General features: G+C 40.1%; 2 protein-coding genes across 7 annotated transcripts; both read right to left on the bottom strand.

Annotated features, from left to right (window-relative positions):
• Positions 1 to 1,031: 1,031 nt before the first annotated feature.
• On the bottom strand, positions 1,032 to 14,031 carry LOC147652296 (G protein-coupled receptor 39-like). 2 transcript variants are annotated; one of them, XM_086898616.1, is made up of 2 exons: positions 13,061 to 14,031; positions 1,032 to 4,533 (listed from the first exon to the last, which is right to left on the bottom strand). In XM_086898616.1, exons 1-2 carry the CDS (start codon positions 13,926 to 13,928, stop codon positions 4,523 to 4,525), a joined length of 879 nt encoding a protein of 292 aa, XP_086754742.1. In that variant the 5' UTR covers positions 13,929 to 14,031; the 3' UTR covers positions 1,032 to 4,522. The 2 variants fall into 2 exon arrangements, with proteins under 2 accessions (XP_086754742.1, XP_086754741.1); XM_086898615.1 differs by lacking the exon at positions 1,032 to 4,533 and having other exon boundaries at positions 12,933 to 14,031.
• A 30,579-nt stretch (positions 14,032 to 44,610) lies between these two features.
• On the bottom strand, positions 44,611 to 70,823 carry SLC35F5 (solute carrier family 35 member F5). Of its 5 annotated transcripts, XM_086898602.1 has the most exons (19): positions 70,138 to 70,729; positions 69,461 to 69,609; positions 69,241 to 69,362; positions 67,547 to 67,617; positions 65,909 to 65,987; positions 63,050 to 63,191; positions 62,130 to 62,273; positions 60,143 to 60,205; positions 58,879 to 58,960; positions 57,364 to 57,554; positions 56,080 to 56,161; positions 55,670 to 55,757; positions 55,051 to 55,115; positions 54,612 to 54,716; positions 53,975 to 54,134; positions 52,461 to 52,551; positions 50,558 to 50,712; positions 50,024 to 50,112; positions 44,611 to 49,104 (listed from the first exon to the last, which is right to left on the bottom strand). In XM_086898602.1, the coding sequence occupies exons 6-18, from the start codon at positions 63,182 to 63,184 to the stop codon at positions 50,031 to 50,033; spliced, it is 1,443 nt and encodes a 480-aa protein (XP_086754728.1). In that variant the 5' UTR covers positions 63,185 to 63,191; positions 65,909 to 65,987; positions 67,547 to 67,617; positions 69,241 to 69,362; positions 69,461 to 69,609; positions 70,138 to 70,729; the 3' UTR covers positions 44,611 to 49,104; positions 50,024 to 50,030. The 5 variants fall into 5 exon arrangements, with proteins under 5 accessions (XP_086754728.1, XP_086754725.1, XP_023787131.1 ...); XM_086898599.1 differs by lacking the exons at positions 69,241 to 69,362; positions 69,461 to 69,609 and having other exon boundaries at positions 70,728 to 70,823; XM_023931363.2 differs by lacking the exons at positions 69,241 to 69,362; positions 69,461 to 69,609 and having other exon boundaries at positions 70,138 to 70,737.
• Between the last annotated feature and the right edge of the window lie 1,266 nt (positions 70,824 to 72,089).

Raw genomic sequence — 72,089 nt, 5'->3', positions numbered from 1 at the left:
TTAGAGTTCAGTCAGCAAAGTTTTTGGCACCCAAAATCTGAAATCGTGTTAGTCCTTCTGAATTCCATGTGATGGTCTCCAGTGAACACTGACAAGAGTGGTGTTTGCCCCACTCTCCAAGCTCTTGGGACTTTTGCTGGACAGGTCTTTTCCCAAAATGTGCCTGATTCTGCTCAAAGACTAAACCAGACAAGCCAAAAACCCACCCTGCTGCTCAGTGAGAGCAACAGAGGCGTGCCAAGTGAACTGGTGAGAATGGCTACTCCTAATCAGACAACACCCCCATGTAAATATGTTTATATACACACATCTGTGGGTGCCTATAGACACAGACCATTCCAGCATCCCCTGGTGTCAGAAAGCCCCATTTGGTGGTGTCAGGTGAACCCTGAGGGAAGCAGAGGTGATGTATCTCTCAGCTGGCTGCTCCCTTTGAGCTGACTCCAGGTACTGGGCCCTGCATGCCAACGTCCAATACCACAAGGTGTATACACTTAAGGAAGGGTTTGCTGATCAGTGCCAATCAGAGAGTAAAATATTCCTTTGATACAAGAGGCAAATCCAGGTCATCTTGGCTTCTCTTGAGCCTTTCAGTGCTGCTGACCAACTGCTTCCTTCTGCAGGACAGGCTAGTGGGCAGGAGAGGCAAGGAGCACACCATAAATTCACTTTCAGAGTGAGAAAACACCCTTCCCAATGAGTGTCCTGTGTTCTAAGGCAAAGAGAATGAGAAAATGAAGCATCACAAGACATCACAGAAAAATACAGATTTTCCTCCTATCTTTGTGGTTCTTAATTTGGGGGGCGTGTTAAATTGGAGGGGTGTTTTGTTTTGGTTAATTCATTTGGTTCCATTTGGTTTGGTTTTTGGTTTGTTTTTTTTTTTTGTTATTTTTAAGGCAGTTCTTCATTAGAATGTAGCAGAGCATCCTGCTTTTGATGAAGCGCAGTGGCCAAGGGGTCAGGCTATCAGTTTCAAGCAATATAAGACAATTCAAGTGAAAAGTGATATATCTCAAAGACAGAAAATAAAATGCAGAGCTTTATTACCAAGAAGGTGAACCAGAAAATAGCATACAAAGATATACAGGCAATTCAGTAGTAAGGAGAGAGGGGAACTCACCACTGCCATGGACAGGAATCTCAGCCAGGGCTCAGACCACATAATGAGAAGGACTGTTCCCCAAAATTACTTGGACTAAAATCAAAAATCTTTAATTTTTACTGATGCTATTAAATTTAATTAATGCAGTGGAGCTGTCTCATGCCCCTAGAGGCCCCTGGCACAAATGCCAGCTCCAAGAGCAGAGCATTCCTGTCTGATTTCCATTCCCAACCAGAACCATCAGTGCCCACTGCAGTTCCCTGACCCTGCCCATGCAGTGTGGGAAAGCTGCTTTCCTCCTGACATCTTCACAAATTTGGGAGAAATTCTTCACCTTGATTGTTAAAGACTAAACCAAAACAACCGTAATCAATTACAGCATTCAAGGCCCAGTAGGAAATTTAAAAATGAGCTCTCAAGGTCAGGGATTCAGTGGAAATAGATCCTTGCTGACAAGAGGCAGAGCTTCCCTGAGCTGATGGCTACATCTGCAGGACAGCTGCACCACGTGCATTCTCAGCATGTTGGAGCAGCAAACAGGAACACATGGAGCTGACTGGCAGCACACAGAAGGGTTAACCTTACATTCCACAACAGAACTTAACCCAAATAAGGTCTATGATATCGAGTCTGAAGGGAAAAGAAATCAATTCTGGTTCCCGTGGGTAGGATTTCACCACTTGATTAGAGAAAGAAATGAATCTTTAAAGCATACTTACAGGAAAGGTATTTTCCATTTGCATGAAAGATGGGGATGGCTGCATCCCAAGTTAATGAAATCAAGTCTTCTGTGCCTGTTTGAGGATTTCATCTCTTTGAATTATGCAAATATCAAATATAGCTTCATTGTATGAAACTTCAAAATGAGAATGTTTTCCATATATATCCAGGGGGGCCAAAATAATATCCCCACTTCCCAAACTTAACATTGTTTCATTGAAGGCCAGAAAGAGGTTATGAGTTTGTCCTACAGCATTGTGTTCCAGCTGTGACAGTCAATTTAGAGGACTTTCCTGCCTGTCAGCAAATAAACATTAAGTCATTTTAAATTTCACCTCCGTTTGATAAGGTTAAAGCAATTCTCTCTTGGAGATAGGGGCTCAGAGGCAGGGTTTTGAGCACAGGGAGGCTGACAGCCATGTGGGCTAGGAGAGGGGCAGCCTGGCAGAGCAGATCTGGGCAGCAGTGGGATATCTTACCCTTGATTCAGAGACCAAAACACGCAGGAAATGGTTCCTTCACTACAGGCAGGGATCTGGATGCGCACCAAAGGAGACTTGTGCAGTCCCAGGCCACCTTCCTCAAAGTTTCCTTTCGGCAGAAGGTATTTGAAAGGTATGTGAAAATGTTCAGCTTGCTTAGGCTTGCTGGACCTTGCAAGTTCAGCAGTCTCCCGAAGGAGGATGTGGAGTCACACAGGCCACACCAAGGAGCACCAAACATGACTTTTTCATTCCAACCTTTTCCTTCCAAACCAGTGGAGTCCTTGGCTTTATGGCTAGAGACATGTCTCCACTCCCAGCACAGGCAACCACACCCAGACTTGCAGAAATGATCGCATTCTGTACCCCAGAAACTGAAAAGAGTTTGCTTTCTGCTTGGAAAACTGTCCCAGAACGTGTCCTTCTCATGATTAGAAATGTTCTCATTTCTGTCTGCACTCATTCATGGCCCCCATAGGCCTATTAGTTCTTGTGCCAATGCTCTCATTTAGATCAATGCAGAGAACATGGCAGTGTTTTGTAATATCAGAGTGTTTGCACTGTAGGACAATGTTTCCTAAATTGTCAATATGTTCTTAGTAATAGAAAAGAATGCATTTAAATGTTGGCTTGGACCAGGAGACAAATAGAAAGGGGATGTTTGAATTCCAAGTCGCTATCAAAAAGCTTTTTAGAATTCAGTAGAAGTGTGTATGAGCAGGAGGGAGGAAAAGGGAAGGGAATCACGCCAATGGAAAGCTTCAGTCTCCAGACATTAACTTTTAACAATGAGTTCCCAAGGCTGCCTCCAAGTACACCAGGTGGGGAAATTTTCTAAGAAAAGGCACAAGAGAGGCACTGAAGGCAAGAAGAGGGATACAGTCACAAACCTCCACAGGCACATCCAGCTGAGGGGAGATGGCCCTTTGTGCCCACCACACCAGCAGGCTGCAGTTTCAGAACTTTCTCATTTTTCTCTTCTATTGCTGTTTTTTGGTTGTTTTTTTGTTTGTTTGTTTGTTTGTTCTTATAGAAAATCTATAGTCAGCATGGATTCAAAGCTCTTTAAATTTGGACTTAATCAAGGATAGTACGACTTTCAGGCTCGAGTCTCTAAGCTGCAGGTGAGCAGGCTGGAGGGAACATTCTTGCTCTGCAGCTGGAGGCAATTGCAAACTGCTTGACATAACCTGACTTAAACAGGCTGGGCTCCTTGGGCAGTGTCTGAACATGCACTGCAAGAGTGCCAGGAGTGCACTTTCACTGCAAGTGAGCTCAGAATGATTGTGCCCAGTCACTCTGCAGAGAGCTCCTTCTGAACCCCTTTTGCAAGGTTTCCAAACCAGATCTTCCTCTCTCCTTGGCACTCCCTGCCCCACTGTACTTACAGATAACTCAAAGCCAGCTGTATTCTTCTGCTTGCTACATTAAACAATGCAACCTTTTTTCGGCTTCTGTTAAAGATCTGTCTCTCCATCTCCAGCCACTTGAGCAGCTTTTTTCCTCCAACCTCAATATGGGTAGTTACATGTTGCAGTTTTTCAAAAGTTTAAAAACAAATATATTCTAAACCATTAAACTTCAATAGCTGTGTTACTCCTCTAGAATCATCATCAAAGATTTCAAAAGTTTGTGTAGGTCTGAAAAAGCCAATACATACTTTTACACATTTTGGCAGAAGTTGATGTCATCACTACTAGCATCAGGGCTTAGGTATTTTGGCTTTCAAGACAAAACAATCCCTTAAATACAATCTTTTGAACACCTGTGACACAACCCATTTCATCCATTTTAGGCAAGAATTTCTTTCAAGCAATCAGAAAGGTCTGTTGAGTGAATGTGTGACAGAAAGCCAGAAGGCTTTTAGCAATTTCACTGTCTGAAGGACAAGGGCAAGCACCAGCATGCTTGCTTTTGACTTCTGTTTGACCTTCACCACACAATGCTGGTTCTTATCTAATGGTTCAAACCTGACATGTTAAAAGTTGTGTTCACAAGAAAGGCTGTTTGAATATCTGTGTACTCTGTTGCTGACGTACTGCAGTCTTTAGCTACCTTCAAACTTTTATTCTGATTTTTGGTTTGGTCTTAGCAGATTCAAGAATTCTCCTCTATAGATATCTTTGAGCATTAGTAAGAGATTCAGGTGGTGATGACCTTCATTCTCAGTGCCTTTATGGGACAAATGTTAGCTTCATTTTCAAACTCAGGGAGCTCAAAAGTTGTCTTTATTGGAGAGAGAGACAATGTGAGGCACAGGAATTAAAATTCAGCAAGGACTAGAGCTTATCAAATGAGACATTTTGGTGTACACACAACAGAAGTAACACACCCAGAAATGAACACATGAACATCTTTTTTTTTTTTTCTTGAAAAGTTTACAATTTAGGGGCAGAAGGGTATAGGGAAAAATAACCAAAATTTGAGGGAGAGCATTTCAACCCTTTTTTTTTCCCCTGTCTACTCAAAATTTTTGTTCTACCATCTTAAAAAGCTCATGTTCCTAGCTAAAGGCAGACAGATTACATGTCTGGTTTTGCATATACAGAAAGTTCCATAGCAGACATACTGGGACAGACCTAGGATTCATCTGCCCATTATTTTCTCTCTGTGATGATTCCATAGAGATCTGCAGGAGAAGGTACGAGGGATATTCCTGTTCTATTCACACCGAGATCTTGGCAGCCAGCAGTATCAGGACTTTCTAGAGTAGAGATTATATCTTGTTCTTGACAGCACAATCCTTCAAGGTTACACTTAACCTCTTTAGGAGCTCCTTCTTACATCTGGCCTCCACAACAGCGAGTTTCACAATTCAAGTTTTGTGCCTTATGGCAAAAGGACTATAATAATTGCAGTTACAGCAATCTAATAGAAGGCATATGTATATACTGAACTCCAGGGATTTGGTTATGAAGGAGCAATCAAGATCTTCTAATATTTCTTCAAATCAAAATCACCTTCAGCAGCACCATATCAGACATACCACAAAAACAAAAGTCTGGGCATGAAGTGGCTGCTCATTTAGCTGTGGAAGACAATCATTGCACTGCACAAAAAGCAGGCTGGCAGTAATATATGGAGGAGCAAATCAAGGTGGATTTGCAGAAATGCTGCATGAAAAGGAACAAAATATTTACACTCCCCTCTGAAAGGGGCTGAGCTCTTTTGCAAAGTTCAGCTAGAGATTGGAGCAGATGTTACCTAATCAAACATGGGAAAAGAAAGCCATTTACACCGAGGACAAGGATGGATGGCTAAGAAATGTTTTCTTCTCTAATGCACCCCTGTTGTTTTTATACTGATGATTAAAGTTTAGTTTCCTGGTAATTGTTACACATGTGTAACAATTGTGGTTGTCAAGTGCTTTCCCAGTGCTCACAGAACTCTCCCTTCATGTTTCTGTAACAACATACACCTGCTGATGGATCCCCAACTCTAACCTCAAAGCTGCATTTCAACCTAAATTCCTCATCCTAAAAATTGGTAAGAACAAAAATGCTGGGTGCTTTTAACAGGAATTTAATGGAACAAGGAGAAGCTTACAGACAGCTTAAGAGGAAATATGGAAAAGTTAGCTCATCACAGTACCAGACCTCTTTGAGTTTCACCTTTCCTTGTAAGTCACAATTCAGAAGATTAAAAGGTTCTTAGCAGACTCATTTAATCCATAATATTCTGACCTTGATATTACTCATCCATGAATAGCAGAGATCAGAAGGATTACTGCTTTCTCACCTAAGCAGTTTAAGCATGCTTATGATGCCCTCAAAAAAGGCTGAAGCACTGCTACAGCACACTGTGCCAAACAGAATTCGAAATCTCCACTGTTTATCTTCAGTGGTTTAGGAACTCACCTGCTACAATGAAAGGAAGAAATCTTTAAGGCATTGGTCAGTTCTTAAGTTTCTTACACAAAGTTGCCTCCAGTGAACCAAGAGGTTATGTAGCATAATCACAGAATCTTGGAATGGTTTGGGTTGGAAGGGACTGCAAAGCTCCTCTTGCTTCAACGCCCTGCCATGGGCAGGGACACCTTCCTTCAGACCAGGTTGCTCCAAGCCCTGTCTAACCTGGCCTGGGAGCCTCTTCCAAGTCCCTTTGGAAGTCATCCTGTCCTTCAGCTGTGCCAACCACACCACTCAGCCTGGTGCCATCTGCAGATGTGCTGAGGGTGCACTCGACCCCTCTTGTGTCATTAATTAAGATAATAAATAACAAAATTGAAAGCTTCACTAACAAATGCACAGATATTAAAGTTCTTCCCCATTAAAATTCACAGGCTTGCAATCATTGTTAAAAGATAATGGCCCCAACATCAGATAGGAAAACAAAAGATTTAATTACGGGAAATGTGGCATAATTTGAATATGAAACAACAGAGAATTAGATAATGCATTTAGCTTTCACAGGTGAAGATTCCAATAAATTATCTGTGAACTTCCCACAAATGACTCCTACCTACTGAAACTGGGGAGTTGCAAGAGCAATCTACATTTGAGATGGCATCTTGCTCAGAAGAGAGAGCGAGAAAACAGAGAAAAACTGGGAAATTAATGCTTAAAACAATAATCTCTTGAGCAAAGAATAAGGGCAGTAGACCAAAATTGATGAGACAGGGTTCCCTATTGCAGGGCTGCTGTGTGTGTCTGAGGGCATCTCCCTAAATCCACCTCATACCTGTAGCAACATCTGTGTTTCTCCACTTTGAGAGAAATAAATCTTCCTGCTTTCTTATCCACACCAAAGAAAAAGACATTTTCCAGGGCTTGTAAGAAAACATGTCTTGGGGAGGGTTTGCCATGATAGAGTGTATTTTTCAGAAGCTGAGGTGACACAGCCTGTCCTCAGCTCCAAAGGCAGCAGTCCCCTGCCTGTTTCTTGGCTCATGTTACCACAGTGAGGGACATTGCCTGCACTTCCCTAATTCCTTCTCTTAGCATTTACCTAGGAGTGCCAAAAGAACCAAGGGCCACTGGGTTTATTAACTCCAGCTTGCAAGAGGGAAAGAGAGAGAGATTAATAATATTAATTTTAAGGCCAACATGGGTAATGGTCCTTAATGAGGCTTAAAGTCTTTGGGCAGCTGTAAGTACAGGGCAGAAGTTCTTCAGGAATCTTAGCTGTGCACTTATTCTCTGGGCAGCAGGGATGCTGAAGCATAAAGAGTCAAAACCTGTAGGTCCCTACAGACCAGGTGAAATCCCAGCTTCCATGCAGGCATCAGGTGAAAGACAGAAGTGTGGTCACAACTTTAACAAAGCTCCAGCAAAGCACTCATTGTCCTCATGGGCTTCTCATGCAGAAACAGCACTCAGGCGTCCCCAGAGACTCTATCTGCCAAGGTAGCATATATGGGGAATTGTGTGGACTACATTAGAGGTGAATCTGAGCCTCTGACTACAGTATTTGAGGAGTGAGGTTGTTTTCCAAGCTGCAGACTTTTCATGCTGAAGCAATTTTTAAGTACTCTAATGCGAAGTGTAATCACACATTGATTTTCCATTAAAACTACAAAAATCTTAAGTACCTTGGGGGTGCTGGCCTCAATTAGTCCCTATTCTTCGATTCTATTTCTCTTGGTGCTGTTTTGCCATCCCTCAGTGTAGGAGGAAAGGAAGACTGTCCACTTATGCCGACAGCACAATCTTCTATTACATGAGTCCAGTTAAAAGCAGGAGTAGATAAATTGCTTTCTGTACAATAGGGAGGAAAATTATGCTGGGCTCTCCCTGTGTTCCTTTTTAAACTGCTGTGTGGGAAAGCTGGACATACAGATGTCTGGATTTTGGAAGCTTGCCTTGAATCTATTTTACTGTGCATTTTTTTTTTTTAAACTGACAGAAGTTCCCCCGCTCTTCAGAGGAGATTATTTGTACACAATTGCCCTGAGAAGCCATCATCCCTCACTGCATCCTTTCCATTGTCACCTGTTGAATAGCTGAGCTTCGGTTTTGTGCTACCAGCATTCAACAGCACTGATTGGTTTTGCCGTGATGCCGGGTTAATGCTTTTGAAAAGAAGAGGAAGACAAATTTTACTGAACACCAGCAGGAAAATAATTTGCTTTCATCACTTTTCCAAGAAACAGAACCTAAAAGAAAAGACTCACCAGTTACAGAGGGTGGATGCCCCAAACAACTGAGTGGCCAAGCCCTGGTCTGTTGGTGTGTTTCATGTTCCCTCAGCCCCTGCCCCATTTCAGGGCACTGAGCCTCCTGCTTCTCTTGTGGAATTCAAAGCCCTGCTCAGGAAAACATGGATGGAATCACCATACAAAACACAGAGAGATTAAAATCATATCAGCCTACAGTGTACTCATCTTCAGACACATCTGCAGCAAAGTGCCTGAAGAAAGGCAGCTCGATGGAATGATTAAAGGGATGAACCAAGAGGAGTCAGTGAAGCTGAGTTTAAAGAACATGGGCTGGAGCTGTGTTCTGGAATCTCATAAACTAGGTTATTCTTTCCATTTTTGTTCTATACCTAACCCTTACCTATTTCAGTAGGGAAAAAACCCAGCCAAACCAGCCTATGAAGAAGCATCTAATTTTCCTGTAACAGAAGTCCTACTATTGTCAGATTACATTGTGCCTGAGTCATAGCTAGATGACAACCATGTATTTTTCAGAGCTACTTGAAGTATTCTGAAGTAATTTGTCTCCTGAAATTTGCCAAGTGCCTTACAAAATGCACTTCTTTAATAATCTTTAGGAAGGCTATTCCTACACATAATACCTTTATTCTGAGCAGAGCATTAAACTGCCAGCAGCAGCATATGGGAAGAAAATGGTGCTCCATCTCAAGTTCTAAGAGATCCTTTGAAGTTCTGAGTCAAGGTTTTATCTAGTTTCAGCTTATGGCTTGGTACAGCTGTTTGTGGTGTTTACAGAGGCTTTGGTGCTTTCACAGAGTAGCCTGCCATTGTTTTAACAACAGCCACCAAAAAAGTGGTGTGGCCTTGGTCAGGTCTGACTTCCTCCTGCCTAGTTTTTCCAATCCTTCCCTCCTGCCCATTCTCTTTTTTAATTTTTCCCCTTAGAGACAGGGACTCTCTTTTATTCCATGGCACGCACCAGAGCCTCAGTAAAGCCCCTGGCTGTTCTTGCCCTGTAAAGCAGACCACACCTGAAGCTGTCTGTGTCATACCACATCACAGGAATCCACCAGTGCCACTGCCCTCAGGTTGACACTCAATGTATTTGACGCACTTAAGTGTTACACGACAAAAAAATTTAAAAACCACCACTACACTGCTTTTCTCAGATGCAGGCACTGCCATGGGTTATAACAAATTCCCTTGCCTGCTTATTAAAAGAGCTGTAGGATATCTGCTGTCCAGGCAAAATTCATCCTACCTCATAGTCCCAAAGCAGAAAAGTTGCAGTTCTGTAGAGGTGGGAAAGAGAGAGCAGTGGGAATTTCCTGCCTCTCATGTCCCAGGGGAGCTGGTGGTGCTGGACTGGTACCCACAGGGCCTCCAGCTCAGCTCTGGCTCCTGCAGACTGCTGCAGCTACAGCAGTGCCTTAATGCACCTCCACCAACACTTCCATAGCAGCTAGATTGCTTTGGTATTTCTCTTTTCTGGAGGGAACATCTCAGGAAAGATGGATGTTTCATCATGGACAGAAAAATGCTGCCCAGAGGTCAACTGGCAAAGCACCCACCATGCCCAGCAGCCCCACTCAGGGATCTGTGGAAACAGAGGAGTGTTGCTCCAAAGGGCCAAGTGGAAGTGTATAATACAAAGAAAGAGGATGTAGCAAAACTAATGGACTCTTATTTCAATGTCTGTACTGTGGTAGGCTTGAGGCTGCTTTATGCAAAATGATCAAGGCTTTTAGGAGAAACTCAAACTGAAGCTGCCAAGGGAAACATCACAGAAGCTTTAGAACTGATGTCTTTTTCAGCTGGGGTCACCAGAACTCACTTTGCTATAGGGTGCAAGTTGAGGTGAGTCAGATGCAGTGTGACAACAGAGCACACAGATGTTTTTGTACAAAAGTGCTTCTGGACAGTGACCAGGTTAAGAAGGGTAGAGCCATGGCCAGTGATCAGGCACTGCTGGTGGTGCTTTCCCTCCAGCAGCTTCTGTGGAGGCTCATCCCCTTTCCCAGTGTTAGCACTTCCTAAAGATTCTTGACTTACTTTCTGCTATGGAAGCATTCTTTTTGTAATATTTATAATTATTGCACTACTTGGAGCTCTCTTTTACCCCTTCTTTTACATTCCCTTTCTGTGTTTGCTACAACCCACTTATAATATTTATAATTATAAGATATATGCTCTCCAAACTCACCCTTTCTTGAGAGTTCTCTGCTACAGTGCAGGGGCCTCAGCTCAGGTGTTGGAGCAGCAAGAGGCCCCCAGTGGCACCTTGTGACCATTTAGGTGACCCCTGCCTTCATGGCCATAGGAGAAAGATGATCAAGTAGCCACAAAGACTAAATTGATCCCTGTCAGTGTGCATCAAGCATATGAAGAGGTTTTAAATACTGTTAAAAGCTTGCATTTCATGAGAGTCATCAGCCAAATGTTTTCAGATACATTACAGCTATCCAGCGGTGTCACCCCATCCAGAGCTCCCCCTGCAAGCATCAATACCACCTGTGGCAAGCAATCTTTCAACATTTACAATTAATTTCCATGAATGTTCTCAAGTGCCACACAATAACATGACACTAAAAAAGCAGTAGTTCCTCCCCGTGTCATCCCCTATTTAGCTTTTTCTCGTAGTCAGATTTATGATTTTAATCTCCATTTTATAGAACTTATCACTTTTAACAACCAGAAGAAAATGCTAAATTGTTTTTATTGCTGTTAGATGTACAAAGACATGATGCTATATACTGTCATTTACATTTCACATTAAAAGTGAAATATGCTGCGAATGTGCAAGTATTGGTTTTAATTTGACCCATCTGTTAAATGAAAAACAAAGAGGACTTTTAAATCACAATGTTTAAATTCAGCGATTTGTAAACAATTTATGTTCATCTCTTCTGGGTTAAAACTGCCCTAAAGCACCACTCTTATGAAATCTCCAAATTAAATTGCTTTGCATTGTTCTCAGAAATGCAAGCTGGAGTTTCTTCCTCCTCAGTTTATTAATTTATTCCCCGAGCCAAGTAAATTAGCAAGACTCGTATTAAGTGTCTTGCCACTGAAATAATTTTGGGGAATTCACACAAGTATCTCCTGGCTCCTGAAAGCTGAGTACAGTGAAGTCTCAGACACACTGGGTGGCAAATTCCCTTATCACAAAGGGCAAAGCAGTTGCTTCCATTCATTCAGCACTTCTGCAAGCAGCACTGCATCTGCCTGTTCCATGCTAGAGTACCAGGAAGAATAATCGAGAAGGGGAGGAGAAGTCAAGGCAATTTACTTTCTGTCAGCCTGGCCAGGACTTGGCTCTTAGACTTGGCTTTAATGTGGCTGTGGTAATGCACAAGGGGAGGGAGATCCACGCATATCTAAGGATCCCCCAAGCAGCACTTGAAGAGCAGATCTCTTTTTCTGCTCTGTGCAACAGCTGTATTGAGCTCCACTAAATACAGGGATTCCTGGGGAGGCTCTTCCCCAGAAATCTGTACTGCTTCACTGGAGTGAGGAACTTTTAACAAACCACAGGTGTGGCCTCCTGCCACTTTGTGAGGAGATGATTTCTTCATTTCATGGCAGCCTCAAGGTCTGTGACAGACCATGGCAAAAGCAGGACTAGATGAGGAAGTACAGAACCCTCAGAAAAAAAAGCAACTGAAAAAGAGAAAAAAAAATGTAATACAAAATCTAGTCGACTTAAAGTTGTAGAAGTGGACAGACCCACAAATTTCAAGTCCCTCTCTGCCAAATCAGTCAGAGCACCAAAAAGCAACACAGAAATACCAGATCTACTGTGCATTCCTACTCTAGATGGTTCATTTATTATACCCAGCATCATAATAAGCGACCCAACAAAAGAGGAACTAACAGTAATGCAGACAGGGCATGATTCAGGGTGCCTGTAAGACTATCAACAAATGTGGAGACTGCATGGATCACTGCCCAGAAAGATTCCAAGCTGGTGAAATGACAGCTTGATTAGTTTTTTGTCTGACAAATGCAGCAAGAGAGATAAGAATCAAACATAATTTCAGGGTTACAGGTCTTCAAACAGAGCCAGAAAGATTTGTGAGACTGAATCAGCTCTCCAGTCCAGCTTCCTTAATGCTCAAATGCAACACAGCCACAACTACTGAAGCTAAGAACTCCCCAAGGAGCATCCTGAATTAACAGGGAAATGCCTTCAGAGAGAGACAAGCTTGAGATCTTGCAAGACAGTCTTCCCTCCCATCAGCAGCCTTACTAAATACATCCACATTTGTAATTCAGTGGGAAAACATCCAAGTACAGCTACTTTATATCCAGGCAACTGTTGCCTATTGCTACCCCAAAGGTCAGGCTGCAACAGCCTGTCATATTGCTGCATGTAGGCATATAATAAAATCCAACAGAAATAGCAGACAGTAAATGGATTTCTACTTATTTTTCCCTCCCACCAGTTCTAATGACAAAAAAAAAATCAAAAACATACAGAAACATCAGGCTCCTTGAAATGCATCATCACAACCAAAAGTATTATCCATCATTTTGTACCACTTTCAAACCCTCTGGGAGAGCTTGGTGAGACATAAATGGAGGTTTCTGGGCTTTCTTCCCAAGTGGAAAGGGGGTAGGGGAGGGAGGGGAGGCAGAGTGGGACGTGGCTCTTACCCAGGAATAAAGTGATCTGTCTCCTGGAGCTCTTGCCCTCTGAACTTTCATTTTTCCTTAGGTACTGCTCCCGGTGCCTTAGTCCACCCTTCACTGCCACATTTCCTGCCTTGTGGATCATCAGGGCTTTCATCATGCTGTGGCACATGAAGGCGACACACCCCAGCACGACGATGTACACAGCAAAGGCGCTGAAGACACTGGCTTGAAACAGAGACCACTTGGTGGAGAGGCTGGTGCAGATGGTCATGTTGTGCTTCAGCTCAGGAATGTAGTGCCTGGGAGTAGGTTTGACACAGGAGCTCGTTCTTTGGTAGCCCTCGATGGTCTCCAGGGGATATTCTGTGCCCATGGCAAAGAGCAGGGGCAGAGCCACGATGACAGATGTGCCCCAGACAAAGGCAATGAGCAGCTTCACCGTGCGGGGTCCCGACACAGCCTTGAACTTGAAGGGGTGGCAGATGGCCACGTACCTCTCAAAGCTGAGCGTGGCCACGTGCAGCACGGTGGCATAGCTGCAGGCTTCAAAGAGGAAGTAGTAGAGCTTGCAGGCAATGTTGCCATTGGGGGTGGAAAAGGGGCTCCAGATGGCACTGTAGAATTCCACGGGCATGCCCAGCAGGATGACCAGCAGGTCAGAACAGGCCAGGCTCACCATGTGGTCAGTGACCTCCTTCTGCAGGTAGCCTTTCCTCTGCAGGATCCTGGTGACTTTGATGGTGATGCTGTTGCCCAAGAGGCCCGCAACAAAGATGCAGACATAAATTAAGGCCAAGGTGATCTTGACCCACAGAGCCACCTCAAACTCCTGGACATGGCTGTGGTCAATGAGATGAGAACAGTCTGAAGTGGGTGTCTCTCCTTCCATGAGCAGTCCCAGGGTGGAGGAAGTGCTCTCCTTCCCTCTCCAACTTCCAAGTTCACAGCAACCAGAGCCTCACTTTGCCCCTGTCCCCAAGCCACACATGTCCGAGCAGTCAGGTATAACGAGTGTGTCTCATCCAGCCACACCTGTGGGGTTTGTGAGCAGCAGCCTCTGACTCAGTAAGCTAAACAGGAAAGTGTTTCAGCTCTTACCTTTCTTTATAGCAAACACCTCTTACTCTTTTTGGATTTTCCTCCTCCTCCACGGGGTGAAGCCTCTGTTCTCCAGTCCTTCACGGTGGGAACTGCTCTGCTTTCCACACTTGCCTGTTCCCCAGCAAGCAAAGCAGCTTTTGGTCCTGGCCCCAGCAGAAGGAAGTCAGAGTCTGTGTGGTTACTCTGTTAACCATTAACCAAAATCTTGGCTATCCTTAGTCACTGGCAGCGCAGCAGGTTTCGAGAGAGAGAAAAAAAAAAAAAAAACCAACAAAAAACAAGCCCCTCATATCTGAAATTCACTTCCTGTCACAGGAAGAGGTGTTTCTCCTAAAGCTGTGGTTTGGTTGTCAGGCTGAATGTGTGAATGGCGCTGAAGAGAAAGTATCTCCTCATGAGTGTAAGATTCGCTGGGCTTCAGAGCTCATTACTTTATGTGCTACTGCCCACGTGCTTCACTACTTCACATTTCCTTTAGTGAAGACCTCAGCATCTGCAGTGCTGCTCATGGAGCCTCTGAGACTGAGACTGATTTACATCAACAGGAGGTTCTGGTTTTCAGCTGCTGCTGAACTGGTAGCTTCCTAACATAACTGGTTAGACTCTAAAGAGGCTTCTTGAAAGTTATAAAATAAGGTGGGCTCTAGACTTAGACACGGGAATTGTTTCCCTTCAAGTTTGCATCTTCTCATGTTAGATAACAGAAATAACAGTCAGTAATCCCAGTCATGCCAGTGCTTTCAAATACTCTGGAGTAGCAGGGATGCAAATGTTCTCCCCCCTCCTGTGTCTGACCCCAGGGGGAAATAATTTAATGTAATCTTTAGTTTTAGTTTCAAACCACAGCACTGAAGGCTCCCAAGGTAACCCCTGGAACCATTTAATTAGAGGGTGTGTATATGGATTAGGAAACCTTTAAATTTCAATGCAAAATGGCAGTACAGCTTTTGCAGCTGTAACAGAGAGAGGCCCAGTACACTGATGTGCTCCAGTACCAAAGCTAAGAACAGTGGGCTCACAAAGTGATTTTTATTAACTAGACAAGCTCATGTGACACTTGCAGCTCATGATAAAAGAGAACCATTAGGAAGTTGTTATTAAGCAGTCTCCTCACATTCAGTGGTTATCACGGTACCTCAGCAGCCCAAGTACACAATGAACAAAAGATGCCCCAAACAGGATAATCAGCACCTGTTTCTGTGCATTATTTATGCACTTCTGTTTCAGAAAAATCACCTCAAACCTGGCAGAACTTCAAGCTGTGTAGTCCCAGTCATCTTTCCTTACGTTTGATAATTCACATTTGTTCTGCTCAGACAAGCTTTCTATTATTACCCCATTTCTTTCACTTAATTTTACTTTATAAAAGTGTGAACAAAGATTACATATGCATGACTGAATTGTGGAAATGAAGCTAATTAAAATTTGCTGCTTACCATCAAAAGGGAAAAGGGAGAGAGAGAGAGAGAGAGCAAAAGAGAAGGCCCAATAGGATTAGATCTACCCCTTTTTTTCCACACCAATTATAAAATGCAGAACACAATTTTACGTTTTCAATATTATCTTTAGAACATACACAAAGTTTATTAAGTTTCTAAAAAAGAGCTGGTACCACAAAGGGGACAGGAAGGAAAGAGACAATTGTGGATAATCAGAGATGGAGACCATTAAAAATAAAAAAAAATCCTCCATGGGTTACTGGACTAGATAAACCAGGAGTGAGTATTCCAGAGTAAAATGCCTATCGTGGGTGATTATAGAAAGATATATCTTCCTGGAGAGAGACATTTCTCCACAACTAAATGTGCTTAATGCCTCTTTGTGGCGTGGAGATTGACAGCTCACAGTCTCTACCCCAGCGGGTGTGATACCAGTTTAAAAATTTAGGATTTTTGTAATGGTCCCACTTTAGGCATTTCATTAAGTTTTCCTTGATGCTTTGTAGCAGTGAATACCATGAGTTAATTTCTGTGTTGTTGCCTTTCCCCCAGCAGGTTTGAAAGTGAGCATGGCCTGTGCAGCTGTACCTGGGAGAATGCTCCAGTTTGTCCCTCCTGACCCGATTTGTTGCAATTGCACACCATGGCTTCAGCTGCCAGCACTGAGGGCGAGGAGGCAAGAGCATTAAGGACAGAAACCACTCTGTTTCTTTCTAAAGTCAGCACCCATGGATGCTGCACACTGGCAATCACTTGCCAGCCCCTTGGTGAGAAAGCTGAGCCCCCTGGGGATGCTGATCCCATGGGCTCGGGGTGCAGCTGGCTCTGTGTGCTGCTCACCCAGCCACTCTGTGCTCACACAGATGTTTGTAGTGATGCAGCTGTTGGTCAGAGATGACAAATGGTCAGAGAATCACTGAGATGGAGCACAGACTGTTGTTGCTGTGGTGCAAAAGCTGATTTTGCACCTTCAGAGACAACAAAGCTGCTGCGATCGCCAGCCCCACTTTGTTACCCAACAGTGTATGAGGTTTCCCAGAGGGCTGTTTGCTTTTTTTCCTGGCCCTCAGGTACCACCATGGTGAAAAGCCTTTTGGGGCAGAAGAAAGCAGAGCTTTGCCATCCATCCACTGCATGAAGCCCCCCTTGTGCCTCCTGCAAAGCTCACCCACCGCCTTGCACCCCTCGGTGCCCACGGTGCCCCAAACTCCTGATGAACTTGAGCCCCCAAAACTGTCAGATAGCAAAAAATCGCAGCTGGGATGAATATTGGGAAAACAAACCTACTGGAGAGCTGCTGTTGCATTTGGGTAAGTGGGCTGCAGATGAACCTTTTCCAGCAGTTCCAGCTGCTCCTGCCTGCCCAGCGCCCTTCCCTCCCTGCAGCGGGCTGGCTGGGGGTGCAGCATCACCCCGGCTGCTGCTCACTCAGCACCCAGCACAGTGCCAGGCTGCTCTCACTGGCACACAGGCACTGCCACACTCGCCTTAGCGCTGCAGAGTTATTTCTCCATAGCTGCGCTGTGAATATGCAAATCCACCTTAATTGGCTACGCTAATCACACTGCTCCGACTGGTTTCTGTTCTCGAACTGCTCAAGCTACTTGACGGGAACAAAGAAAATATCTCGGTTTCTTGCTTTCCTTAGCTTAAAAACTAAAATCTAAATGAAAAAGGAGAGCTATCTCAAAAGCAAAGAAAATGAGGCTGTGAAAAGGATTAACTTTTTTTCAGATAAAAACACATTGACTGTTTTTTTTCTTGCCGGTCTCTACCATTTCCCATCTCAGCAAACCTCTTGTCCCCAGAATAGCTGTGATACCTTTGTCTTGCCAGTATTTGTTTAGAGAAAGTGAATCCTGGGCTTGTTCAATTCCCTTTGAAACACAAAGTAAACAAAATGAGACTGCTGTTCTGCAGAGACAGCTACTCTGATCTGTGCAGGCAGAGGGGAAAGTGCTGTGGGAATGAAAGGAAGAAGCAACACAGACAAAAGTGAAATGTCCAAACGACTTTAAATGTTTTAAGAAATCAATTTGCGTAAGACAGCTCGTGTTGGCTTTTAAAATTATTTTTCATTAGATATTTAAATAATTAAAGACTGCTCTCAGATAACCTGAGGCTTCCTTCTGTTTTCTGGAATCTAAGAAACCTCTTTACCTTCAAGATCCTTTTCTATTCTTCTGGTGAGTTATTCTTGAATCATATTTTTCTCATTTGGAAGATTATTGTGATAGCTAATAATATAAATAAATACAAGTAGTTTGTGAATTTTTTTCTTATTAATTTTCCTAGGAGACTGGGTTTGGGTGAACCAGTTTAACAACCATTGTGCTCTGTTAACTGCTTGGCTCCTTTTCCTCTGGCAGCATGAGAGACTGGGTTATGTGAGCTGGGCAGTGGATCTTCTGTGCAACCTGAACACCCATAATGAATTCTAATGGAATTAGATTACCTCTACAAAGGTGGCACGTGGAAAGCTGCATCTTTTATTCAGCAATGTGCAGTGTTACCTGCTGTAATGCCATCCTCTTGGAGCATTGTACTGTGAGTGTTTGCTTATTTGGAGGACAGAGACGGCATTTCAAGAGTGCTTCCAGGATACACAGTGAAAAAGATCTCTGCTCCAAATCATTCTGTCTAAACAAATAGATGAAAGCACTTCTCTGCTTGCAGTGTATTTTACAAATTGGCAAGCAACATGAGAAGAAAGTGGGGACAGTGAGAATAAATGGTTTACCCAAGATACAGAAAATCTGTGCAACACCTGAGCCTCCTCACCAACACACCGGATTCCTGCTACCTTCCTCACACAACCTGCAGAACACAGAGTGCTGAGCAAGAAATGCACTTACACAGGTCTTCACTAGCTGCTCTGGTGCTTTTAACTGATGTTAATTCATGATAATTAAAACACAAGTACAGCACCAAAACACATAACACAGTCATATCTGGAACTGTTGAACAATTCACCACCTGCTGTCTAATCTCCCTGGTAAATTAAAGACATTAAAGCTGTTCAAAGCCTTTGCTCAATTGCCACTCTGTCTGAAGTAAACCAAATGCACCAGGAGGTTTGTGCTTTGCTGTGATTCGGTGGGAGAGCAGTTTGCCTGGCAAAGGAAGTGAAAGGGTTAATGTTCCACTCTTGGAGTAAGGGAAGAGATGCCCTTCTCTGTCCCTTAACACTGCAGTAGGTGTTAGCAGGCAAAGAGGCCACCAGTGTGGCCCCAAAGGAGAGCAGCTGATTAGACAGGCTGGGAAATGAAGGTACAGTAAATCTGAAACAAGATAGGCTTTTTTGCATCATTTGGGAATGAGGCACCAAAGGAAATGAGTTTATTTATACCCCAGCTCTGACAAAGGAGCTGCAACTTAAAACCAAAACGAACACGTACACCAAGGCCAGGTCCCAATAATCACAAATCGATTGTATTGAACTCATATCCTGAAATATCTGTCACATTTCCCTCTATCTGAGGCACAGTGGCACCACAGCACAACATTTGGTTCAACAAATCACCACCATGAGCCTTGGGGCACAATCCCCAGCACCCTGAATCAAATCTCCTTTTTCTCTGGGTAACTTCTAAACTGCCACCTGGTCCAAAAAGATGTTAATGGCTGCAACATACAGTTCAAAGCTCCTATTTGAGATATACTCAAATATATATATATATATATATATATAAATATATATACTCATATGTATATATATTTGTATTATTTGTATATATATTATATTTATGTGTATATATATATATATATGTATATATATTTGGGCATATTTTAAGTGAAGCTCTTCTGTGCAGTGTACTTTTCCAGCTCATCTTTTAACAGAGGTTCACACTTTTGGGTGCTGCTATGCTACTGCCCTAGGAAAAAAAAAAAAACAACTTGAGAATTATTTCTCTGAGTGTAGCTAATTGCTGAAAGTGACAAGACAGAAAGAACTTCTGTAAAATGCATCTCACCTTCTGAATTCTCCATAATTTTTGCTATAAATCTGCAAGGTCAATAATCTATGGAAATGGTTGTCCACATACAGGTACTAAAACCTGCAGTTCAGAGCTCATGGTTGTTGCTCTTTTTGCCAACAATGGGGAATTTTTTGTAAGAATGTTGATGGTTTAATCCTAGTCTCCTGAAAAAAAAAATCTTTTTATAGAAATATTAAGCCTTATTATTGGAAAAAAAGAGCAAAAAATTATCTCCTTGCTTGTTTTTTTGTGCTTGTCATTTTGTTAAGTCAGGATTTGCACTCACGTGCCCAGCTGAGCTATTATAGAAAATTTTTGCCTCTTTTCAGAATTCAGCTGATGGGGTTTAGCCTGGAGTAACCCAGTGACAGCTTTTTGACCTGATTCTGAGGAGTCCTAGCAGCACATCACCACAGCAAGGGCACTTCTGTCACCCTGCTCTTTCTCATTCACAATACATATATGATGCTAAGATTCCAAATATCCAACTTCTCACTTTAAGGATCTTGTATTTTACCATTATATAGTTCATTCCCTTGCAGAAACATCAAATTCAATTTTAAATAGCTTGTAAGAAAAAAGGCAGAGTGTATCATCCGTTGCTGTGATCTGGGCTAAAACAATCACCTCTGGATACAGCAGGAAAATTAATATCATACAGTAATTTATGCATCCTGAAGTTGCCACATCTAGGTTTCTAAGTAAAACATGTAAATTCTGACAGAGATGAGATCTGGCCAGAATGCAGGGCTTCAGTTCTTGTTCTCAGCAAAAACATGAGGTGAATTTGGCTCCAGGATATTCTATCACCACCAGCTCAGTGTTGACTCATGGAGGATTGCATTTTTTCTTCACTGCATTTTAGCTGTCATTGAAATGCAGAGGCAAATATTAACAGTGTAATGGGACTGTTTGGCAATTTAGCACTATATTGATAAATGCAAGTCAAGCAAGGAAAATATAAAACAAACAAATGTGCAAGTGAGTTGATCTAAATTTAGAGCACACACTTTACCTCAGAGTCAGGGTTTGTATTGCTTGCAGTGCTTCTTTCTGATGGCCCTGCGCACTGTGTGTTTGTGGTTCATCATTTGCTTTGGGCATGAACTTGTGCTCACTTTTTCTGTGTAACTTCCTTTATTCCAGAAATGCTTCTATTAAACAGTGGCATGGGAAGAGGCTGGTCACTGTCCTACAGAGCTGAATCCTGAAACTGAACAGGGAAAATAGGAAGTGGGGTCCCAAACTGTTCGTTTTTACCTGTGTTTATGTGGTACTGCATTCTCTGCAAGTGGTTGTTTAAGCACAACAGGACCACCTATCAGTACTTACCTATGATCAATAAATTGTTATGACTTCACATACTGGGTAAGCAGAGCTCTTCTGTTTTGGAAAAAAATACAAAAACACCTTTGTCTGTAGTGAGCTGAGTGCTTTTGTATAAATTTTGAAGAATTAATTATACAAAGTGAAAATATTTTAGTTAAACCTTTCTTTCTCTTTGCTCTCTGAATCTCTAATTCTCTCCCCCTCATCCCCACCCCTCTTGACAATGGTTTCTATCTTTGTTCCATGGCACACTATTCCTACTAAGAAAACTTGTTCTGGACAGCTGGAAATGCCGACCTGCTGCCACAAGGCCTGTTTTGACACCTGACACTGTCACCCCAGGTCTGCCTGCTGGCAGTGAAGATCCTCCTCACTGGAACCAAGACCTGATGATGCCATCCCAAAGAAAATGTGTAAAATATCCCTGCTGCCCTGGGAGTCTCTCTTTCCTCTGTTGACAAAAAGGGCTCCCAGCACAAACACAGCAGAGACAGCACGTAAAAATCTTTGTGAGTGCATCAGCTGACATATCCCACACATTTTGTGATTGTTACATTGATTGCCCCACTGTTGGGTGACTTTTCTTTGTTATTGAAGCTCCCAGTCTTAACTTCTCTTTGACTTTAGAGCCATCAGGAAGAATCACTGCATGCAGAAACCATTTAGCAGTACAGACTGCTCAAGAGTCATCAGTGTTACAGGACATCCATTCAGATGAATAAAAGACTCGGGTCTAGGTCAAAGGAAATAACTCTTCCAGAATAGACTTGCTTGGTTTCCTCCTAAATAAACATTTGATAAGGAATAGAAATTATGTGGAGACACAGTCCACAGTCCACATATAGTCTCTCCAGATACTACCCAGATAGAAGGAACTGGAATTTGTAAAAATATAGTTTTAACTCACACTTGTGTGTTATCTACAGGAAGAAAAGGCTTTCTAGGGCAAATAAAGAAACCTGGAATTGTCAAACATCTACCAGAATCCTAAAGGGATGATGAGTCAGGAAGGTCTCCTAGAAAATGTTTTGTGTGTGTTTGCAAGATTTAGAGTTGGTCTTAGGTTTTGTCTGCATGTCTACATAAGTGAAGTTTAAAAATGCATTTTCAAATTCTGTGTGAGACATGCATGGAACTCTGCAGGTGAATGACTGACTCAGGAGCTCTGCAGCTCCACTGCAGCTCTGGAGGCTGTGCAGGGCTTACAACAGACCCCACTCCAATTTTCAGCACTCGTCTCCAAAACAAATTCTTGGTAGAGGACCTGAACCCAAAGATATGCTTAGAAAGACAGAGCTAAAGGGCTTTTTCACACAGGAAACCTGGAGTGGGCAGGAGAGTGCAGGCTCATGAACATCCTACTCTGCTCCTTGGGGTGTGTGAACACAGCTTGGCAAAGGAAAGGAGATAAGAAGGGAGCAAATCAAGAGCCAGGTCTGAGGCTCGGTGAGTGCCAGAGGATAATTGTTCTCTTCTTTAGATCAGGCTCCATGGCCTGGCAGTGAGAAACTCCTGCCTGCTGAGGTTTCTCTCTTCTCTTTTGGCCCAAAGTCTCCTACTGCCAACACCGAGGTCAAGCCTGATTGCAGGGGTTGCAGGAAGCCCCAGACTGGGACTGCTGCTCTCCAAGTTGTGTAGTGCTACCAAAAATAAATGTCATTCTAAAATCTAAGTACCTTGTCTTTAACTCCACTGTGTGGTGAATTCAGTGAGAAGGAGCTGAGGAAACACTAGATGTGATCAAAACAGCCATTTTGCTTTGTTAAGTGAAAATACAAGCTCTTTTATTTGCTCCCTTTGTTACTGGCAGAGATAATTTGCCTCCCACACGGAAACATTTTGGAATAGAGTATCACACCCGTTGTCTGTGCTGCGTAAAGCACCACTGTTTCATTCCCACTTGGACTGCAGCCTCACTGATGGAGACTGCTGTTTCCAAGGCATTGCATCTCTTACATGGAAGATGTGGGAAAGGACAGATCTGGCTTCTCAAACCGAGGGGTGTCACATCCTTCCCTGGGAACTTGGGGGGTGTCCCCGAGAACTGCTCCTCTTCGCTCTGTGTGAAACAGAAGGAAGCACCTCCCATGAGCAGGGAGATTTCCCTCTCCCTGAGCAGGTGGCTGTAAAACCCTTCCCTCCTTTATCCAGACTGATAATTCCTGACTATTCCAACCTTCCAAAATATTTTCGAGTAGTCTAACCTTTGGGAAACAAGTTAATATGAATTTCTACATGCATGCAAGCTCCAGCAAGTTGTTGCTCTTTCTTTCAGTCATACACTTTTTGAGACCATTTACATCTCTACCATGTTACAAATTGCTTAATAATTGTTTTTGACAAGTTAAACTGGTAGTGAGTATTAAAAAAAATAATAATCCCAAGATAGTGAGTTGAACAGTTCAGAGGTTCTCTAACAGATTACACTACTGGGAAGCCTTAAGGAGCAAGCAAGATGAGAATCCCACAGATCAGGGTTAGATATAACACAGGTTAAAAATTAACATTATTGCCTAATCTTACAGCACACACAGGAACCCAAAACTCTTGTGCAGAATTTTAAATTTACATTAATAGAATAACTGCATTAGAATGCCATGATTTGTGTTACTAGTCCATGGAAACACTTTAATTCCTTTTTATCTCCTATGAGATCCTTCCCATAAGGATTTCTCTAAATTATACCTTCTGTCCTTCAGTGCTGTGGATTAATAATGCTTCACTAATGAGGATTAAATAGCTCCAGAACTCTGTGATGTGTGCAAACAACAACACTGTAAGGCAAGATTTGTATTCAGAACCAAGGACTTTGTTCAATTTTCAAAAACCTGGAATTATGCTGCAGAACTTCTTTAGGCAAAATTTAACTGCCTGCAATGAAAGCTGTGCTTTTTCACTGGTAAGTTCATTACATTGAAGACCAGAAGGGAACAGCATGGTTGGATCCCATGCCAAGGCCCCAGTCCCCCTGCACTGAGCCCATTGGCTTTTGTTTGGCTGAGGTATCTGTACCCTTCTTCACCCAGAGACCTCAAGAGATGGAGGCATCATCATTTCTTTCTGTAGTTCCTTAAAGTGTGAGTAGAGTTTCTTATTTGCCCTTGTCTGATTTCTGCCTGCAGACTCTAGTTCTTGTTGTGACTCTAATTAAAGCCAAACCACCCTTAAGAAAAGACTTACACTCTCTTCCAGTCACCCAGGTACTGTCACCTGTGCGTGGTCTTCCTCATTATTGCTTCCTTTTACCAAGATATCTGGCCCTGGTCATGTTTGTTTGTTTTCTACCTGTAATCCAGCTTTTTACACCTCTCAGGTTGGGATTTCCATTACTGGCTTTAGCCTCACCAGGGGGGTGCACCTGGGAGACACTTTCCCAGTCTATCAGCTGCTTCTCAGCTAACACTTCAATCTTTCTCCTCCTTCTCCTTTCTGCTACAGAATCACCTTGGCAAACTGCACTGAGTTGCAATTAATCTCCTAAAACATCTTTCAGGCTGCTGTTTCCCAGGGAACTCTCCCTTCTGCAGAAGCACCCCTTACAGGGTGAATTTTGTGCACGGGCTCAGATTTATTGAATAAACTGTAGAGCAAACTGGGATGCCCTGCCCTCATGCTGACCACTGCCCCAGGCTTTAATCCGTGTACTTGCAGCTGGATCATTGATGAAAATGTTCAGTAGTTTCAGATGCTGTTTGAACTGTTTGAAATACATCCAGGTTTTTCTGTTTCCCAGAGGGGATGCCCAGCTCCAGCCCACGATTAGCCCAAGCTGATCAGTCGATCTGCTGCATTTTGTTTAATGTTCCCCCAACCAACCTCCCTGGAGCAATTTAAGAGCTCTGTAATAATTGCCAATGATATCTCATTTTTGAGATCTGCTAGCTCATTTTTAATGCATGTTTCACTGAAGCCACAGAGTGCAAAATTTTTCATCAGAATATAAGAAAAATATTAACAATATCTATACTGCAGCCATTATCAACACATTTGTAATCTCATTCAAAATCTGGCTTGCTGCATACGCTTTATTTTTCAGAAAAACTGTGCTGATTAACATTTATTATATTTCTGTCCTTTGAATCTCTATCATTTAAATCCCTTGTTAACTTTTCCATTATTTTGCCAATGTAAGGATGAGAGTATAGTTTCTCACCCATGCCAAGATTTTTAAATCTTTGGAAAATTCTATTACATTAGCTATTTCACCCCATTTTTCATGATTTTAAAAGAACATCACAAGGCTAGAGATGCCATTTTAAAAATCCTCTTTTCAGTTTTGTAGAGTGAAAGACAGGTCTGTTGTTTTGTTTAAGTCTTCCTGCTGTGATATCAACCAAGAAACTTCATTGAACATTTCTGAATCACTACAGACAATTTTGCTGTCTTCACCTGGAAACAGCCTAACACTTGAGTGGGGCCTGAAGGATTAGGCTATGATTTGACTGGAATATTCCATTGCATCACATGGCTGTATTTAATTTCTAAGCTCTGCTTTTCTCTGTCTGCATAGTAAATGGCTGGATACTACAATCCTACTGCAATCAACTGCAATAGTTCTTCAACAGGTTTGGGTCCAACCCCAAGTGAATTATGAATGAAAAAAGCTGCTGAGGTGAGCTTTCCAGCTCCCCCACATCTCCTTACTATTCCTGACCTAACAGGAGGGAGCCAGTGTGTGGAAAAGATAAATCTCTTCCATTTGCAATTTGAGCAAACTGGTGTATTAGCTGTGCTGAAGGCTTTTTGCTACTCAGGCAGGTGTGAATCTGCTTTACTGGGTTTTGGTAGGAATGCAAAGAGAGGAATGCAGGGGCCAGGTTTCTACTTTTTGTTACTGAAGTCCTCCTAGTTTAGCAACATCTGTATAAATAAACACACACTGAGCCCCAAGTGGGTAACCTGCTACCCAAGCACTGCAGTGACTCAGTTGGATTCTTCTCTGAGCTCTGGTATTCTGATTTAGGCTGCTCATAAGGACAGTTGTTTGCTTTTGCAGCAATAAAAGATTAAGACTTTCATGTTCTGCTGAAATAAGCCTTGCAGCCTTTATGCTGCAATGCCAGAGCACTTCATCAGAAGCACAGACTTAGCAAATCACACAATAAATGTGTTATCAGTTTTACCTTATCAGAAAAAATTAACATGAGCAGACTGCTAGGAAAAATCTGTCTGGTTTTGGTGGTACACGAGCTGTTTTCAGCACCAGTTCTGATCCTGAAGTATTCTGTAATGCCCAAAAGGATGGCATGTAAATATCTCATTTATGATAAAGAAGTGTCAGTATAAATTCTGAAGCAAAAATTGCAAAGCTGGATTTCCTGTCAGACAGTAGATTTCCAAACAATATACTTTGTACTGTGGTCATATTTCAGTGCTGAGCTGTGCAATTTATCCTACAGATGTCATTGCACACTCTCAGATTACTGTGAACTTCAGACATTAGTATAAACATTTTATTAAGTTGTTCTAATGCACTGCCGCCGTGATGAAGGTCTGGAAATAGAATTGGTTTGGCCTGAATGTTTGAGTAAGATATTCCTCAATGGCCTCAGAGGTAAAAATACTGTGAAAAAGAAAAGTTTCAGAAGGCAGCCTTTAAGGGGAAATGAAAGTTGTTGTGTGGAGATTTTAGACTCAAAGCTAGGCATGTAAGAACTGCAATTCCTTGCCGCGCTGGGACGAACAGCAAACCCTGTGACACAAGCTCCTGGCCTCAGGCAGCTCCCTGCCAGCAGGGCTGGGCTGGAACTCCTTCCCTGCTGCTGAACATCAGAGAGGCAAGAATTAGAGGCAATCACCTGAGGCAATCACCTGTTCCTTGGACTCCCTGCAAGACACAGACTGAAGCTGCTCTTGAGCAAGATTCACCACGAAGCCAGCTAGGGCAGGAGGATTCTTGGTGCAAAGACTTCTTGCTTTTCAGGCCACGTTGTCACAGCTTCTTTTAGCTGCTGTGAAAGTCGATTCCACCTTTGGCAGCACCAACAACTTTTGAGATCCACCCTGTTCCACCAGGCTCCAGCCCCAGCTTGGGCTCTCCTGCCCCGCAGGCAGGGCTGGGGTGCCTTAGAAACATGGGGTTAAACCAAAATCACTGCATCCTCTGGCTGGTGCTGGTTAGCACAGGGCAGGAATAAACATGGATTTAACTCTGGCTTATAGTGGGTTACACTCTTGGAATAAGGTGTATCTCTTACTGAAGTGGTGACTGAGCTGTGGTGACTGAGCCCTGTGGGCTGAAACCGTGGCAGACCCATCACTAAAGCTCCTTCTTCCAGCTCCATGAGTGATCCTGGGTATTCCACAGCACTCAGCTTCTTCTCAGATTAAAGCAGAAGGAGAAAGGAAGAGCTGGCACTGTCCTCTAGGGACATTTGGCTTCTTATGTTAATGCTGACAATTTTAATTACACTTATCTTTTTTATTCCTCTTTCCCACATTGCAGAAACCGTAGCCAGCTCGGTGGAAAAGCAGAAGCAGACTGGGAGCAGCAGACACCTGCTTTTCCTGGAGGAGATGAAGAATATTATTTGCCTATTGAACACTAATGTGACCTTAAGTAAGAATATGCAGATTCAATTTAAACACACACTCTCTGTGCTTGGGATTGGATCCACGGGGCCACAGAAGAATTTGGCAAATGGCTTTTTCCACATTTTTGTGTGTGTATCAGTGGTCAGCTCTGTACACATTTGCTTAGGCTACTGTTCATTTCAGATAGCTCTTGCCATTTTATCTCAAAAAAAAAAATCTTGCTTTTTGTACCTCTATGAAGTATTATTTAAAAGTCAAAGACTTATGGTTACCTGGCAACCTATAAATGATGCCTTTGGAAAAGAAACCCAGAAGAAGGGACCTATTGAATATCAGTCATCTTTCTACATTGTAAATGAAGCCCTCTCACAAAAGATGTTAAGTGCAAATGGGTCTTTCCACTCTGGGACTAGTTTAAAGTTAGAATTACTAGTAAAATAGAAACATATAAATAAGTTTATATGAATAAACAAGGGTGGTAAAACCTCTTCCCTATCCTGGCCTTTTCACTACCCTAGCCTGGCCTGTAACTTCACCTGAGCTGAAAAAAGGTTCAGCTCTTTTTGCAGGTCTGAATGTTTAATTCATTAATTAACTTGACCATCAGAACAGTCAGAGGAGTCTGCCTGAGCACCTGGTGCAGCCAGGGCACTGCAGTTTTCCCCATTTCAGGCTTCAGCCCTGCACAGAAAGGCTGCCCTTCCCTCCCCATCAGGAGCTCAGCGCTGGTGTCTGGCCAGTTAACAACACATGGAGAGAACCTTTTCTCTTCCATTGCTGCTGTGATTCCAGAGCACACCCTGACTCTAGGTGTGAGCTAACAAGAGTTAGAGAAAGCAGGATGGACACTGAAGGGTGAAATGCCAATTTCAGAGCTTTCTGAACCGGGTGGAGAGCCCAGGCAGCAGGGCTGCTCTTGCCTCTTGCCATTCCTTGCTGAGCACAGGAGGCAGCTCAGGCTGTTCTCTGCAGATGCAGCAGCACCACTCTCCCAAGCAGCTGAACACATCTAGCACACAGATGTCTGGTTTGGTATTAATATCATTTCAGATGTACATTAGAGGGGCAGATGTACAATCTGGGACTACATCCAAATTGTCATTTAAAGCACTAAGATAATCAGTAAGAATTTCTTCCCTCTTATTGCTTCTCATTCTTCCTCCTGCTCCTTAAAAACTAAAGGAAAACAAAGAAAATTAAAAATAACAACATTAAAAAATACAAAACAACAAAACAGAAAAAATCTAAACAAAAAGACAAACTGAAGCATCACAGTGGATGCAGTTCTATGGCACTTTATCAAAGCCTTGATTATCTCTGGAAGTGCAATGGCTTTTGGAGTAAACAAACACTTAAACCTGCCAAGTTTAAAATGACCTTATTTAACTGAGGGGCAGACCCCATTTAACAGGTAGAGCCTATAAAGAAGAGAAAGGCCTTATAATGTGTTTAAATGTCTCTTTTCACAGTTCCTATCCACAGTTACCCCTCACCTCCCACAGAGGTGTCTGTTCCCTGCCCCCTGGGCTGAGAGCACCGGAGGAAGGCAGATGTCAGACAGGACACGGTGTTTGTACAGTTATTTCCCACTCGTGTAAGAGTGAAGCAGAAATGACAAAAGTTCACCTCCCTGGTAAAACCCAGAGTAGGTGGGATACCAATGATCCTGTATTGCTCCTGAATGCACACTCTTATGGAAAGAGCTCTAAGACTGTTACAGAATTTTTCACAAGTTCTTGTTGAATTGCACAGATCACCAGGTATAACAATAGGAAACAGTCTGGAAGAGGGGAAAAAAAATCCCTGCCTGGCTTAACCCCATCTGAAACAACATTCATCAGATTGTCTTGGAATCATACAGAATAGTTATTAAAAATAAAAAAAATAAAAATTAGTTTCTCCCTGCTACTTCACTTTAGCTATACAAACAAGAACAATAAAAGGCTTTGCAGTGGTGCAATCGACATTCATTCTTCCTGGCCTTTGTTCTTTGAGGCCAGATACAGATGCTGTGCTGGAAAAGGCTAACAAGAAAGAGGCTTGTTGTGAGGTTTGTTATCTACATTAGAGCAATGGCGAGTTCATCAGCACAGACAGGAAAAAGATCTGCCAGAGCTACTGTTTGTTATACAGTACTTTCATCCCTGGAAAGGCAGGAGAACTACAGAATCTTGTGGTAGAATAATGACAATAATATCAGACTCCATTTTTTTCATCCCCCAGAAACCCAAACTCCAAACCCAAAGCTGTTTTTCCATAGAAATGTCACATCCTAGAAACAACATAAAGGCCTTTTGATGACTGAGAGCTGTGATACTGAATTCATGGGAGCAACAGAGTGCTGGCCTGGGCTCCATTGCTGGTGAAATGGTAGGAAACAATCAGATCACTGCTGAGAACTTAAAAGCTCAGCAGGAGAAATAAGAAAGTACAACAGGATTGCACAAATCACTAGGTCCATAGTGATAAAAATGTTTTATTTACGTATAGAGGAGGAAATAAAATTTTCCTAATCCCGAGGTACAGGCTGTATTGTAGGTGGGTGAATTTGTCAGATCCAGCAGACATAAAACACTCAAGGAAGAAAAATAATCGAATTGGAAACGGTCTCAGATTACAGAAGTAACAAGATGAAAGTGTACCAAGTATCATTCAACCTTTAGAATGTGCAGATGGATGTAAAAAACCTGAACCCTGTCCTAGTCTGTGTTATTTAAAGTTACACTCCTAAACCCAAAGACCTTTTGTAAGATTCTTGCAGCTGAAATCAGAAATAAGACTCCAGTTAGTTTTAGCAGATACCCACAGGTATCCCATACAATATAATCAGTCATCTGGAAAATGGGGGGGAAGGAGGAAATATATTCATTATAATTATTTTCATTTACCTAAGACAAAAAAAAGCCACGAGCACATTAAACAAGCATATATCAAATAACATCAGGTACACTTCTCCAGAGATTTCAATAAAAACATTTACCAGAATGCAGCTGAATGCCTACAGTGTAGTATCTGCACCATGCAGTGCAATAATTATGCACAATTAAAGCCTACTGTGCAATTTTGTTGCCATAAAAGCTCTCTGACTCACACCAATTGAAAGATCTAAAACGACCTACTACAGAATCACTTCCCACAATTAAATGCCAATTCACAATTTCATGTCTATGGCCAAAATACATTTCCCAGTTCGGTCTGATCTTTTCGTAGTTGTGGTGTTTAACGCTCAGGCTCTGAAAAGAGTGAACAAGAATTAGCATTAAAATAGCTTGGAGAACACTTCCATGTTTCATTTCTAGGAAACACTGCTCTCATTCCCATCTTGGAGGCTCATAATAGGTGCTGAATAATTAAGACCATCATGAAATTTTGCAAAAAATCTTAGAAGTTACGGAAAGCTGTGTTCCCACTCTTTGAGAATGAATAGTGCACGTTCATTTATTTGTATGAAATCCACAGTGTGTAAGTGCAGGTTTATGTTTATTATTGGGTGCCTGACAATTCATATGGTTCCTCTGCAGAACACGTTACAAAGTGTAAGAAATTTAAGACTTCTAAGTCTTAAATTAAAAGTAAAAGCACTTCCAGGAGTCAGAAATTTCCACAGATCCCAAAACTTAATAAAAGGCACTATGATGGGAGCTGGAAAGGGAGAAATCCCAGGAGAACATAACAGGTATTTTAGCCTCTTTTAGTGGAGAGCTTCTTATATCTAGAAGTGATGTACAAAAAGAGATATAATATATGTACTTACATTTATGGATGTCCAGCAATTTCTCAAAAAAAAGTTCTTTTATCTCCATCACCAAAAAAGGTGTTTTCCCACTGGCTACAGTGAGGTCATAATTTCTTTCTTTGGAAAATTTCACAACTGGGCCTCAAGGGATCCTGAAGAACATAGCTCTTGCACAGAAAAAAACCTCACAAAGGCTCAGCTACCAGTGATGATAAAAATGTCAATTTTTTACTATAAAAATATTATTTGGTCTAAATTTATACAAATAAATATTACCAAAAAGGGTGTACTGATTATGAGTGAAAAACAACAGGAGAATCAACTAGAAAATCAGTGAAACAAAGAAGATATGCCATGATTAAAAACAAAACCTTAAAGATATTTAGATGTGGTAGTTATTTACCAATCCCTTTGGGGTAACTATGTTCAGTTTTTGTTAGGCACCCATATAAAGAAGAACTCAAAATTTGCTACTTCTCCTGATTTCCTTCCTCAGGGGTTCCCAAGATAGTGGGGCACCACCCAGATCTCATCAACCTCACATTTGAAAAAATCCTGACCAGACACAGAAGCAAAGATAAAATAATCTGAAATACTATCTCCATCAGCTTGAGCAACCTACATACCAGCAGGCAAGATTTTTAATTCCTGATAGCATCCTGTCCCTGATAAGTATCCTTTTCCTTCTGTAAACTGCTCTTTTTACTGTTATCCCTTTCCTCCAAAGAGGACCTGCCTTAGGCCAGGTTAGAACTTGCTAAGCCAGTGGCTTTGGGAGCTCAGGGCCAGCTGAGAAGCTCCAAAAGCAGCAGTTTAAAGCAGCCTGGCTCTTGTGCAGACTTGCAGGCTCAGAGTGGCTCAGAATATCTTCTGCCACTAATTCTCCAGCTGTCAGGCTGCAAGCAAGAATTACCTCTAGACAAAGATTTATTTATTTCCTATTATTTTTTATATGTTTGTTTGATTTAGTTTTCAAAAAAGGGTAACTTTTGGAGAAACAGCAGCTTTGGCTGTTTGAATTCACTTGCTTTATTATGCAGAAGAGCAGTTGATACTACTGCTAGTACTATCTGAAAGACTATCATATGTGATGGATGCATTCTTCCTCAGCAAAAAAAGGACTACATATATAATGGCTAAATTATTTTGTATTTAATACTTTAAATTTCAGGTTATTTAGCTCCCCATTCTACACTTTAAAAAAGTATTACTGAAGTAAAAAGTTGCTGTGCTTGTACGAAGAAGCCAAGGTCTCTTCCTTGAAAAACCATGACCCAGGGAACACAGAGGTTAGTTTTGCTTTCAGAGTACACCTATTCCATCAAAAATTACAGGATGCTATCACATTCAGTCACCTCAGGTCTGGCTTGCAAGACAACACCCTGTCCTGCAAGAAAGAATGAGAAAGGTTTTGAATTTTAAAATTCAGTGCACACAATTTCAAATCAGAGAACACAGCAGACAAGAAGACCTTGTCTGCAGTTCTGAAAAGGCAGGATTTTAGGCACAGAGCTCTGCCCAGACAGCAGAAGCGGCTGTAGAGGACAGACAGACACCTGACACCTTTCTGCCTCTGCTCTTGGAAGCTCAGGCTGGATTGCTGGGGAGGGACTGGAGGCAACACCTTTCCTCCTACATCCCTGCAAGCAGCTGAAGCCCCTGAGGTGTTGCTGACCAAGCCCAGGCTCAGGCTGGAGCATTTAAGGACACAGCCAAGCTCTGAACCTCAGCCTGAGCCTTGAAATCTTCCCAGCACAGGGACAAGCCCACCCCAACACCTGCCCAAGCCAAGCAAAGCCACGCTGCCAACAGCAGCACAGCAAGAGGTGCAGGGCTGAATTCTCAGGTTTCCCAAAGAACCTGCCAACTCCAGGGACCAGGAGGTGTTTCCAGTGAACTGCTCCATGCCCTGGGATGTGTGGGAGCAGAGCAGCTCCCAGCTTGCCACAGCACACGTGGGCCAAGCACCCAAAGCAGAAATCTCTGCAGTATTTTTCTGACCTTGTCCCCATGATTGTGGTTTGGGTGTCAGCTCTGTGGGGTGGAATCCCCGCTAAAGCCAGGGTAAGATAAATTTAGCAGGAATCTATGGAGGGCACAGTGTAATGTCCAGATGAACCAAAGTCAATGTCACAGCGATCTCTGGAGACCACAGAAGCAGATCAGCATGAAGCAGCACCAATATGAGCTTATGTTAGTAAGATTATGATTTCAAGGCTGTTATTTTGGCAGCTCCCTGAGAGCCACTTTGTGTCACTTGGGCAACAGCAAAGCACGGTATCCATGAGAACCCGTGGGAAGTGACAACTGGAGGACAAGGTTATGGAAAGACACAGGGTAAGACATTCTTTTGTGGGGAAAGAATAAAGTAACAGAGCTGATCCGATGGTTTTCCCAGCCTCATCACTCCACACTGTGCTATGAACACCTCCACAGCTGAGGGACTGGGACAGGAGATCCTGCTGCTCACCTGGCCCTGCTGCCATCAGAGACCTGAAGCACACTTTCCAGGGCTCCCTCTCTGCAGTTGATGACTCCAAAATGCTTTGCAAGAACTCCTCACAAGTGTGTGCCTGAGCTGAATAGAAAGAATGGCAGGTTTTAACAACTAAGGGCTGTATGGGATAACTACAAATGCACCCACTGGAGCCTGTCTTTGCCATAATATTTTTGCTTAGTTTCTATTATGCCATGCAGAATTGTAAATTCTATGCATTTAAGTCTTTCAACATCAGTAAATATTACATGTGATTACTTTGTTATTGCACCTTACACACCTGAATCTAGTTCCTAAAGTGAGTTTGAATGACACACTTCAGTGTGATGATCCTTTATTGCAACATGTGCATCCTCTCCCTTTCTCCCTGGCTATGTCTGTAAGAACAAGTATTGTATCAGCTATCAGGTTCAGCTTCCTGCCTTAATTTTACAATTGTCTGGATATTTTAATAATTTGTATATTTTAATAATTGTCCATATTACTATTTAGATAAATCAACTCATGCATTGTATATCTCTGGTTGGTATGTAAACACCTGAAGAGTGAATCAGTTTCCCAATTCTTGAAGCATCCTTCACAAGAAGGTGTCTTCACCTTTCCTCCACTTGGGATGAGTGATCATCACACCGGGTGAATAAAGTTTGACTCTGCATGCCAGACCAGCCTGCTAGACTGGAAAATTCTATACAGCTGTTTGAGCAAGATGGACATTTACAGGCCATGGACCACAGCCAGGCAGTTCAATTAGTTGAATAATCTTCCCCTCAAGCAACTGCAGGCAAAGAAATTTTGCCAGAGCTGGATTTGAAATAATAGAACAGATGACCAGTAAAGGAGTCAATGAATAAAACTATCACACTAATTAAGAGTAAATAATTATTGCAGTGTACATAACTGATTCTTAAAAAGGATGTTCTGCAGACAGAAAATAGCAGCAAGGATGTCCTTACTTTGCAAAAGGATCAAGACTAGTTACAAGACTAGAGACTAGAACTCTCTTTAGGAAAGTCAACATTATTAAGGGTCAAGGACAGTCTGCCCTTCTGTTCTCTTGGCATGATTTCTTAAACTCTATCCAGAAATTTATAACCAGCATGTAGCCATGAAATCACTAACCCCAAGATCTGCACTTTACCTACTATTAGTAATAATGTTAATAACATTCCAAAACCAAACCATTTTGGGAAACAGTATTAAAAAACTCCATTCTAAGTATAGGGCAGAGAAGAACTGAAGCAGGAACTCAGAGAGAAATGGAAAGACAAAATTTAAAACTCTGCATGGCTCTTAGGGTGATGGACAACAAAGAAGCCACATTAAATATAAAGAATTCGTTCATGTGATCCACATTGGCTCATGCAATCAGCAAGGAGCAAGACATTTCTGTTGCTCCTACTCTCACTTTTATTGTAACGAGCCTCAGGTATATCTCTTTCTTCTACTCACACAAATTTTAGTTTGCTACCAAAAAAATCTACAGAAAAGTTATAAAATCAAATTAACAGAGGGTAAGCCCCCTAAGGATCATATTTAGAGACAGTTATTTACCCATTGTAGGGATTAACTGCAGATTATCCATTAAAATCAGATTTTTTCCTTGATGTAAATTAGCACAGCTCCATTCAAATAAATGGGGCCATGCCTTTGACTCCCAGTTGATGATCCAGCCTGTAATGCTCTCAGAAGTGGGATTCTGTTCACCTGAACAGAGACTCCATGGGATTCCTCTGAGCAAAAAGTTGTAAGTCAGTGTTCACAGCAAGCCCAGTTTCCCACCACACCTGCTGAGATGTTTCAGCTATCCTGAATTCTCCAAAAGGCCGCTTTGTCTGCAAAGGAAGGTAAAAAACCCTCCCAAAACAGCAGCAAATTAAGAAGGGGGAAAGGGACACCCTTTATTTAAAGCACATAAAGCACAGAGAAATCTCAGCTCAGTGGGACAGTGAGCATGTGGGCGAGGGGTAATTTTTTAGATGTTTCTTCGAGAGTTACAATTTACATAGAAGTACTTATCCTTTCTGTAAAAGACACACATTTCAGACTCCCAACTTTTGGAAGCCAGACTATCTCCAAGGAGTAACTTGGTGCATATGAAGATGGGGAAAAGATAAACACAGTAGGTTTGTGGGAGTAACACGTGATTAAAAACCAAACAAAAAGCACACCAGGGTACCACTAACCAGCAGAGTCCATTTACCAGTAGAAGAATTTCTCCTGTCTAACCTGAGTTTGGTGATTTGCAGAATGCAGAAAAGCATTTTTAGAGGTCTGTTAATAGGTTTAGAGGCAACAAGGTGGCTCAGAGGAAGCAAATGTTCAGACTCAATAGATTGTGGGTGGAGAGTGATGAAATTATCACTAACAGGATGTTTTCAAAACGTTTTTCACTATGTGCAGACTTTTCGAAGACAGAAAAATAAATATGCAAACATCTCCTGGGTGTTTCAATGCTGCAAGGTATGTCTGGTCTAAGGGGACAGAACATAAAAATTATTTCATTGCTGAAAGAAGAAATAGCTTAGAGAACAGTAAACATGGAAAAGGTTTGGTCTTCCTTTCTTCTTAATAAGAATTAAATTCTTAATTTGGGAATTACTGATAACTACTTTAAAGGGCAGAATTGGAGGTGGAGGGAGAAGACTTGCACCCCTGTGTGTGTGCCATCCTATTTACCTCTCTTCCTACTCCTCTCTCCTTCTTGCCTTCCTCCTTTCCCTGGTCTCCTATAGATGTGAATTTTGGGGAGCCTGGGCCAGTTCCTCAAACACTGAATCTCAGACACAGTTTCCAAGATTTCTATGTCTCCATTATGATGGCTCTGCACCCCTTGATACAAACACAACTTCTGCAGCAGCAGTTGAGATAAACTGACATTTGTCACATTAAAAAAAAAAAAGACTTTTAGGTGTTAGGAGCAATCCCCACTCTCTTTTCAAACAGCTAAGAGACTTCCTTTAAAAATGCAACAAATAGTAGTTAATCTTCCTTGGTGTTTCTCTGGTGGCATCCATATTAAAGTGCTGGCACCTCAGTGGGAGCTGATTGAGGACTTTGGGAAGCAAACTGACTGCTCAAGTGGCACAGGTCAGGCAGGGCAGCAGGAATTAGGGAGATTTAAGGAAATATGAGAGACAAGAGACAATAATTGCTGCAGAGCCTGGGCTGAAAGCTGTAGCTATTGCTTCCTTAAGAACTGAGGCATTCTTGAGGACATGGGCCCTGAAGCAACTGTGCCAATGATTTTTTGTCTTGTTTTCACCTCCTAAAAAAGAAATTGTAATCATCACCGTGATTTTAGGAAGGGGAAAATCCAAACCACTGGAAGGTGTTTGTGAAAGGAACTTTCCATGTATAATCAATAATGATCAGGAAGGGGAAGAGATAGTATTGTGTCTACTCACAACACTCAAAGCAGCACATAAAAGATTGAGTCCTTGGAACAGCTCAAATTCAGCAGGACACTATGGAATTGACTGTGGGACTCCAGAGTTTCTCTAAGAGTCCATTCTGTTTTGAGTTTACGCCCAACAACCTTTACCTTGAAACTATCATCCTCTCCTGAAAAACCAAACCAAGCAAGAAGCACGGTGTTTTCTAAACATAAAACCAAATATTGTTATGTGGAACAAGCAGCTTTGTTAAAGAGTTCTCTTGAAGATCCACTTGCAGGCCAACACACACTTTAGATTTAAATAGTCTGGTATGTGAGGAGAAATTCACAAAGCCAGGATTCTCAACTCCTCTGTACTTGTGCCTCTTTGCTGTACTGCTAGGGTGACTCTGCTGCCAATTTTTCAAACAATTTAGAATTGAACTGTCTTTTTTTAAACCTGTGAGAGGAGAGGGGGGAGGGAAAAAGAAAAAGGAAAAAATGACGAATTTATAAAGGGAGACATAAATGTGTCGGTTTTAGAAATCATCTGCAAAGGGAGGAGGTAGGTTGGCAGGTATAATGGCAGACCAGAGCCAGAAAGCAGAGATACATCATTAAAAACATTAACTAGGTGTTTTGAAGAATTACTTTGGCAGGTTTCCAATACAACATTACTATTATTTCATGACAGACTTGATGTGTCACCAAACTGTTATATCGTTTAGACCCCTAAAAGCAAATTAGTATTTTTTAAAATAATGAAACATTTCTACCATCTCAGTTTTTGGGTGTTTTAAAACTTTTAATCCATGACAATCTGAAGCTGATTCATTCACTATTCAGAGAATAGTTGAAAAATCTCACAAAATTGTCCTGTCTTGAAGCTTTATCAAGAACTCACCATCTTACCCTACCCTTGAGTACAAAAGGACAATTTTTGACAAGGAGAGGAATAATTTCAGCTCTGGTTGACTCCTTTTGCAAGAGCTCAGGTATACCTCATTTATTGGAAATCCACTATGCATCTAATTCTGAGGGGCTGCTCATTCACTTCCATGGCTCTCCATCAGCTCCTGACAGATCATCACTTTGTTCTTTTCTTCTCTAGGTTAGGCTGCTCCTGATGTCCCTTTGCATCTCAGAGAGGACACTGCTTAGTCCATAACCACTTCCTTGAGAAAACTCTTTCAGTGAGACTGTTTTACACAAGGAACACATATTCCAGGAGCTTGTCTTCCTACACTTGAAACTCACTATGGCCAACACGTTCCTGTAGGAAGAGTAATGAATCCAGCTCCATTTTTAAGCACTGGGAAAAACATCACATGCAAAAAAGTGACAGATGGAGCTGTTTCAGCTTTTACCTAACAGTGAAAGGGGAGGTAGAAGTCAGCCTCAGCACTTTTGTCAAAATGTGTTTTTAACAAAAGACATGTGTTAAATTACCAACACATATCCATAATATTTAAAAATATTTATACTATGAACTAATGGCATCCCCTCAATTAGCAAAAAGTGTCTTCTGTATATTCCTCTGTGAGGAGGGAAACAAGTAAAAAGGCAAGGAGGACGTGGGGAGAGGTGTGCATGAGACCCAACTCTATCCCTCATGGTCCTTGCATCAGATTTATCTCCCTTTGCTGTGAGACCACCACGTGTCCCATGGTCAGAAACCTCTCATGGGGCATCACTTTCCTTTTTGCCTGCAGCACCACAACCACCAAAGCCATCTGCTTATAACTGAACTTTTTTTTTTCTCCTTCCAAAGGGATTAAAAAAAAAAAAAAAAGGTAGAGCTACTGGCAGATGAGCTTCTTTCTAAATGGGAACACTATTACAGATAGACAGAATGTTCCTTTATGTTTATGAAGCTTCTCTAGTGTTGTGTAAATGCACACTCACAGTGGAATCATGAGTTTTCTATCACCATTAGCAGCAGGACCCCAGTAGTTAAATCAAAGAAGCCTAGAAAATGCCCCAACACTGGAAGATTCCCACAAAGAAAAGCCTATTTAGATAATTAAGGAATCTTTATGATATGAAGATTTTCATCTCCCAGCAAATTATAACACATTAGGTAACACTGCCAAAAAAAGTCCTGAAAGCTTGCAAAGCCACAAACTAGAACTGGCTTTTCTTTCACATTATCTTGAAATAGTGGCTGAGGGCAAGAGGAGGGGGAAGTGAGGTGAAAAAAGGAAGAAGAGGTCACACTGAGGTAGTAAACCATTGTTTCTTTGGAAACCTTAAGTTTTGTCCAAGGTTTTTAAAATCAATATAAACAAAATATACTTGGGTTGCAGATATAAGTAAAACCCAAGAATGTCTCCCACATACATACTGTTGACAGAAAAAGAAGCTTGAAAACGGGGTTTAAATCATTCTTCTCAGCAGCTTTAAACTTCACCTTGTAGCAACTGACACTGAGCTTCTGGCAAGTGGCAGTTTCATGTATGAAATGTGTCTCCTAAAACTGAAAAGCATGCAGAGCAGAACAAGATAATGTGTCAACAAATTACATCCTAAAGACTGAAAGCAATCCAGAGAGCCTGCACTGACTGATCCCCTGGTACACAGCAAAGTACCAGCTTTCAGGCTATCACAGAGGACAGTTTAGATCTTAATAGCCTAACAGAATAACAATATATTGATTCACACTGTGGATATGGAAAATCAAACTAACAAATACCCACAGAACAACAAAAAACCAAACCACAAGCTCTCACCTCAGTAGTTTCCCCAGGAGCTCCTCCTGGGCCCCCACACATCTTTATCAAAACCTCCTCCCTGTGGTTCTGTCACCACCTGCCCCAGCCGCTTACACAGCCAGCTGTCCCCTCAGCACAACCCATCAAGCACTGACAGAGCCTAAGAAAGTGATGCCTTTGAGGGGTTTATGTTTTAATGGCACAACCTGCCAAAAATTATTTCACATTTTACCTTACGACTTAAAAGGGAGGAATCACACAATGACTATTGAGATTCCAGCCATCAGTTAGGACACTAGAAAAAGAACAGGATTGTTATTGCCAGCTTGCTGTTGGAAGTATATAGAAACTTTTTTAGTCAAGTTGCTTCAAACTCTTAATTTGAGCTCCAGAATTCCTGTTGCTTGTCAGGGAATATGAGATGAACTCCTTAATTAGTTAGCGGCAAAGCAAGATTCCCCTTGTTTTAGTGCAAAAAGCTGCTTCTTCCTATAGCTGTGCAGTAATATTTAGGATCTCGGTAAAAAAGAATTCAGCTACAGTTAATCCAGAAAACTCAGAAGAGCCTATGGTGGCAATTTTTTTTTCCTCATTTTTTTAAATGAAGTATTGAGGTAAACGCCTATCGTCCCCGAAGTTTTAATTATTAAAGACGCTGAAAGTTCAGCTGGAAGAAGAAAGGTCAATGTCTAGCCGTGGCTAACTGCGGAATGAGGGATGATAAACAGGTAAATGAATTGTGTTTTCACGGCTTACCCAGGAATTGCTGAGCCGCAGCCGCGGGATGCGCACGGCCGGAGCTCCCCCTGCTGCTCGCCCTCTGCCATCCGCTGATCGCAAATAAAATCACCCGCGGCTGCCAAAGACACCAAAGATCCGTGCCTGACCCTGTAAATGCCTCGACTGCCGTGGCTGAACCCGGCCAACAAGCCAGCCCCACACAGAGCCAGCTCGGGGAGGGCAGGAGGAGTCCCGTGGGTTGAGGTAAAGGCAGCTCGGGGAGAGCAAAGTGCAAGCGGAGCAAAGCAAGGAGTGAATTCCCTGCTTCCCGTGGCAAATCAGCCATCCCCAGAGAGATGGGCCTGTCAGGAATGGTGACTTGAGAGAACAAACGCCATGGCTCCCGATGTCCCCTCTTCTTCCTTCTCCCCCCGCGTTATGTCCATGTGCTGTGGGCTGCAATGTCCCTGCTCAGCCCGGCTGTGCCCCTGGCACCCGAACTCCTCCCCACGGCAGCAGGGAAAGCAGAAAGGCCTCGGCTCCGGGCAAGCCTCGCTCAGCAGCAACAGAAACATCTCTGCATCATCACCCCCTGCTCAGCACAAACCCAAACCAGCCCCCGGCAGGAAAACCAACCCTGCCCCGGCCAGAACCTGCACTCAGACCCACACACCAAATCCCAACCTTCCACATCCTGGCTGGCTTCGGGTAACACGAGACATCCCAAAACTCACTTTTAAGCCTAGCCCTAGTGACCATTTTTTTCTTAACTGATGATATAAAATACATCAAGCAGTAATCCCAACCAAATACCAATTCCTGTTATGAAAATAAGATTTATAATATTTATTGTTTACTTACATATAATAAATATAATACAGAACAAAAACACCACACCCATTGATTGTATTACACAGGCTGTTAATCAGAATACATTACATTTTCTTTTCATCAGCCCTTTTACAGGGTTTTGGTACTGGATATTAAGAATTTCAATTTATAAACATGTTAACATAAAAACAATCTTCCAATTTCCACCTTCATGCATGTTTCAAATATTCATATATATACTGGTTTTGTTAAAAATATATAAGCACTGTTCAGTATTTTCAATATAGGACTTCAATTTCCATTCATTAGATCTCTATTAACGTAGAGAATTTCAAAATAATTAATAGCTTAAATCTGATTTTAATTAAAAATACTTATTCTATATTTTTTTATTTAACCGACCTCCCATCAGAAAATTAAGTGACAGGACAATGAGACCCCAGGCAAAAGCCAGTGCTCACTTTCATAGAACAAAGGGTAAAAGCCCTGGTTCTTGCTTCACCTGTATTATCCTTGAAGAATGGAGACACAATTTGGTATAAAGAGGGCAGGAGGAAACCAGAGTTTCTGAAGAGATATACATCTTCATTTCAGATTTACCACTGCCATCCTGCTGTTTTCTTGGCTTAAAAATCACTGCATCAAACCCTGATATATGTTTTTCACTGCATGAATATCCTTGGCATTAAATGGAAATTAGATTAAAATGCTACATTTCTTTTCTATCAAAAATAGATCAAGGTTTAACACACTCTGAAATCAGGTTTTCAAGTGCAAATGCAACACACATCAGCAATTCATGTTCTGCTTTCACTAAGGAAAATGGTTAAAAGATGATGCATAAAGATGTTTCATAGAGGATACTTGGATATCTGGAACTTGCTGTGCTCTCAGAAGATCTGAATTATCGGCAAACTACAGATTTCAGGGGGGAAAAAAGTTTTCTTCAGGTGAAAGCTCTTCAGTTAAAGCAGCATCCACTTGAGAAGTGTAACTGAGAATTCCCCAAAACTCAGTACAAAATGCAATGCCAGAACAACCATCAAAGCTATGACTGGTTTTGTGCATCTTTTAATTCACTCAGGTTTCAGGGGTTTTGTAACTCAAGGTTTCATTCAAACAATTTTGTTTTACTCTACTCAAAAGAGACCTTACGCAAGTTTTAAATCATTACAAACACCCCTTGAGCTCTACAGTGCTGAAGTTGTACCTCATACTTAGTACATTTCTCTAATTCCATTCAGATAACATCAACACCTGGCTACTCTTTCCATGTAGCTTTGTGTAAACAGCCTCTGTGAGTGCAAATTGACAGGGAATTTCTTTGTAACTGCATTGGATGGACTTCAAAAAAACCAAACAACAAACAAAAAATACCTCCAAAGTCTCCAAATATATTTTTTTTCCTTTTTTTTTTTTTTTAAAGCAATCACAGGGCTTAATTTAAGCCTTCAGCTTCAATATGAAATGATTATTTAAAATACCTGCTTTCTACATGGGATCAAGATCAAACAGAGATCAATCCAATAAACTACTGCCCAAGCACTTCCTGTGTGGAATTGGACCATGCAAGAAATAACCCAAATGATTTTATAGCATATGCTTCCTGCTTTCCTACTAATATTCCTGATTTTCAATTCACATTTTTGTTTTAAATTTTTGTAGTAGGTTTTTTTTTCCCTTCTCTAACAAGAAAGTGACACTGTTTGGAAAGTCCCTGCTCTTCCCCTAGTTGATGAAAAAAGTAAGTAGATTCTAAAATATTTTATAAATTATTCATTCTGGCAGTGGAACTAACTTGATTGGCATGCAAGAGGTCAGATTTAGGTAGAGAGAAGCAGCACCTATGACAGACAAGGAAGACTTGAGGACTGGCAACATCAGTAACACATTGACTTGTATCATTGATCAACATACAATCATTTGCTTATTATAAAATTAGTTCTGTGCTAAATGGCTAATTCCCCTCAGCTCGGTAAGTGTGGGATATTGATTGGTTTTATTTTGTTGGGTTTCTTAAAAAAAAATAAGGTGGGTAAAAATTCATATTTTTATATGAACATGTGAAGAACTATAGAATAAACAGACCTGAATTTTTGTTTCTGAGGCCATTTCAGTATCCAGTCATATTTCTTCTGTAGAACATAAGGAAAATTTGTGCACCTTCCCTGAAAAAACCTTCAGAAGTTCATTAATAAAAGAAAGGGAGCACTGGATGCAACTTTATAAATTGAGATGCAGTTAAATGACTCTGAACTTGAAGAACTAAACAGCTGCTTTCTACAAAAATCCTCAGAGAAAAGCTCTTTATGCTTTTTAGAAGTAGGAAGTGAAAGCCAGATGAAATTCTGGATGCATTCCACATCATGACAGGCATGTCCAGAAAAGGTCTGGTTACCTACTAATACCAGATGTAATGACAAGAGTGAGAACACAGATCTCTAAGTAGTCACATTACACGTCAGATTTATGCTTTATGTCAGATTTCTAACACCACAGAGGACCAGGGCACTCAAAATACAATTACACTGGCTTTACCTAGAGAGGAAATTCACTTTGCAATGAATGCAACAGGGCATGGAAATGGAAATGTCAAAGCAGAAATCATCAAGAGGAAGCTGAAGCTCAAGGCTGGTGACTATGATCACATGTTCTCACTACGGACAAATGAAGTGTACAGCAAAGTGCAGGGGTTAATATTTCTGAAGCTGCTGATTTTAAACAAACATCATGTAGCAAGACATATTCATCTTCTAAATAATTAAGCTGCAGACTGGCTATGTGGAAATGTGTTTTGTGATCAGTAACAGTGGTGTGTTTACCATCTTTACCAGCACTAAAATCTCTCCACTTATATTACTGAGGTCTTAAAGCAAATCACTCCAAATACATGCTGCAGACAGAAATACTGCAAAGGCATAAAGGTCAACCTGACTGCAGAGTTCTTTTCAATAAAGTTTTACCTTATTAATGCTGTCTATGACTCTTGTGGGCTTTGGATCAAATCCCATTCTAGCCAAAGTAACTTTACTGGAAAAGCAAACAAAAAATCCCTCAAAGTGATGAGAATTCGTAAAAATTTTATGATATAAATGAATATATTTATGTTAGAAATTTATACTGATCTATCCCAGAATCAGATTATGTATTATTACAGCATTGCCTAACCCTGAAAGTCAATGTCACTGTCATGCCAGAAGTGCAGCTTCAAAATCAGCAAAGTAACTATTCATTTCTATGCCAAAGAGGACAATAAAGTAGAAAATCACACACATTTCAGCATCACCTTAGAACAGATGTTTCTCCAAAAAGTAACAAAGTGTTGGGCAGAGTAAATTTTATTGACATCTTTAAATGCTCTTAACATTCTCATCGTAATTTACCTGATAAGCCTAAGGAAATTCAATATGGAAGTTACATGATGTGAAATGTTTGAGTGAACCCTGGAAATGTTTGTAGCGATTTTAAAAGCAGGAATTAGTTATCAGGTCTCACAATGTATGGTATCATCCGTATTTCCCTGAGAAATCATGCCCTGCAATGATCATGTAAAACAAAATACAATATTAATGAAATTGTGGATTAGATAGGGAAAGAAATGCATAACAACAGTTCATGAATCACAGAAATGCTACTGGAGTTGTAACTATTAAATCGCAGGCACTACATGTGACAGCCAGAACAGAAATGGTAACTAACTCAAAATTTATCCTAAGTAAAGGAAACTGATTCAAAGTACCATCCTACAGTTAGCCATATAACCCCAACATTGTGATACTCACATCACTTTGCTTCTTGATTTTTGAGCATGCCAGTTCTTCATTTACACTCTGCCTTTCTGAGGCCTATTTCCATATGAAATTCAAAGTGTGTCCATAGACTCAGCCTATCTCCAAAATTTAACTGGTTTTCCCTGTCCTCTGAATGCTTAGTTTAGCTCAGTAACATAATTTCCCTAAGATAGGAAGATCTTTTAGTAGGGAATAGGAAAGACAACATTCAACACTAAGAGAAAAGGAACCAAGAATTACAAATAAATCATTTTGCCACCTTACTTAAAGCCATCACAGTTGTGAATAGCAGTACCTAGGCACGAATATTGTGACAGGAATGACAATTACAGCACACACCAAGAAAAGCAATTTGCAGGCTTTCCTGGTTTTGTTAGTACATTCCACTGAGGTCTGCCATGAATAGACCAAGAATAACCTGCAGCTCCCTGGGTTGAAAAACAGCCCTGCTTAACACCTCATTTCCACAAAATACTCACAGGGACACCCAGGCTGTGCCTCAGCTGCCAGCTTCTGAGTCTGTGTGCACCCCTGCAGCACCGCTCTGTGGCCAGCCACACCGGTCCTGTCCTACAGCCCCTGACCAGTCCTGTCCTACATCCCCCACCCCTTACAGGCATTCCCAGAGGCCAGAAGCCAAGGAACAGGATGCAATGAAGACTGAAAAAGCCTAAGAGCAAGCCCTCAGTGCCTCCAGGAGCATTCCTGTGCCCCGGACTTTGTTACAGATGTGGTATTTCCATCCCTTGGTGAACCAGCACCGCATCTGCAGCAGTCTCTTGTAGCAAACACATTTTCAGCGTGACTGAAACCCAACATAAAGTGGCCAAAAACCCCTGAAATCCTTTCTTCCCTTTGTTCTGAAGTGCAGCACACTGCTTTATCAAACTAGGCGAGACTCACCAAAACTCTAAAAGCAAAGGCATGCTTCTGTAGCTTTTGCCAAATTATCATGATTTCCTTCAAAATAAAAACCAAACAGACTCAAAACCTCAATTGCACGCACAGAAGAAATCGTTGGTTGTCTCAAAGGATTACAGGAATTAGTTCAACTGACAGAGCAACACGTGGTATTCATTTCCTGTTTTGCAGGCCTGGGTAATCACAGTTCTTTAACCATCTAGTGGCAATCAAAGAAATGCTCAACATTATTTTTCTAAAGCATATGTGGTTCTTACAAGAAGAAAGTCAGAACGAAGACATTCCCAAATTGAAACAGTAAGAGCAATGACAATATATGCTACCACACAGAGGTAAAGCATTCATGAGAGAGCTCCTTCACATTCCAGTTGTGTCACAGGGAGGAAAAACCCAGCACGTCTCCATTGCGTCAGAGGTACCTGAGAATCAAAGCTAAATCTCTTGTGCATTTACCAAGCATCCATTAGAGAGCTATGCAATTTACATGTCAAATCAGACATTATATTTATAAAATATCATTGTACTAAAAATCACAAGGTTTTGTAGAAAAAATTCCATCACATTCTATTAAATGCAGGAACAATGTTAATATGTCATATGTTCTGTAATTAACAGTGTAACACATTTCTTGTAACTACAGGGGCACCACTGTTTAAAAATCCTTTCAGCAAGGACAGTTTGTTTTGTTCCTACTATTTAAAGAAATGTAATTTAATGCAAAAACACAGCTTAAGTTACCTAGTGCCACAAGATAAAAATATTTTGTATCTTATTTAAAAAAAATACAACTGACAAGTTTTTGTTAAAAAGAAAAACATTTGGAAAGCCCTGACTTTGAGTTTACTGAATGTTCTTCAACATTCCTGGGGTCAGAGACAGAAGAATATTCTCTTAGTAGTTCTTTCCTTAACCTCTCAAACTAATGAATAATGCAAATTAACAGTCATATACACGGGAGGCTATGATGATCTTTAACTCTAAGCCATGAACATAAGGGCAGATATAATTAGCAACTGCATATTTGACATTACAGATCCAATCCTGTTTGCATGACCAATTGCAAAAAGCAATAACAGAAAATTTTGCTACAAATACTGTCATTACCTATCTGAAAGCAAACTCAGTTTGTCCAGGCTTAATGCACTGATGCCACAAGTCCCAGCTGATTCAAATTTGGAGTTAATGCCTGGTATCAGATATTCATTGAAACATTTCATTAACTGAAAAGAGACTTTTTTTTTTATTGTGAGTAGGCATTAACAATACTTCTTGAAAAGAAGTTATAAGCAAACACCCTCTAAATTTAATAATTCTCTAAATTAGTCATAATTTTAAAGGACAAATCCAAAACCTAAGGAAATTTCACTGCTCAAAAAATGCTTGAAAATTCTACCAAAATAAAATTAGTTCAAAATACTGCATTTTTGACCCCTCTACTTGTGGGGTTTGAATATTTAATTGTGAAATTTAATTGGCTTTCTTGTCTTTTTTGGGTTTGTGATTTTCTTGTGGTTGATTTTGGAGTTTTCTTAATTCTTATTTTAGTGTCCAAGGATTTACTATTTCATCTTAAAGAGATGCTTCAGATCACCAAAGTTTGTAGTGCAATCCAGTATTAAAAACAGGAAGGAAAAATTTGATAAAGGTTAAATATTTGAACAGAATAGCCCCTGGTTCATTTTGTCTTCCTTCTCTACACACAGTTCTTAAATTCCAGCTGCTGGCTCAAATTCTCCTATAAATATAGAGCTTAAGCAAGTTGCTTTTCTGTATTCCCTCTCAACTAACAGTTTTATTACCAAAAGACCAGAATTGCTTTTGGAAGGATCATTACTGAGTGCCAAAACATGAACAGGCATTTCTGCTATGTCATCCTTCTGTATTTGTGTGGAGGAACAGTAGAAATACCCTGCATTATTAATAACCTCGTTATGTGGAAGAAAATACTCCTGGCTAAAAATCAATCTTACATTCATTATAAAAAAATAAAATCCATCAAAAGCCAAAATTAACTTTGATCTAAGTGTCTTATAGGCCAGGAGCTGGAAAATGGCATTGACTAATTTCAAATATTCCTGAATATAATTATAATAGCTTCTCTGGATTAAAAAGGATAAAACACTGCAGTGGAAGGAAGATAATTATCAGTTTTAGAATAAATTTATTAATACAGCTGGGGGGGGAAGAAAAATCAATGCAAACACCTTTCCTTTTCATATTGCTTAGCAGATTAGTGTAGTGCTAGCCCACTGACTGAAAACTTACACAATTAATTTGATCTCTTTCACAGTGTGGCAGCTACACCTGAAAATGGTCATGTCTAAGAGACAGCTGGGATTGAGAATGGGTTACAGAACCAGTCTGTTTTAAAACATGTATAAGAATGGATACCCAAATGTATTGTAATTAGAAATATTTTACCATTCACTGAAATTTTAAGCATTCCTGATTGTTGGGCAAGTTTTTTTGATTTTTAAACATCAGCACCCATTAGCATTACAAGGCTACTCCAAATGGCCTAAGACATTACATATGTAGTGTTCCAGGACCATACAAAGATCCTGCCTCAGTAATTATAAGAATGCACTTAATAAATTATTTTTCTATTTTCATCTATTAATATGCAAATAGTTTATACAACATAAAAAATTTAATTTGTACCTACTACAGGTAACATATCTATTTAGCTTTTCATCTGAAAGCCTGTAAGACTTGATGACCTGCAAACTTATTTACATAACTCACTTTAAAGTATCTTTAAAAAATAATATTGTCCAGCATTTAACAAAATTGTGACTTAAAAAAAGAAAGAAATCACTTAACAGCATTTGCTTTCTTGATTTTGTCAAGTAATGTCACCAGCTCAAGTGTTATAAGGCAGGTTGGTTGCTCAGATGGACTAAGATTCCCTATGGTGACAGGCATATAGTAAATTTCTTCATTTATAAAATCAGATGAAAGCAAGACAGAAAAAAAGTTTAGAGTTTCAAAAGAACTGAAACTTCTTATTTTTACTACAAATTCAGAATAGGCACTGAAACACGACTCCTTAGGGATTTTCCAGAAGATTGTCTCTTCGCTGGGCATCATTCCATTTTTAAACTAAGAAGAAGAAGAAAAAAATTATAAGGGGTACATAACTCAGGATTACAAAAGAGGAATTAGCATAAGTATTTGTTTCCATCTTACTAACAAAGGAAATAACTCCATGCCTTAAGACACCACAATTATTGTTTTAGTTAGAATATTTTTAATCTCATTATTAGATTTAAGCAACATTGGAAAATAAAAATATATTTCTCATGTAATTCTGCACACAGTGAAAAAACTGAAGCACAGGGCTAGGAGAGTCCTAAACTCTGTCTGCTTTAATGCTCCAAACTAGTACTGACAAACCATGTAATGCTCCTTTTAGAGATTTGTGTAACCTCCTCTTAAAGTAGGATATTTCACAAACTCTTTAGCTGTTCTAGTCCACTTTCCCTTTGCTTATCATGAGAGTTATTTAGCCTAACATTTAATGGAATTTACCAACTTAATTCTTGTCAACCAGAAACACAAGGGCTCCTTTCCACTTTCTGGGCCCCTAATGATAAAGTCTGGTGACGTTTTTTAAACTTCCCTAAATGGCTGGTGTTCTTCCTGAGGTGCAGTAGCCTAAACTGAGACCCCAACAGCACTAAAGAGCGAATAAATTACTTCAGATGTCTTCAAAACATCACCCATGCCAAGGAGTTGTATGGCTCTTCTGGTGTATTGACTCACATCCAGCTCTCAATGAACTTTGTAATGGTCTTTAGCAAAAACCTACATTTCAAAACCATAGACCAAGAACTGTGAGAATAATGCTTGGCAGCTAGTAGTAATAATAACTTTGAAGATACACTTTAATTCTGTCTGTCAATACAGAACAAGAATGAATGCATGCTCTTTAAAAATGTGTCCTTGCATAACACACCTGCCACCATGAAAACCAATCCTCACCTTTCTATGCACTCTTTGAGGTTTATTACAGGTTTACCTTGTGTCTATGAACAGCAGCTGTCTCCATCCTGTGAAACACTATGCATAGGGATGAGGCTTTCACACTGCTCACTTTCTTCTGGCATTCTTAAAGAAACATATTTATTTATAGTCATACAGTAATATTAAACTGCTTGTTATGAAGCCAACATAAGCACCAAGCATTCAGCTGTTTGAACTTTACCCATCAGAAACATGCAAAGACTTCATAAGTATATGAAATGTACTCAAGGTTGCACAATTTTCAGTGCATGTGCTGGGTACATAAATTATCATAGATGCATTAAGGAGAAAAAAATTCTGACAAACACTAGGAAACTTCTTTTAAAAGGTAAACAGATGTCACATCTTTCCTTTTTCTGAGCATTACATAAGTTAATCAATGGATTGGTAACTATTGCTATTAAGAAATTTGTACACCTAAATATAAAATCAGGTGAAAATAAACAGAGTGTGAGTATTGTGCCTTATAAAAGAGTACAAGATATTGGAAGGGCTAAAGAGACAGAATTATAGTTTGTGACTGCCCTACCTCTGAATTCGATGTTTTCTACAAATAAAGGCAAAAATTCTTCTGATTCCCACCATCACTGGATCCCAGTTGTTATAGTGACACAAGAGAGTTGCAATGAAAAATGAAAAAAATACAGGTACTGCTCCTGCAAAAAATAACCAGGAAAACTGCACCTGGAATCGAAACACAAACATCATTCACTCGATAGCTTAATAAAGAATTGACATACTGTATATTTGGAATGATTATTACTTTAAATTTGAGACGCAGTTTGAGTTATTTTAAACAGTGTGACTTATCTGGTACCATTTCTGTAGTTATTGCTCCTTCTAAGAACTGCATAACCTGTTCCCACTGATCCATTCTTTACAATGCAACATTCTGTTTACACTGGGAGCTGAATGAAGACTGCTGTTTCCAAATAGCCTCAGTTTTAGGTTTCCAGCTGTGTCTCTGGTACCAAGGAGAAAGTTTCCTAGACATTCATGGGCTGGAAACTAATGATCTTTGAAGTCCATTCCAACCCAAACCATTCCATGGTTCTGTAAGTCCAAACCAAGAGCTCAGGGACAGGAAGAGCCTGGGACCTGCCTTGCAGGATGACAGAGCTATGAGCTGTGGGCATGGCCCCAACTGTGTGCAGAAAAGATCCAAAACTGAAGACTTTGGAGAAAGCAGATTCAGCTTTGGTACTTGGTACTGATGATCCTCCTCAAAGATCTCATCAACTGCAATTGTTAAGTCCTATGTTTGCTAACTGATTTCTAATTTCTAATGCTAACTGATTTCTAATGAAATTCAGAATATATAAGTTGCCAAAAGGAATTAGTTGTTAGAAACCTGGCTGCAATTTCCTAAGATTCAAGTTTATGTTAGAAAATTACAGAAAAATAAATAATACAGAAAGTTAGTAATTATGAGCATTGCATAATTACCATGCCATTAAAAGTTAAAAAGGTAATTCACCTTTTGTTACTAACATCAGCTGAAAGTCATCCAACAGAGGTTTGGAGATGTTTCTGCTATATGAAATGCCTCCATGTTGCATTAGTACACAAAGAATAAATTAATTTTACAAGATCAGGACTCTGTGTTTATTCAGAACAAACAGCCTAGAGATTATGCAGTTTACTGGGAATTAGAAAAGCATAGTGCATTTTTCACTGCATCCCAAAAGAAAGTTTACATGAATCACTTCAGAAGACAACTTCAAATTTTCATATATTGGTATATGTAACTATATATATATATATATATATATATGCACACCTTTTTCACTACCAGCATTAGCTCACATATATTGACCTCATGAAAGTGAATTTTGGGGGAGGAGTCTACAGATATTTTATTCCTTGTTTCCTTTACAGTTATCACAAGTTATTTACCATCCCATAACAATTTATGTCTCTACTGTGGATTGCAGATGCTTTAAGAGCAACCCAAATACAATTGTCTTACCAACAAATGTATCATTATTGTTGGAATCACTGCAGTGTTTGCTCTATTTCCATGCTGGAATATGCAGGTAAGACTAATAGAAAACATACTGCCTATCACATATACATTACAGAAGTATTATTCAGGGTCTAACTCTTTTTGACTTTTCTTATATTTATCCTTTTATTTTCCTGACTTATTTTGCAAAATCCACACTGGTATGAAATAAAAGCAGAATGGAAGTTGTGCTTGGGGTTTTTTACCCAATTTTTACATGCACAAACTTTCTGAAGTCTAAAGGTGCTCATTGCAAATTTACACTTTGCTTGTGAAAACACTTAACAGCAAGGCCTCTTTTTGTCTGGAAATATTCCAAGTGCAAAACTTGACTAATTTCTTGTACCCCATAAACAAGTACAAGCATATAAAAAAATTAACCAGGAGAAATTCAGTAAACAATAATCAAAATTTAGTAGTACCTTACCTTTTGCATGCACATGTCAGCTATTATGGACAGAGGTATTGTAAGGCTCAGGGCAAGTGTGCCTATCAGTGATGAGGTAAGAAAGCAGCCCCTAAAACACAACAAAATAATAACAATTATACACTTTAATGACAATAAGTAATTATTTTAATAATGTCTTACTTAAAAGACAAGCAAAGCAATACATCAAATGAGGAAGGCATTTGAAGAACTGTTAGTTACTGCTTAACAATCAAAAATTAACCCACACCATCACACTCCATCATAAATCTGTGAAAGTGCACAGAATTCTTAACTAGACAATGGATGTCTTCTGTGCTGAGGTTTAATTCCCATACCAATCTTTTGAGATGATGGAAATTTCCCTATTTCACATGTAGTAACTTCATCTATAAAAATCTGCATTTTGTTTCCATACTATGATTCTCTAAGCATAAGAAACTGCTTCTGAATTACAACCAACCTGTCCACAGAAAACTGTAAATTAATAAATCCAATTCAGAAGCCAATAAAAATTCATCAGCAGGTTAAAAAAACCCCAAAGAGTCACATCTATCCCTACATTATTTAGTTGGTAATATGTGGTTGGGTAGAGTAAGCAAGTAAAGTTAAATTATATTATTTACTTCCAAAAAAAGTCTAGAAGACTATACCAATAGCACACTGGACTGGAAAAGAATAATATCAGCACAAACTCTGTAATTAGCCCCAATCCAGAGCTCTAGAGAAAAGGAATTGGAAGTAAAACTAGCTCTTTAATTGACTGGAATATCATTCTGAGTAATTAAACAAATATCACATATGTAAAAAGGTCTGCACATGCCCATCTACTTAACCCTACACTAGTACTTGATTTTGGGACAAAAGACAGTGTTTGTTTGTTATTCTACCTATGATAAAATTACACTGATAATGAGCTGCAGTCTTAGATATAATCACAAAATTATTCTATCAACAACAAGTTCAACTACAAAGGGACATATGCTACAATGTATTTACACCTGTCTGGTGTAACAATAAATAATAAACAAAAAAAATTTTTTTTTATTTGTTTTGTTTATTTTGTAAATAAACAAAAAAAATTATTAAAATTCATATGTAACTTTAAACTTGAAAAAAACAAAACAAAAATCCACACCCCCCCTAAAAAAACAAAGTGTTTTTGTGGAACTCCATCTCATCCACCTTCATCTTTTGTTGCAGTATTTTTACAGAACTGTTACAACAGAATTCTTACTCTCCTTTTGCTACTGCAACTCTGTTGCACAAAGCCTCTTTGTCTCCAAATGTTAATTCTGGAACAGGCTAAGCACACAGGATTTTTATAACTACAAGCACACATCTGCTACTTTTTGAAATTCACTGTTGTCTCAACAGGACATTGTGATACAATGCCAAAACTGCACAGGAAGGAGGAAGGAGGAACCCCCCATCTAGGTAATTTTACATCTCAACACCTGGGAACAGAGGAAAGATAATTCATGTGAAATATACTAAATATATGGAGTACATACCACAGCCAGAGGAACTCTGACAAAACTGTTCCAATAAGGCCATTTATGACAATGCACATCCATATCAGTTTATTGGGAAACTCAAATGCTTCAAACCCAGTATAGTGAAGCAAGAAGAACCCTGGCCACAGCAGCAACAGATTAAACAGTCCCACAAAACCTGAATATAAAAACAGTATTAAATAAATCACAATAAATATTCTTCAACATAACCAAAATCTCAGCTAAAATCTGCTATTTTGATAATGCGCATATAGAAAAGCAACCAAGAAGCAATATTTTAAATCTTTCAAAGGAAACAAATGTATTAAATTTAACCTGAAATTCACAAACTAAATTTGCATCGGATATTTACAAGTTTGAAATGGAAAAGAAAATAAAAAATTAGAAATCTCATGAAGTCACTGGGGCTATCTGCATACCTACAGGAAGGTCCTCTCATTGTTAAGGCTCTAAACAAGAAACAATTGACACAATCAGTCTCTAAAGGACTCATAACCATGGGAGTAAGAGGCTTTTTCTACTTCCTTGGCTTTTCTAAGCCTCTTCATCACTCAGACACAGCTCAGTGCCTGAAAGCAAATCATTTAATCACAGATTGAATTAAAACTTTCAACAGAGTTACTTTTGGTCTTACCAAAGAACATTGGTATGTCAAGTTTATCTTCTCTATCTACTTTCCTTTTTATCATGACTATGTAGACAGCATACAGCATTGCTCCTACAAGAGACCAAAGGGAACCTGGAAAAATTGAAAAAATACTCCCTTGAGATATGCCAAACATGTTATACACAGTAGGATCAACTCTCCTAAACCTCTGTTGATTACAGAAATCATTACTAAATGAAAACCATGGGAAAATGGAGAGAGCTCTAAAATGTAAATACTTTCCCAATATATGCATAGGGTGGAAAATTATCATAAATGGCAAGTTTTAGAAGTTGAAACTAAAAAGACCAGATTGAGACAAGTTACATGAATAAGAGATACAGAGCTTGCTATATGACTACTTAGTACTGTCAGAAGATGGTACTGAGCACTGCATATTCCAGGATTAAAACTCATAAGTAAATACCTATTGTATCTTTTCCAGCAGATTTTTCAGATCCAGAAAGGTTAACAAGTACCACACCACCAATGCTAGCAAAAAAAGAAGAAATGCAAAATGTTGCTTGAACTCAGGAATTTCTTTACAAAAACAGATAAAAGAAAGAGAAAAACAAATACACTGTTCTATGTTTAGGCATTTTTAGTTAACCAAAACCGACTTCTGGAAAGTCAAAAGGAGTTCTCAACTGCTAAGGCATAATCCAAGGTTAAAACCAACCAACACCACTTAGAACTTCCCAGAACAATGCACCAGGCATTTAATGGAACAGGCTGACAATACTGAGTGTCAAATCTCTTCCTTTTTCACCACTTACACAAAAATAAACCACAAATAAACAAGAAGAAAATAAGTTCATCTATTTCCAACAGAAGTTAATCTAATTTCCTACAGGAGAATGAGATTTGGAAATGCTTGATATGATATGAAGTATTTAAAAATACTTAATTCAGTTGCTCAATTCATCTGTGGAACAAGGATTTTTATAAAGTGATAAGTATCATTTATTGTCACAGATACCACAGATACAGCTGTCCTCCACTGTACCAGGGAGCTTTGGACCAAATGTTCCCTCCCATTTTCTTACCTTAAAATAACAGCTAATAATTTGGACAGGGTAAACCGATCTCCACTGTTACTGGGAAAGACTGCAGCTAAGATTAATGTAAAAAGCCCTGCAAGAGAAATTCAGAGAGTTTATACAATGAAGTTTTGCCAGTAGTTTGCTCAGAAAACTACACAGCTTCAAAGCTATTACACTCTAAATATATTTCTTTAATATACAGATATAACTGCAGAAGTACACACAAAAAGCAGTGGAATCATGAAGATACCCTAAAAAACCTCTGCAAATACAAAATGAATTTTATCAACACACATATTCAATGCCTTTAGATCAAATCCACAGATAAAAATGTTACACAAATCCACTGCAATGAGATTTTTATCTTATAAACAGCCTTATAATGCATACCTGGTGGTGTAAATAAAACTTACCAGAGGTTGATGACAAGATATTAACTATGGCAACTTGGGTATCTGACAGAGCTTCTTGGTATGAGAAATTTGCCAAGAACCACTGGGGAAAAAGAAAAATAATTTTGTTATTATATGGGTAGCAATAACAGAGCTTAAGCTTCTCAGTGCAATAAAATCCTGCTTTAAGGAAAAAAATCAATTATTTAACCAAAAATAAAATTAGAACTAGATTTTTAGCTTAAAGAGATTTCTAACTTCTATTGAAGTGGAAGGCACATTTTAAGACAGCAGCAAACTTAGAATTGGCTCAAACCAACCACATTCAAGTACGTGTTTAACAACGAAATAACATACTTCAGAACTTAAAAAGAATTAAAATGACATTTTAATAGCTAGTCTGTAGTAACTAAAGGTACTTTTAACTTATTTTGGAGTGCTTCAAGATGATAACTGCACAAGGGCTGCAAAGAAATTTCAGTAATGCATGTGACATTAGTCAGCCTAATAAGGTTTTTTTAGAGTCCTTAAGACAGACCAGCCAGCACATATCTGCACTGTTAAAAACAAGCATCTCTTACATTCAATGCCTAAAAAATATTTCTTAATTCCTCCATAAAGAAATAAAATGGCAAGTGTTTTCTCACTTCCTGATTGAGATCTCATTAATAAGATAGTAATAGACATTAATATTCTAAGGGAAGTAACCACTCTCTAGTCTTATGAAGAAATACTCAGAAAGTCCAAGAAGAAAATTCATGTACACTCCAGTAGCACCCATGAACAGAATAAACAGGGTTTGTTTTGGACATGAGGACACTTCCCCAGAAAAAATTACACTGCTATTTTCTGGTACATACATCAGTGGTATTATTATTGTTGATAATAATAATAATAGTAATAACAACAATAATAATAATAGTAGTGTTGTTTAAAGAGCTCTACTTCCTGAGGAAAAGCTGTGATGAGCCCACACTACAGAGAATCCATTTAGCAGTATTAGTAAAGGTGCTTCTGGAAAAGGTATCACTGGTCTGCCCTCTACATTTTTCTGTCTCAAAAATCCTGCCACTGGAATCTCTCTCTCACCCCAGAACTGAGGCATAATGCAGCAACAGCATCTACCAGCCAATTCATGATTAAATCTTACCCATCCATGTCAAGCACAGGGAAAGCTTTATTTCTTATGGTACATTTATAAAATAAGGTTTAAATAATACAAGTAATCTCAATATTTATTCACTATTACTACACAAGTTTTAAATGCATCTTTACTTAAGTTTTCTGAGAGAATGAAGCACATACCACAAAGCAAAAGAAAAAGCTGATTTTTGCTACTTGGCTTGCAGTGAGTTTTCCTACAGTTTTTAAGATTGATTCCTGCTCCTTCACTGTTGGATAAGACATGCGGGACAGCTTTGCCTCCAAAGCATGGCTTGATGGGAGCTGCCGGATCTCCATGATGTTACTGAACCTCACACGAGGCTTTTTGGGTGCTTGAGAGGAGGATAAAAAAAAAAGAAAAATAAAAAAAGATTCATATTATTATTATACATTTTGAGCCAGCACAATATGCAAATAAATCTATGATGTTGTAACACACCTTTGATTACAATACTGCACAAATAACAGGTTCTTATCCAAATAGAAGACATGTCACCATGATTTATTAAACTAATATTTTGCTATTCAAGAGGCCACTAATAAGACAAAGCACAATTAATTACTCTTTTCAATCAGTAAGTTGTTCACCCAGGAAAACCTCACTGAAAAGCAGCATCCCTGCTCCCTGTCAAAAATTCCACCAAAATGTAGCAATGCATTTTTAGATAGGAATTATTCCTTCTTAAAAACCATTTAATATATAAGATTTTCTTCAATTGTCTAATAGCCAAACAGCCAAAACCTGCACACAACTATACCTAACTGCAAGGACAATGTTTCATTCACAACATTGAAACCAAACAGATCTCAAAGCTTAGCAGAGACCATAAAGTCACTTGCCCTTTTGAAATCCACTCTCTAATCTTGCAAACTGGGATCAGGTTTTATTTAGGAGGTTATTTTAGTATAATTACCTTCCTTCATAAAGATAACATTACACTAAACACTACAAGCAAATATTAGCCTAAAGCAATGTGAAACAATACCTAATTCCTTACAAAAAAGTAAAGAGAAAGCTGCAGCTGGCACAATTCTGAAGTGATTGGTGCATGTTGCCCCCAGAAGCAGAACCTACTGAAGTGGTTCCTAATAAGTGCTATGTAGAAATTAAGAGAGCTTTCCCTTTGATAAGAAGGGACTCTTTTGCTGAGGATTGGCTAACTGGATGTTTTAAAGCCAACTTTTCTACAACTGTCTGGGACAGTTAGGCCTGTTTCAGGTACTATCACAAGATAGTGAGGTTTAAATAAAACCAGAATGCACATAGACTGTTAAAATTCTTACTTTGCTTTGCTCCTGCTCTAAAAAGGACAATAGCTTGTTTTTCCAGAGGCTGACTCACTGCTGCTGGTCTTACAAGCCCAGAAGGAAAGAATCACAAGTACTGAACCCAGTTGGTCCCTTGAGATAAACATAGGCTGCATCTGTAGTGACCAAGAAAGGTAAACTGAATGACAGGCCTATGTTTTCTCTACCTGAAAGTAAATATATGAGACTGCAATTCATTCAGAAAGGAGAAAAAAGGAAAATAAAAATAAAGGAGGGGGGGAAGGGGAAGCAAGTCCTGCAACATGACAGCAGTTATACCAAACATAGGGAAAAGTAACTCCTTCACCAAAGAACTAATATTACAGCATTCCAAAAGTCTTTACTCACTTTTCTCTGCATCACTACTATTACTGCCATTTTTTTCAGTTGGCAAATCATGAAACTTTACAGGAACATATAAAGGTTCACTCTGCAATGAATCAGTATAAGTAAAATACAGTTAAGCAGGATATTTAAATTTTAACCAGTAGAATTTATTTATCAAATTAGAAAAAACTACATAAAGAAAAGCTTGGCAAATAGTAAGAGAATCAGACTTAAAGAAGGTCTGCACACAGTGGATAGACTTGTCACAATTCATGCATACAATATATGTAAAACAGAGTACTAAAAGAGAACTGTGCTCTTTTCGGTGTATCCTCATAAGCACAAAACTTATGGCCAGAAAACTCACACCTACTGACCTAAAATTACAAACTAAGTTATCAACATCGCAGATATTTCATTAGCTATAGTTTCTGTCCAAATTATAAACTAGAAACATGAAATACGTATGTACAAACATGAATATTCCATGTAGAAACATAAACATATGTACAATAATTAATGTACTCATTTTCTTCCCATGACCCTAAACTCCTTGTTTTCTTCTCTAGACATAAATATCAAAAACCTTTAGGAAATATCTGCCATATATAAAGTACTTAGAAGCATTTCAAGTAAGTAAAACTTCTGCTAACAAGACAAGTTTTAAGCTATTTGTTTAGATTAAATTAATAAACTATGTAAAAGTGAAGTCATGAAATAGATCTGGTAGTTGGATTTTTATAAAGCTTGTTTAGGACAAGAGCTTTGGTGGATGTTTAAATTAATGCAGAATTGCCCAAGTTTCTAGAGTCACATGATCTTAATGAATTGAGAAGGTCAAGAAGATTTTATTCTTAAATACAGATAGATAAAGTTAAAAATCCCTGAAAAATTAAATTAAGAATACATTTGAAAAAATGTCACTCCAAGTAATTCTGTATAAAATATCCATAGAGTAATTTGCAATACTCAATTGCTTTCCCCACTCTATCACAGAGATGGTACTGAGTTGAATATGTAAAGGTTTCATCTGCACAAGATAATATTTCTTTGACAAACTACTGCAGAAACATTCAAGTGCTTTATTGAGCTGAGAACCTGTATTTCTTATAGTAAGCAATACCATTTCTTGCAGCACTTATTAGTAACATAGAAGTATTTAAGTTACAAATCTCCTTAGACAAAACCAATTACGCTTGAAACTGCCTTATTTTATAAACAGTAAGTCAAGATAGTTGTGCCATGGTATTGTAAAGCATTGACTTTCATAAATTAAGGGACTTACCAGAGAACTGTTCACAGTGGTATCTGTTGTACAAGCAGCAAAATAACCTTCAGCATCTGCAAACTAATTACAGAAATTTTAATGTAATAAACTACCAAGGCAAAGTTATTAGCAACTAAAATTTTTGAAGAGTAAGGTTTTTTTATTACTTTTTTCATAATTCTGTCACAATTCTCTCTCCTCTCAGCCCTCCTCCCCAGTACCAAGAGGACTTACAAATTCAGTAAATAATTTCAGTACTTCCTCATACCTCTTGAGCCCCACTGAATTCAACTACCCAGGTATGAACACAGGATGAGGCTCTTAGATACAGAAAACCTGCAAAATTCAGTCTTAAGGACACAATCCCCACTAAATGATTGTGCATCTATTAACAACAAGCTGCTTCTTTCTTCATTTCATAGAGGCAAAGTTCCTTTCCCTCCTCCTTTCTGCACCTTACCAAACCCATATTCCCTGAACTGCAGCTTGCTGTTCTACCATGATGGTAGCAAACCAATTAAACAAAGCCTCTAATGTGGAAGAGAATTAAAAGTAAGGTGTGAGTGTTTATCCAAGCAATCATTGAAATAGAACCATATAAATGGGGGGGTTTTCCAGACTAATAAACATAAGACACTTTAAAGGTACTTGCAATAATTACAGAGTTGAATATTTAACTACACCCCTTGAGGGGGAAGGAATTTTCCAAAAGTACATTGCAGTCCTGTCTGCACAGTTCTTTTGAAAAGGAAAAATAATGGGATTCCAGTAGCAGTGTCATGAATGCCACACACAACATGTGACAGACTGGACACTCTTACTCATTGCATTCCAGTTCATATTTCATTACTGTCAGCAAAGAAACTAAGTTCTGTTTATTCCTAAATTATCTTATGAAGATTCTGGACAACATCAAGTCTAACACATGCCATATTACACACAAACACTTGGTATTAAAGGCTGATCTAGCAAAAATTAAATCAAGATATCAGCCAACTTTAAACACTCTATATGGTTAACTCAAGAATTTTACAAAAAGAATTTTTTTAGCTATTCTTTGTGTTTTGTCTTTCCTTTAAAACAAAAAAATCACATAAAAGTCATGTAAACACTTTAAATATGTTATGCCTACAACTGTCACTATCAGTGAAGTCTAACATAACCAGAAAATTTTAAGACAGTTTCTTTCACACTAGCTATTTTCCATAAAGACATGTTGATTAACAGCATGTTCTTGGATCACATTATTTTTTTTAATGTGAGATTAGTATCAGGCCAAATGCCTTACTGTTTCCTGTGTGCTGCTGTTCAGCATCTTGAAACACTGGCACAGAACAACTGCTCTTCCCAGCATCTCTTGGAAAAAAACCCCAGTATTTCTGTTATATAACAACAATTTTAGGTTCTAGCACAAACTATGCCTAACTCTGGAATGGACATCAGAAGGTCACTCACACATAAAAGATATAAAAAAAAGTATTAAAACAACAAAGACAATTCTACCAACCTTACTAAACATAACTTTAAAACTCCCAAAACAATCAGCAAACAGTTCACAGTTGTGCCAGAGACAAAAGGAGTTGGTGCTAAAAATCAGTACAAAGTTCAAGGTCTGATTCCATTGGTTACAGATGTGGGGGGAGTTAAAGGGAACCAAGAGCCAACAGTGAGCTTCATAAACTCTTGTTAAGAGGAATTATCCTCTGCAATTGCCCAGGATACAAAACCAGGCTGCAGAGACCAATGGTCTGGCCCTGCAGAGCATTTCTTACTGACTCATCTCATACTCCTGACACATCTCATACTGTTTTTTCTTGCCTCTCATCCTTTCACATGATAACTGTTATGGCTGCCATGTCTCCTGTGGCATGATTCAATTTGTATCTCAAATATGTAACCTTTTCTCTAGTCTCTATTTTGAGGGGTTTTTTCCTGTACAAACTTACAGGAATAACTTACAGGATAATAATAAATATCACAACATCTACAGAGTTATAATACTTACAAAAGCTGCATGCCTTCCACGAAACCCACGAGTACACTGTTGCCTCCATGGCTTCCACACAATAAATCCCAAGAGGTATAGAACAAACATGGATGTTTTTGCAAATGTACTGAAAAAGGGTTTGTTGTACCTTGTAAAAACATACTGTGGAAAGAAAATAATTGCAGTATCCAAAATTACCAAATAGGTAAGAATTCACAAAATGAATGAGCAGATGTAAATATACAGTCCAGAATAGTCTGGTTCCCAAAATAAGAGAGTTTACTTTGGCTAAATAACATTTCAGTGTCAAGAGTGACTCCAGCTTATTCCAAAAAATGCTTTATTAATATCACATGATAAGCACAAACATCTGTATATGCTCAGTTTCAAAACTGATATAGAACATAACTTAATGACAGTTCAGAAAACTGAATTTAGGAATTTATTAGAAACTCAATTTTCATTTCCAGAGCTAAAGCTCTGTTTTAAGTTCTAAAAGTTAACATTAAATAAATACCACAGCAGTTTCAATATGGTTAATATATGAACTAGGTGAAATGACAGGGTTTAAACTCCATGACCTGAGTCCTTTCATCCTGGACTTCTGGATGCTCTGAACTACAATTCACCACATCGCTCAGCCTGCCATGTTACAGCTCATTCACTAATTTTTGGGAACCATATGGGCATTATTCAAATCGATATGGCAAAATTAACAAAATTAACTCCCTGATTACAGTACACAGCTATGAGTTTATGCTGTTTAATTTCAAAGCCATCAATAACACCTTCTGTCTCAAAAGTAACTGGCACTGAGTTGAACTTATCTGTAAGTTTTAGTGGACTCAGGCTGGTGAAACACAGAGTGTTTGATAACCGTGTTTCTGCTGCATCTTTCTCATTTATTTTCCCTTTAAAATGTGTGGAACAGTACTTACAGAAGTGAGCTCTGAAGAGGCCACCCAGATCACGTCAACCAGGAGGAGAATGACGATTCCTAGAGCCATTCGCCTGCGCTGAGCAGATGAACTGCTCTGGGAGCTCATCCGGTTCATGATAAAAACCCACACCATTTGGAACCTGGGCAAGAGGAACACAAACAAACCACAAAAGGTTACAGTGACACACACAAAAAATAAACACTGTGGGAAACTGTTTCATTTATGCCAACAGGACCTAATATGCAAGGACACACATGACTGTGTTGTTAAAAAGCAGACCTTTGACAGATCTGTCAGGAAATTTTCAGAGATATTAGGGACAATTGGAAAGTAAATCTCAACTTTGTAAAAATTTATCAACTGCTTTAGTAATGAAGTAAGCAAAAAGTAGGTAAAACTTTTTGGAATTTATACTACAAGTTCTGCAAAATTTGAAACCACTATATTTTGGCTTGTTCAGATATCTGACAGCATAAATTAAATTGATGTGTTGTGACAGATGTCAGAAATGTGTTTAAACTTAGAGGCATTCAACAAATATTTCAGAAGACATAGGAAAACATTTGGGTAAATTATAAACAAAACAAGAGGTGATTCAAGAAACAAACAATAATTAATTGTAAACTTTAAAAAGTAGACTACACATGCAGTTGTTTGAATTAAAAAAAATATATTGCTATTTGGTAATTTATTAATATAGGCATGAACCAATTCTAGTGAAAATCTATCAAAAATCCATTAATGCTACTACAAGGGAATTCAGATTTGTGACAAGTGCCCATTGGATGGCCTAAATTTATGGAAGGCCTAAATTTAGGAAAACTTTCAATTATATTACTAAAAAGCTTCAAACAAATGACAGAGACTGATGACTCATTCCTGTACTAAAATCTTTTACAAACTCTCTAATGAATGTCAGTCAGACATGTACAATTATTTCTATCATTAACATTCACTTATTTATGTAATTGCATATATTTTAAGACATATATTATACAGTTATATATATTTTACGAACCAATTTAATTAAGAGTTCATTAAGTACACATGGTATAGCATACCATAACCTCAAACAGTATCTATGAATCAACATACAAATACTCGTTTTCTTTTCATGATTTACAAATTATTTATGCAAGAGACAGTGCAACAGTGTCCTGAGTGAGTGAGGAAGGTACCTTACTTTTTTCCAGAGTAGCCTGTTCCACAGATTAAGGATTTAAATGCCCAGATATGCACAAGCACATCACAACACTGTTTTCTGCTTTGACTCAAATCTCTATGCAGTCTCTGCCATGTTCAAACCTTGACATTTTTTCCACCATTTCTAAATGGTGGAAATTTTCTTTTCTTTCAAAAGAAAAATTAACAAGCAGAGTTCCTGAAGTATAATTATACCACTAAATCTGTGCTGATATATTCCATGTGTGGGCATCAGTTCTGGATAATTACTCTGCTTTTCTGATAAAATGGTGGGACTGACAAAAGAAAGCAGAAATCTGTAAGTAGAGAGAGGCAAAGTTATCAAAGACTCAGCAAGGAATTAGAGTTTCTACTTGCTGAGAATGAAGGAGAAAATATTTGTTCTCAAAGAGAGAGAAAATAAATATATTAGCTTAAATTTGAGGAAATGAACAGAAAGGTTTTCAAGCTTGAAAGCTTATAAAGGTTTTTTCAGCTTTTAGGAATAAGTTTAATAGATACTACATATTATACTCTACAAACTTTGCCTTCATTTTATTATGACTAACAGCCTACAAGCTGATGACATGAAGTTATATTATGTATAGCCTAAAAATTGCTCCTGTGTTTGCATAATGTGGAAGCTGGGCATAGAAGAGCTCCAAACAAGCTGGAAGGAAGAAATCTCATTCCTGTCAGGCTATAGCACAACACATGGACAGTGGGAAACTATCCTAGAAATAGAAAGCACAGCACCCTTCCACCCGCAGTTTGTGCTGCAGGCAGGAGGGGAGAGGTGGCTGGGGAGACAGGAGGGAATGGCAGCAAGCCTGATCAACTGGACATCTCCACATCAGCTGCTCCCTCACACCTACAGCTCTGCTGTTCTCACCACAGGCTGCTTCAAAGCACACTCTGTGAACAGAGATGGTGCACAGATAACATTCATGTTCTGCAATTGTTTAATCTTGTACTCAGCTTTGGCTTGAACAAATCCCTTGCTTTAAAATCCTTCAACAGGAGTGAAGTAAAGGATGATGAAACATCCAGCACTTCTTAGATAAGATGTTACACATGAAGTTATTCACAGTCTATGTACATTTTACACCATTTCTTCTGTACCTTTGAGAAGTAGATGTTAAAATTCTAAATAAAGAGCCAGTAATTATGCCTTGGAAGTTGAAATTTTTTATATGTTGCAGTCAGAGCAGCTATTACTTTCTCATCTGACTTCCAAGTATCTGTTTAACATTCCTGTAGCCTAATACAGCCTTTGCTTGATCCTTCCCTAACAAGGCAAAAAGCTTATCAAGAAAAGGTGACTACAAAGTGCAGCATGATCACCTTTAGTTGACTAAAAAAGTTACCAAGCAGCAATATTAAAATGCCTGTAAAGTTCAGCAGAAATTCAAAAGCCTACTGAAACCTAAAGACTAAGTTTTAGGACATAATTAAAAGTCTGTAAGACATCACATATGATGCAAAAATGCAAAGACAGATTGAAACTACTATTTTAAGAAGTTTTAGACAGACACATTGTCCCACTTATTAACAGTATTCATGAACTTGCAATGAAATATAACTCCACACGTCTGAGTTTGGCTTCTGTACATTGAGGGCAATATATACTCTGATAGAAATGAGCACACAAGAACAAGACTTTTCTCATATTACCTTCCACAGTAACTGTAAAAAAGAAACAAAAGTGGTGACTAACGAACTTCACGCTTCATGTCAAAGTGAAGACAGTCTCCTAAAAAAAAACCAAAAAAAAAGAGCGAAGTGTGAAACATCATATGCATAGGTATATTAAACATTTATCTCTGCAAAATACTGTCTAAAAGTTCCACAAGTGTCTTCTGCAGCTCAAATCCTTAGTGTTGGGGACATACAGATCTAGAACCTTAAGAATTGGTCTGCATCATAAATGCCAGCAGGGCAGCCCTGAACTGCAAGAGAACAGGATCCTTACCTACTTTTGATATTACAAAGAACAAAATTTCTTGCTTATTCATTGACTAGAGTAGTCAAGAAGAACAAGAATCTGATGATGTTAAGTTCTGATTTTCTAAGCTTTGCAGAGAAAGGCACTATTTCCTAAGTGTACATTCCTAAGCAAAGAATTTAACCATTAGAACTGGGAAGGTAATGGAAAAACATATAGGCTTGTTGACCTTCAAATAATCTTGAAAGATAAGGTACCTCCATGTTATGTCTTGTGAAATCCCAGTATCTTTCCTTAAATGCATCCAGCATTATTACTGTATTAATACAAAACATCATCTTACATGAAACGTTTTTTAAAATTTTTAAACTCAGATTCTCTAATAAAATCCACTCTAAAACTTACCTAGGAAAAGAAGCATTATACAAAACAGAGCTGTAAATTTTATTCCCTAGAAGTGCTAGAATTTTTATTATTAATGTGAAATGTTGCTAAGCTCTGTTTTAGGGATATCCCAAATCAATCAGGAGTCATACACTATGCTAAGGAGTCTCAAATTAGTGTCCCAAACAGAAGTATCAGCAAGGGCAGAATTAAACGCTTACCCAAAATTAGCTTTTGATCACCTGTCAAGCATAGCTGAGAGTTTATCAACTGTTATCAGGAAGCAATAGCTAAATTCATGCTTTTCACCTATTAGATTAAGAGGTAATCCATAAAAAGGGACCCCACAAGCCTACAGTTCAGCCCCCACTGAACTCAACATTTACACACAGCAAGTTCCACTGTTTACCAAATGATCATAACTGCCTAAAAGAAACCAACAAACTGGAAGATGCATTTTTTAAGACAAAAGCATCTGATTATCTGTCTTCTACTCCACAACGACAATGCTCACTGTAGATGCTGAACCAAGGTCATTAGTCATAAAATCACAGAATATTTGAGTTGGAAGGGACCCACAAAGATCATAAAGTCCAACTCCTAAGTGAATGGCCCAGGGACTGAAGCCACAACCTTGGCATTACTATTGCAGGGCTTTATCCTTACAGAACATTTAATTAATCAAGTGCAAGAAGTTATGATAAATTTAAGCCAACAGAAGACACAGAGACTGCAACAAAAATTACAGTTTAAAAGTAAATATCATATTCTACTCTATTAATAGAGCTGAAACTTTAACATATTTGTCCTTTGCTTCCATTATTAGGAAATAAATATACTTTCCACATTGTGTAACTTTAAATACACCAGCTCAAATCAGACATTTAAAGGAATATTCATTTAAAAGGCATTTCTTAATATCATTACAATTTACAGCACACATCACTGAGATATTTTAAATTCTCTTTTTTTTATTTATTTACCATTCCAACTGTCTAAGAGTTGGTGCTGTCATCTTGCAGAACCATTTTTCAGCCAATTACATGAAGATCTTCTGAAAAATAAACATCAAAGATTTTTTTGTCATGACACTGTACTTTGATTTTAAAAGGCTGCAGTAACCTAGATCATGTAAGAAGAGTCACCACTTCAATTTATGATATAAAAAAGATACAAAAAGCAGTCTCACTGTGTAGTCTACATGCTCACACAGCTGACTGCACTAAAGCAAACAGGCTAAGCAGCCTGTCCAACTCTCCTCTTCTGAACATGCAACAAGCAGCTTCTGAGGGCAGGAAATAAATCTGCACCAGTGATACTTCATGAGCAATCTTATTTGAACAGCATCAAATGCTTCTTTGTGCAGATTGTTTCCACATTAAAAGCTTCACCCAAGAAGAGAAAATCACATGAAATTCACAAACTTTTCCTGCACTGACAGGGAAGAGAACACTATAGGCCAAAGAATTGCCAAATCATTGCAAAACAGAAGTATTCCTGTTCTGACTGTTCCAGAGGGAAAACACACAGCCTGTCTCTCCCCTCCACCACCAAAAAATAGAAAAATGGACATAACAAGAATGCCAAAAGACACAGAACAGCATCTCAGTCACAAGCCATGGTGCAAGCAAGTCAACTGGAAATTCTTTCTCGTATTTACTCAAGAGTATTTCATATACAATTTGAAAGACAACATATCAAGATAAGGCTTGCAAGCAAAATAAATGGGTTTAGTTTTTCCAGTTATACCAGCTGCACCAACAATACAAGTTCTGGGATACAACCTCCTCCCCCTTTTAACATGTTGTCATCAGGTGATTCTTGTTTCACATTGCTTTTGAGATAAGAGAAACAGAGACACTGCTTTCACTTTAACCAGAAAAAAAAAAAAAAAATATCCTGGAAGTAAAATTATTTACCTTTACATGTCAAAATCTGTAAGCATACATTAAAGCAATATTAATCTAACACAATTCTGATGTCCAATCCAAAGGATACCATGTGATGAGAGCAAAGGCAAGAATATTCAAGAGATGGAAAAGTGAACCTTGTGCAACATGACTATTACATTCACTGCAGCCCTGTCATTTTTACACAAAGAAAGTTTACTGAAGGACCTTTGAAACAAAATATCCAAAAAAGCAAGCAGGTTTTGCATGCCAGTACAGAGTTCTGCAAGTAGAGATCATTGCTCCCATGTACATAGGAAGTTACACAAGACCAAAGTTGGCACAGAAAACACATTAATTTTATTATGAAAATAGGTGAATTTAGCTTAATCAAAAATATGCTTTAGGAATCTGGTAGTATGTAACAGTCATGCTATCAAACTGTCATGGCACAGCTGGATCTGGTTATTTAAGGAATAAAAAAAAGCATGAATATTTGAATGTTTTCACAAATTAAAGCCTCCTATTCAGCACTTACTCAAAATTCATGAAACAATGCTTCAAACAGATTTTCCCATATAGCAGCAGTAGTGCAGAGTATTAATCTGTTTTATACTTCAGAGTGCTTACCAGCTACCAGCCTATCCAAGCACACAGTTCTCAGTAATCCTGCAGCACCCCCAGCAAGGCTGTGACCCTGCTGGACTTTAAGTCCGACTGCAGTGAGTTAGAAACACCCAAGTTTCAGGTCTGCAGAGTGAAAGCTGACAAGCAGAACAGACACTGACCTCGTTATTCCTGTCCAGCAACACTAGGAGAAAAAACTCCATGTCAAGCTGCCAAGGCCTCTCTAAGCTTCACCACATATAGAGCAATCTCTCAGCCACCAGTAGCTCCACGTTTAACATCACTAAGGATTACAAATGACATCCATTTCACATGCTGCAGATCTAATCTTGTCTAGTGCAAGGACTAAACATATCGTGCTTTGTCACAGGATATACATACACAGATCCCTGATAAGAAGCAGCAGGGCAGCTTTCAGAGAGACACCCTGGCAGCTGAAAGCTGAGCCTGGAGCCTTCCACGAAAGGTAGAAATCGGTGAAATCACCGCACTCAGAGTGAATGGGGGGTCTCCTTCCTGCCGACAGATATCTTTGGGGAAAAGTAGCAGGAACAATGAGAAGGAAGTGAGTATGTCTTCTAAATGCACTCAGAGAAAAGTGGATGCCTAAGAAAAAAGATTTACGGCTGCAGCCCTGGGGACCTCAGGGGAGAAAGAATGAGTGTGCTGCACTCGCACCTAGAACACTGGGAACTGCAAGGGGAAAGGAAAGGGAGCCGCAGCCCAAGCAGGGGAAGCACATACCCCTCACACCCCCAGCGAGGCAGGACAGTGGTGCCAGCTCAGAAACACTGAATCAATTAGGTTGGAAAAGAGCTCTGAGATCATCGAATCCAACCCATGGCCAAACACCACCCTGTCAACCAGACCATGGCACAGTCTCGCCTTAAACACCTCAAGGGACGGTAACTCCACCACCTCCCTGGGCAGCCCAAACCATTGTTTAATCACCCCTTCTGTAAAGAAATTCTTGCAAATGTCCATCCTGAACCTCCCCTGGCGCAGCTTAACACTGTGTCCTCTTGTCCTGTCACTGCTGCCGGGGAGCTCGAACCCACCTGGCTCCTGTCAGGGGGTTGTGGAGAGCAATAAGGTCTCCCCAAAGCCTCCTTTACTCCAGGCTAAACTCCGTCAGCTCCCTCAGACACTGAGCCTTAAAGGACTTGTGCTCCACACCCTTCAGCAGCTCCGCTGTCCTTCTCCGGACACGCTCCAGTGCCTGCATGTGTTTCCTGCAGCGAGAGCCCAGAACAGGACACGGCACCCGAGGCGTGGCCTCGCCAGTGCCGAGCCCTGGGGCACAATCACTTCCCGCACTGCTGCTGCTGCTACGGGCTCGCTCCGGGGACAGAGGAACCCCTGCACACAGCCCGGCCCGGCCAGGGGAGCTCCCCTGGAGCTTCCCTGGAGGAGAGAAGCGGCGAGCGCGTTCCCCACACGGCTGTCACGGGCGGACGGGGCCGAGGGGCGGCGGGACACGGGGCACTCGCATACCCCCGGCCCGGGCGGGCACGGCACCCCTCCCGCGCGAAGGGACAAAGTTCCCTCCCGAGCCCGGCCCCGCTCAGCCCTGCGGGGCCTCTCGCCCGCGGTATCGCCGGCAGCGGCGGAACCCGCCCGTTCCCGGCCCCGCTCCCGTTCCCGGTACCTGAGGCCGCGCCGGGCCCGGCGCCCCCCGCGCTCCGTCCGGCGGCGGCACCGCCCGCCCGCGCCGGACACCCGCAATCCATCCCCGAGCCCGCGAGCGACCGCCCCGCCCGCCCCGCCTGCGGCCCGGCCCCATCGACCCGCTCGGCCAGCAGCTCCACAGCCCTGTCCTGCCGCCCGCCCCCCGCCCGGCTGCGGGAGGGGCAGCGGCGGAGACATCGCTGTCCCCACCACAGTCATCATCCCCGTCCATATCCCCGTCCCCACCACAGTCATCATCCCTGTCCATATCCCCGTCCCCACCACAGTCATCATCCCTGTCCATATCCCCGTCCCCACCACAGTCATCATCCCTGTCCATATCCCGGTCCCCACCACAGTCACCATCCCCGTCCATATCCCGGTCCCCACCACTGTCACCATTACCATCCCCATCCCCTTTCCGATCCCTATCCCCGTCCCCATTGCCATCACCGACCCCGTTCCTATCAGCGTTCCTTTCACCGCACCCATCCCCATCTCCATCCCAGGCCAAATCACTGTCCCCTTCCTCGTCGGCATCCTCATCCCTATCCCCGTCTCCATGCCCGTTCCCATCCCGTCTGCAGCCCAGGGCTCCGCTCCGTGTCCCGCCGGGAAGCCCCGCTCCCGGCTCCTGCCCGGGGAACGGGGACTGGGAGGGAGCGCTCGGCACAGCGGGGAAGAGCCAGAGCGGGCTGCTAAGCCCGGCTCCTGCCATCCCCCCGCGGCTCCCGGGCAGCGGGAGCGGCGGCGGCTGTTCCAGACATCGACCTGAGGAGGGAATGGCAGCACAGCTCTGCTGGAGCACGGCTTGCTCCGGAGACACGGGCACTTACACAGCCTCTTCCTGAACTGTAAGACAGGCGAAGCAAAAAAAAAAAAAGAAAAACTAAACCAAACCAAAACAAAAAACAAACCATAAAACCCCCCCAAAAACCAAAACAACCTAAAATATGGAGGAACAGAGGAGGCAGAGAGAACGAAGTGAAGAACTACAGATGGAGAAGTGGGATGGAGCCTGAAACTAGCCTGTCAAAATGAAAAAGGGAAGAAGGAAAACCAAAGTTTGCAAGACCTTAAGAAATGTCCTAAAATGCAGTGAGGTGGTGGAATCTTAGTTTCATAGTTATCAGAATCTTTACACTCTAATACAAAATCTTACAGGACCTGAAAGTAATTCAATAATTAAATTTTAAAAGAGCTGCTTCACTATCAGCACACTTTTAAGAGCATAAAAAATTATATATGTGTAGACATGCGAGCTAAATTAAAGCAAAATTTGGATATGTATATGTTAGTGACTAGCAAGATGTAAAAGGAAATATGAGACAAACAAACTATC

This window comes from Cyanistes caeruleus, chromosome 7 (genome assembly GCF_971803275.1).
Source record: "Cyanistes caeruleus chromosome 7, bCyaCae1.hap1.1, whole genome shotgun sequence".
Lineage (NCBI taxonomy): Eukaryota > Metazoa > Chordata > Aves > Passeriformes > Paridae > Cyanistes > Cyanistes caeruleus.
This window is presented reverse-complemented; position numbering and strand designations above follow the sequence as displayed.

Coding starts and splice junctions, on each gene's coding strand:
- LOC147652296 (XM_086898615.1), bottom strand. CDS start 13,928: ATGGAAGGAGAGACACCCACTTCAGACTGTTCTCATCTCATTGACCAC.
- SLC35F5 (XM_086898599.1), bottom strand. CDS start 63,184: ATGGTGTGGGTTTTTATCATGAACCGGATGAGCTCCCAGAGCAGTTCA. Junction 55,116..55,669: donor TTATTAGCTGTTATTTTAAG/GTAAGAAAATGG, acceptor TTTTTTTGCTAG/CATTGGTGGTGTGGTACTTG. Junction 52,552..53,974: donor TCAGAGTTCCTCTGGCTGTG/GTATGTACTCCA, acceptor GTTGTGTTTTAG/GGGCTGCTTTCTTACCTCAT.